Raw genomic sequence first — 72,089 nt, forward strand, 5'->3', positions numbered from 1 at the left:
TAAATGAAATAAAATTGCATACATTTTTGTCTAGATGAAACTATTTTTCACAACCACCACACCCAACCACAGGACTTGTGGTGTTAACTTCTCTATTAAACGTTCGGTGCACTTCGAACTTTGACCCATCCGGAAGTTATTTGGTTTAGTACTACCTGTAGGAGAATGTGGAATTTTACCATGAAAGAAAGAAAGAAATGTTTTATTTAACGACGCACTCAACACATTTTATTTACGGTTATAAGGCGTCAGACATATGGTTAAGGACCACACAGATTTTGAGAGGAAACCCGCTGTCGCCACTTCATGGGCTACTCTTTCCGATTAGCAGCAAGGGATCTTTTATTTGCGCTTCCCACTGGCAGGATAGCACAAACCATGGCCTTTCTTGAACCAGTTATGGATCACTGGTCGGTGCAAGTGGTTTACACATACCCATTGAGCCTTGTGGAGCACTCACTCAGGGTTTGGAGTCGGTATCTGGATGAAAAAACCCATGCCTCGACTGGGATCCGAACCCAGTACCTACTAGCCTGTAGACCGATGGCCTAACCACGACGCCACCGAGGCCGGTTTTACCATGATGAGACTCTACTTGTTGTGGACAGCAGAATTTAATTAAAATAAAATGTACATGTTATGACAATATGCAATGTAATATGAAAAAGAACCCAGAGATGTTTTCATTTCTAATTGATAGTTGAATATTGCAAGGGTGGGATAATATATACTATAAACCGTTAACATAATAACAGTTGTCTGACACTGATAATACCATCTCGTATCCTCCGGAGACGGGCCCGTCCGCACCACTATACCAACCTATGACGACTGGACTATACCCTAGTCTGATTCTCTCTCTCGTTCAGACGGATCCGGCTTCTCAAGATCTGTATTTCAGCACAGCACTACACCTTCAACGTCTATTGACTGTCAATCTAGGGGTTTTCTTGACGGGATGCAACCCATCTCGTCCCTACAAGCTGTGCGCCCTAACGGCATTAACGAAGCCACTCACGTGGACATATAGATCGGACTTTAAACTTTTAGACCTTCGTTCAAAAGTTTATGTCGAAATTACTTCTTCTTTTTTTAAATATTATTAAATAGTCCGATCCTCTCTTCTTTCTCTTATTTATTTTTGGACTGTCCTAAAATGCTCCAAATTAGATAAATATTCGACCGAGCAGTCAATTCTTATTATTTTTTGGCTTGTAACTTTTTTTAAATTCTAATAATTACATTTTCTTTGCGTCTATAAACTTTACGGCAATCTGATTGGTCCAGAGGTGCTTACTGTTTTTTCGTTCATATCTCAATGAACCGAAAAAATGTAAGCCACGTCTACTACCCGCCCCCCGACTCGCACTACTTTTGCGCAACAAGCCGGATTATTCTGGCAATCATATTTAGATATTTTGAAGAAAACACTTACGATAAATTAATGGAAAATGCTATAGCAGAGTAGACATGTAGATATATACGCATTGATTTAAAAAACCAAAACAAAAAAACAACCAAAAAGAACAACACACACCCAAAAACCCCAACCTCTTCGCTAATCATGACATGAGACTCGGTCGGTGGCCAAAGAAATCATGTAGGAAACTTCACTTCTGTAACTTACTTGTAAGCGATGTTCTACAGCTGTTGGCGAAAATTAAACGGTTCTACCAACAGCATACACGTTAGACACCTTCTCTTCGTTCACTTTCATAAAATATAAACTAAACACGAATAGGACAATTCCTTCCAATATAACTAAACGATCCGTAAAAATGCACAGCAACTAGAGGAAATGACGTCATTTACAAAAACATCACCTGATTCAAATGATAGCGAATGAACGTTCGCATTCTTACGCGACATAAGTATCAATGAAGTTTACACAAACAATACTACAGGCGTATTTAAAGCTAAACAAAATAAATTCAGTTATGTATTGTTAAAGTATGCATATAAATTTAATTATAAGATTTGACCGCAATTATGTTTTGGTTCATGCAAGTATGAACCGAAAAAACGATGTGCACATCGTTTTTTCGGTTCATACAAAAAATAATTGCGGTCAATTCTTAATTATTTTTTTTACTAATTGCTATTTTCAAAATTCGGCCCATTTTCAACTCTAACCCCCCCCCCACACACACACACACACACACACACACATCTTATCTAATTTCTTTTTGACCACCCGATCGAATCTAGCGACCAAATTTAATGAGTAGAATTTTCTTTATTAATTATATTAGAGATGCGCATCAAAATTTTAAAGGCCCATTATTTAAGTTTTGGATGTAAATTTCAAAACTGTCCGCTTAATTATTTTTTTCTGTCCCGGGACAAGCCCCTGGCTATCCAGAGACAGGACCCGGGACGGACATGCTCGAAACTAGTGGTATATGAGCATGTAAAAATTATTCGCACTCGCAGTCTGGCACTGAAATATCACTGAGACAATACTAATGTCTAACAGTGGTACTATACAATGTCATCAGGGTAAATAATTATGTCATCGTTTCTGAAAATGTAATATTTCTATTGTACGATATTTTTTTTAATTGCCAGCACGGATGAAAAGAAAGAAATGTTTTATTTAACGACGCAATCAACACATTTTATTTACGGTTATATGGCGTCAGACATATGGTTAAAGACCACACAGATTTTGAGAGGAAACCCGCTGTCGCCACTACATGGGCTACTCTTTCCGATTAGCAGCAAGGGATCTTTTATTTGCGCTTCCCACAGGCAGGATACCACAAACCATGGCATTTGTTGAACCAGTTATGGATCATTGGTCGGTGCAAATGGTGTACACCTACCCATTAAGCCTTGCGGAGCACTCACTCAGGGTTTGGAGTCGGTATCTGGATTAAAAATCCCATACTTCGACTGGGATCCGAACCCAGTAACTACCAGCCTGTAGACCGATGGCCTACCCACGATGCCACCGAGGCCGGTTGGTACTATACAATGTCATCAGGGTGAATATGTCATCGTTTCTAAAAATGTAATATTTCTATTTTACGAAAAAAAATTCAATTGCCAGTACCGGATGTTAACATTTTGATGTTTAGACTACGAGAATGGCATTGGTGTTTCGACTTACACCAAGCGACCTCTCAGCAGAGGAAGCTGGTATGCCACCCAGCGAGTCCAAACGCTGCAATTCATACATTATGCACGCGATGACGTCTTCCAACACCCCGTGTCGTGCACAAGTCACGAATATCCAAGTATATTTATATATGCACATGCACACGTCAAGCGGTGCCTTTTGCGAGATCTCGGACTATTTGTATGCGTGCATGCACGCCCCATGCACGCATCATGTGGTGTCTTCCTTAGGAGTGCTCGATGTCATCTGTCTGCAATAAACATTTGGGTAATATTCTGATTAATATCACCGATGTGTCGATTCCATTAGATGATTAATTTGGAAACTGATGCAGTTATAACGTAATTATAATTACGAATAACGGCAAGTTAGCAGTGCGGGGCGGGGGAGGGGGGGGGGGAGGTCTGGGTCATACAGGACATTTCAACGCTTGTTGATATAAATCAATAGCAGAACATTGAATATCCTGAATATTTTATTTCATTAGTATTGGAAAAAACAAACAGTAACTGCTTGACCAATTTACTTCGTTACAACGGACAGTTCCGTTGTACACGTAAGTGCATGCCATTTAATATTGATTAAGTGGATTTTCTTTTTAACAGCAAAAACAAAAACCTATCACAGAAGAACCAAGATAGTCACCCGATCCTTTCCCCATAGTCCCAACTTTCCCCCTCGCCAATACCACCATTGATAATATCAGTACACCTGGGTCACATAGTCGAAGATTTAGCAAGCAAAATAACAGGGGCAGGCATCCTGTTCAAAACGTGACGATTTTTTTTTATGTCAGCTATCCAATACTGCTTTTCCTCTTTAGCTTCTACAAGTAATTTTTTAGTTTTTTTTTAGTTTTTAATGGGCACGTGGTTGAATATATAGAGGATATTCCCCGAGTGTCTTGTGATATCATAATTTATCAGCACGAGTTGATAAAAGTATGAAAGCCGAGGCTTGCCGAGCATTTTATACTTTTATCAACGAGTGCTGATAAATTATATCACAAGACACGAGGGGGCATTCTTTTTATCATCCATTATCATTCTTTTCATTTGCGACAGTTGTAAACAATATCAGTAATGTGGGTTGAATGTCAGCGGTAGACTCGTTAACTAGCAGAACGGCAGTGGCGTGACGCCACTAATGGTAGGCTTAGCACTGAAACAAACACAGTCAAGTAACAAAACATTGTCTTGTGATTAAAATTTGACCAATCAAGATTATAAGAAGCGATATCTCCTGCGGAGAATATCGCAAATTATAGTGCCAGCGATATCTCCTAGAAAAGCCTTTTAATGGATGATAAATAACTTACATTTTTAAACTAAAACGTTTATAGAAAGCAATTTATTTGATAAACCTTCAAGCAGGCCCCGTGCTTATAAACCTTAAAGTCTAGACTTTAATAAAGTCCAGACTTTAACGTCATGGCAACGCCATTCAAATAGCATTGCGTTAAAGTCTGGACTTTATTAAAGTCTAGACTTTAAGTTTTATAAGCACGGGGCCAGGTCGACCTGGGAATACACCTTAGCTATCTGGTATACCAGTGCCTCATGACTGGTATACCAAATGATGTGATATGCACTGGCCTGTCTATGGGTTACTGCATATAAAAGATCCCTTGCTGCTAATGGAAACAAAATATGGCGGATTTCCTCTGAAGACTACCTGTCAGAACCACAAAAATATGTTTGATATCCAGTAGCCGACAATCAGTTAATTAATGTGCTCTAGTGTTGCCGTTTACCAAAACTGTTTTGCAGTGTAATCATCTTAGACTTCACCATCAGACTGTGTACCCACTCTAGGTAGAGGTCGCTACTGGTAAAGCAATGAATGACACTTCAACACCAAAAATACATTGGCAATTGGATGGCCAAGAAAGGTAAGCCCCTGCGCGTGCTGTAACCTCACCGTGGTGTAGGGGTGTAACATTCTCTTTGAGAATGGCCAATACAGCACAAATTGAAATTTTGAGTAAAAGTCAGTATCTATCTGTGATATGTGTAGTTTTGCACAGTCCTTTACACTGTGTTTTTATTTAAATCTTGAATTTTTATATTGATGTTGATCATCACTTTATTTGCATTACCATAGTTTGACACCCAATAGCCGATGCATTTTTCGTGCTGGGGTGTCGTTAAACATTCATTCATTCATTCATGCATCTACCGAATCTCAACCACTGTTCCTCTGTTCATGACGTTTAATATCTTGCTCAGAGTGTTCATTAATTTATGTCTATAATTCATTCTTTTTATAAGATTACTTGTAAACACAAAACTTAAGAAACATATTTCTGATGGTCTATTAATAGTTTTAAAGTCTCATATTTCATGTATACGTATTTCCGTGCTTATATCCAATTGCGTTTCAAACACGCTGTCCTGGGCACCCACTTCAGCTATCTGGACTGTCTATCCAGGACAGTGGGTTAGTGGTTAGTTGTTGGTGGGAGAGAAGTCGGTGCTGTGGTCTTACACCTACCCATATTGATTCGTTAAACCCTTTTTGGATGGTGGCCGGTAGAAGGAGTAGAACTTGGTACCTACCAGCCTTACGTCCGATAGTTTAACCACTACACCACCGAAGCCGGTAGTTTCTCATAACGCCTTAGTAGTGACTCATTATTATTATTGTATTTTAATTTGTATTGTTGTATTCATATATTATTGGTGTTGTTGAACTATGTTTTAAAACTGTACATAAGGTAAGACGTGAATAAAGAATCCGTCTGTGTATCTGTCCATTTGGATCTGGGTTGTCCTTGTCTCTTCAGAAGGTGAAGACAGGATTTTCACAAATGTTCATTAAATATTGTTATCAACGCTAACTTGCACCCTCGTCTCCAGAAAGACCACACCATGTTTTAAAATCAAGTAATTACTACTTAACGACACCCCAGCACGAAAAATAAATCGGCTATGTCATTGGTTGTCAAACGCTATGTTGTAAGACCGCAAACAATCTTCAAGGCGTGTAGAGAGTTTCTTGCCAGTCGGTATAATATTATTATACCTGTCTAAATCTCGTTAAGTGCATTGCATGAATTAGCCGCCAAAGTACCAAGAACGCTACAGTCAAGCATGATTAAACATTGATAAGATATCTCCCGTAACCGTCACGGGCGTTTGCCTCGCGATGGGATGCGCGTGCGTCGCGTGACCGCGTGCTATTGTTGCATCGCGAGCAATAAAAGTTGGCGCGTTCAAAGCGGTCTTGGAAGCAACACCTGTAAGTGGGTCGTCCCGCCGGTCAACATGTTAAATAATTCACACGCGGCTGTCGTGGTGCTCGCATTGCACCGATCACATAACTGGCTTTATGATCGGTCTCATCATGAAACGAGGGTTAAGCACACACACACACACAGACTGGCTTGGCTTGGTTCGGAACTCTATTAACGAGTCCCTATAATCTCAAAGGTTTCAGGCACGTTTGTCTCATATCCGATCTCTGGCACGGCCAGTGACCTGACATGGGGCAGATACTGTCTTGGACACACGGACTCTTCCATCCAACCATCATGAACTGGAGTAAGTGGGCAATGAGCATCCAGTTAAATTATGATATGAATCACATAGGCCTCGTATTTGATTTTGTTTTCTAAAATGTGCTACGGGCATCCATCGTCCTGCCCCCCCCCCCCACCTCTCTCTTCTCTGTCTCTGTGTGTCTCTCTGTGTGTGTCTCTCTCTCTCTCTCTCTCTCTCTCTCTCTCTCTCTCTCTCTCTCTCTCTCTCTCTCTCTCTCTCTCTCTACTTCATATCTGACTGACTCTCTAGCTCTCCCTCGCCCCCCACCCTCCCGTCTCATCTCTCTCTCTCTCTCCCTCCCTCCCTCTCTCTCTCTCTCTCTCTCTCTCTCTCTCTCTCTCTCTCTCTCTCTCTCTCTCTCTCTCTCTCTCTCTCTACTTCATATCTGACTGACTCTCTAGCTCTCGCAATCTCCCTCGCCCCCCACCCTCCCGTCTCATCTCTCTCTCTCTCTCTCCCCTCTCTCCCCTCTCTCTCTCTCTCTCTCTCTCTCTCTCTCTCTCTCTCTCTCTCTCTCTCTCTCTCTCTCTCTCTCTCTCTACTTCTCTACTTCATATCTGACTGACTCTCTAGCTCTCGCAATCTACCTCGCCCCCCACCCTCCCGTCTCATCTCTCTCTCTCTCTCTCTCTCTCTCTCTCTCTCTCTCTCTCTCTCTCTCTCTCTCTCTCGCTCTCTCTCTCTCTCTCTCTCTCTCTCTCCTGTGTCGAAGTAACAATATGATAGACCTTACTGCGGTTTAATTTTAAACAAATGCATTCAAAACACACAAAAGTATTACTCTACAATATACAGTGTTCTGATGTGGTATATCAATGATACCTAGCTGTTCCTAGTTTGAAGATACTATTGCTCAATATTGATTTTTTTTTTTTTTTTTTTTTTGAAACTGAAATCACCAGCATTATCTGTTTTGATACTACACCAGCTATTCTAAAGAACATGATCTGCTTGTAGCAAAATCCTTCACCACCGAAACCAAATCAATCCAGTACGCCCACTATGCGTTGAATAATAGCAATGGTTCATTAAAACAAATTCCAGCACACATGGATCGCTTCACCACGACCACGACCAACATACGGTCGTTTATGGAGTGGAATACCACGCTTCAGCAATAACAATGCAAGTCGCCTCTATTAATCGTTTCATTCAAATGTAACAGCTGCAATACGTCTACATGCATGACTGTCGTAGATTTCATTTCATTTCAATTTATTTTCGTGCTTATATCCAATTAAGGTTCAAGGACGCTGCCCTGGGCAGACCAGGACAGTGGGCTAGTTGGTTAGTAGTGAGAGAGCCGAGGGTGTAGTGGCCTTACACCTAACCATTGAGCCCTTAGGAAATCGCTCTGGGTTCAGCCGGTACCGGGCTGCGAACCCTGTACCTACCAGCCTGTAGTCCGATGGCGTAACCACTGCGCCACCGTTGCCGGTGTAGACTCTGAATAGAACTGAGAAACATGCAGCATTCTTCGTAAAACAATATCACACCTGTTTTCCCACAATATCTTTCATATTTGCTAGTCCTTCATAACAGATGAGGGTGCCTTCCCGCTCCAATTGCGGTTGACCTCCAACATAAAATTCTGGCTACACCAATACAGTGCATGTAAAATATCCCTTGTACTACCTTACGACACATCCCAGTCGGAATTTCTACATTAGAGTTGCTTGTCAGGTCATAGGGTTTTACGTGCACATTCAGAACAAGCTGTTGTAGCGCACGCCTGCCATGGGCACACGAGCCGGCTTGTGATACTCCATCCGAGTGAGGCAGACGGCGTTTTATTCCCCTTGTTTGTCAAATAATTGCAACGGAAAGTTGAATAACAACAAGGATTAATACTAGTGAAGTTTGACTTTCACTAAAGTTGAATGACAAGTTGTTTCTGTATTTCTTTTTTTTCTTTTCTGTTTCAGAAAGTCTACATCTTATTAATCTTACTTGTATTCAAGACAGGAATTGGCAGTTAGAATTACCTATTAGAGTTGTTTCCCCTCATACTTTTTCCCCCTTTGTTTTACATTTTAAAGGGCAAAGAACGAAGAATCAGGCGCAATGCTGTGGGCACACACTTCCACTGTCTGGGTTGTATGTTCAGAGGATACATTAATTTGTATTTGCGATTGCATGTGCTTCCAGTTGGGATTCAGAGATTAACGGTTAATGGTTGTTTCATGTGTGTTTGTCGTAGACCAGTTGAATGTGTTAAGGCGGGATGTAGTTCAGTGGTAAAGCGCTCGCCTGGTGCGCGGTCGGTCTATGATCGATCACCGGTGGTTGGTCCGTCGGGATATTTATACTTCTAGCCAATGTACGACTGGTGGAGGAACAGTCTGATGTGTGTTCCAATTAAATGATAATGCCATAATCTGGATAACGGCGTTTATTCATATTTGCATTTCTACCTAACACCTTTACAGGGGACCAAACGAATCCCTACGTATTTCTACATGAAGTACAACTAATATAATGAGAAGAATGATGGACATACACAGTGGAAAGCTTTCAGTCCAGCTTATTTTGCCCGAATATCTCCATCGTTTTTGCCCGAATACGAATACTAGAGTGGGGTTGGGTGGGGGATAAGCTCCATACTTAACGGATTTGTTTTTCTTGACTGAGTTTTACCTTTCTACTCAATATGTCTATGCAGGCTGCCAATCGTTTCAAGTGACGCACAACAGATCTATATGAACGTTTAGAACGCGTTAATGTTGCTTCAATTATCTAGAATCGGAAGGTAGTAGTAGTAGTAGTAGTAATGGTAGTAGTAATAGTTATAGTAGTAGTAATGGTAGTAGTAGTAAAGATAGAAGTAGTAGTAGGAGTAGTAGTAGTAGTAATAATAATAATAGTAGTAGTAGTAGTGGTTTTAATAGTAGTAGTTGTAGTAATTGTTTTAGTAGTAGTAGTAGTAGTAGTAATGGTAGTAGTAGTAGTAGTAGTAGTAGTAGTAGTAGTAGTAGTAGTAGTAGTAGTAGTAGTAGTAGTAGTAGTAGTAGTTGTAATAGTAGTAGAAGTAGTAATAGTAGTAGTAGTAGTAGTAGTAATAGTAGTAGTTGTTGTTGTAAAGGTAGTAGTAGTAGTAATGGTAGTAGTAATAGTTGTAGTAGTAGTAGTGGCAGTAGTAGTAAAGGTAGAAGTAGTAGTAGTAGTAGTAGTAGTAGTAATAGTAGTAGTAGTATAGTAGTAGTAGTAGTAGTAGTAGTAGTAGTAGTAGTAGTAGTAGTAGTAATAGTAGTAGTAGTAGTAGTAGTAGTAGTAATGGTAGTAGTAGTAGTAGTAATGGTGATAGTAGTAGTAGTAGTAGTAATGGTGATAGTAGTAGTAGTAGTAATGGTAGTAGTAGTAGTAGTAGTAGTAGTAGTAGTAGTAATGGTAGTAGTAGTAGTAGTAATGGTGATAGTAGTAGTTGTAGTAATGGTGATAGTAGTAGTAGTAGTAATGGTAGTAATAGTAGTAGTAGTAGTAGTAGTCGTTCTAGTAGTAGTAATAGTAATAGTAAGGGTAGCAGTAGTTGTAGTAGTAATGTTAGTAGTTATAGTAATAATGGTAGTAGTAATGGAATTAGTAGTAGTAAAAGTAGTGGTAGTAGTAGTAATAATAGTAGTAGTAGTAGTAGTAGTAGTAGTAGTAGTAGTAGTAGTAGTAGTAGTTGTTGTTGTAAAGGTAGTAGTAGTAGTAATGGTAGTAGTAATAGTTGTAGTAGTAGTAATGGTAGTAGTAGTAAAGGTAGAAGTAGTAGTAGTAGTAGTAGTAGTTGTTGTTGTTGTAAAGGTAGTAGTAGTAGTAATGGTAGTAGTAATAGTTGTAGTAGTAGTAATGGTAGTAGTAATAGTTGTAGTAGTAGTAATGGTAGTAGTAGTAAAGGTAGAAGTAGTAGTAGTAGTAGTTGTTGTTGTTGTAAAGGTAGTAGTAGTAGTAATGGTAGTAGTAATAGTTGTAGTAGTAGTAATGGTAGTAGTAGTAAAGGTAGTAGTAGTAGTAGTAGTTGTTGTTGTTGTAAAGGTAGTAGTAGTAGTAGTAGTAGTAGTAGTAGTAGTAGTAGTAGTAGTAGTAGTAGTAGTAGTAATGGTAGTAGTATTTGTAGCGCTTGTTGCAGTAGTAGTACCAGTATTTACAATTTATACGTGTTGTCTTGTACTAAAGAAGAAAGTTCCGTGTCACGGTTAGCGATGCGGCGGTGATTGGTAGTAATATGTGACATTGATTATTTGTGTAAATACTATTAGCCATTGCCAATAAATAAATATATACTTGTATTTGTTATACACTTGTTATGCGTTATACACTTGTTATGCAGTATACACCAGAGGTTGAAACAAGTGGAGGGTATCCCCAAAAAATCGAACTGCGATTTTCAGAAACATGAGGGTTGCTAAAAAAAACCCATTAATTATATGTCTTAAATGATATGTGACCCCCCACTCACCCCCTCTTCTTTCAGGTAGATAAAATGTGAGGTGCTACACTGTTTATTGGTGTACTTCCTGGGTGTGTTGATACGCTGCTTATATCAGTTTTATTAGTAAACGATAACATTATCGGCAATAGGAACTGAATTGGTACATTGGGGCCTACAAGGATACGACGAAAAATGCATCCGTCCATCTGTTTCGACGTACGTATGTGTGTTTTTCATAGACATATGATCAATCCAGAGTCTGTTACGTAATGACCTATCTGTAGCGTGTTCCCAAATCACCGAGCGTGTAACTGTGACCACGGGCTGTGTAAATATTGCCAATTAGAAAGCCAGTTTGTATCTACCATGCAGTAAAGGTTATCTGGAACAGGAAAACTAACACAGGGCTAATCGAATTTAGCCAGTAGTGTCAAGAGATTTACAGAACGTTTGCATGTAATGTGTTAGAGGAATTTGTTCAGCAATAGTTTGTATTTTTGAAACGAACAAGTAGTATGTTTGACGTTATGTATGTATTTATGTATGAATATCTACATATTGTATGTAAGTCGGGTTTGACTAGTACATACAAAAATATAAATCATTTTAGGCGTCACAAATTGCCTGTCATACCGTTTTTGCTAGGACTCGAACCATAGGCACCGAACAGCACGCATTTCCCAGACCACCACAGTAAACACTCGGTCACTCGTGTGTGTGTGTGTGTGTGTGTGTGGTGTGTGTGTGTGGTGTGCGCGTGCGTGCGTGCGTGTGTGTCTGGTGGTGTGTGTGTGTGCATAATATGCATCAATATATGTATTTGTGCCTGGTTGTGGTGCGTGTGTGTGTGCTGGTGCGCGCGTACGTGCGCGTGTGTCTGGTGGTCGTATGTGTGTGCGTGCTTGTGAATCATTGCGTCGGTGTGTGCTTGTGTTACTGCCAGGTAAACGATTCGCCAAGTTGTGTTTACCAAGACATATGGGTGAAAAGAAAAAAGTATTAAACAGAACACGGCTGTTCTCAAAATGTGTAAAACAAGCATCAAGACCAACAATTCACCACCCATTGTTTTGTTTTTCTCCGTGGCTACCACACGACTGACGATCCTTTCTCAGTTATAAATCTCCATTTCCATACCAATACCCGCCGTCAGGTTTCTTTCTCAAAACGTCAATATGCGCAAAAACATAACACGGGCCAATTTCCTAAAATCGAAAAAATAATCATTCACAGTTCTACCTTGAATAACCGTAACCAGCTCTGTCCTCATTGAAGATAGATAGGCTACGATGCCCTGTTAACAGAAGGTCACCAATAAGCGTAATAAAAGAAAAGACACCAGTGGCTCGTTCAGAAGGGCAAACGATCGCGATAGCTCGGTAGCTGGGTGGAGGGTTTTTGTTGTTTGTTTGTTTGTTTGTTTTTTGGGGGGTTTCTTGTGCGGGTTTTTTTTTTTTTTTTGGGGGGGGGGGGGGGGGGGGATGCGCCTACCGTTAGACGTGGATGGATAGAGAAAGATGGCTCCAGTCAAATTGTTCGCGACCGCTGGTTTCTTAAACACACCAGTGTTGTTTGTGATAATATAGCTTGGTAGAGTGATGTCGTGGATCACCACCATTGGTTGTGTAGTTGTCATGTCCACAGAGGGCGGGATGTAGCCCAGTGGTAAAGCGCTTGCTTGATGTGCGGTCGGTTTGGGATCGATTCCCGTCAGTGGGCGCATTAGGCTATTTCTCGCTCCAGCCAAGTGCACCACGACTGGTATGTCAAAGGCCGCGACATGTGCTATCCTGTTTGTGGAATGGTGCATATAGAAGATCCCTTGCTACTAATGAAAAAATTTAGTGGGTTTCCTCTCTACGACTGTCAAAAATAACCATATGTTTGACATCCAATAGCCGATGATTAATAATTCAATGTGCTTTAGTGGTGTCGTTAAACAAAACAAACTTATTTGATTGATTCCGCTGATTCGACTGACGAGGTTTGACCCAACACCTCAGTCGAGCTCTCCAACGACTAATGTTGATTCTCTTGATTGGACATTTGAATCGGATATTAGGACTAAATATATTGAATAAACACTGAAGTAACTGGATATTGTCCAACAGCAAAGACATGGACTGAATAATCACAAACATGATATAGTTAATATTTAACACATGTGGTCAGTTTTCTACTGGACTAAAAGCGCTGCAAAGTAGTATGATATTAAATGTTTCTAGCATTTGTATTTGAATAGGTCATCAGCGATCGCCAATCCGTTAAGCTACTCATTGGTGATACTGTGTCTTTATTGAAATTTTGAGAGCGGGACGTAGCCCAGTGATACAGCGCTCGCTCCAGCCAGTGCACCACGACTGGTATATCAAAAGCCGTGGTATGTACTATCTTCTCTATAGAATGGTGCATATAAAAGATCCCTTGCTGCTAATCGAAAAGAGTAGCCCATGAAGTGACGACAGTGGGTTTCCTCTCTCAATACCTGTGTGGTCCTTAACCATATGTCTGACGCCATATAACCGTAAACAAAATGTGTTGAGTGCGTCGTTAAATATAACATCTCCTTCCTTGTATTTGAACAGGTCATCAGCGATCGCCATTCCTTTAAGCTACTCATTTGTGATAATGTGTCTTTGTAGAAATCTTTACCGCCCAATCCTTGATAGAAGCAGATTTCGCTCAACATATGTCCTCGTTTTAGGCTCTGAATTTGAATTTTGTGAACAAACAACACCACCCGTAAAGCAGTACATTTTATTGCTTAATTACACCAGACATACATTCACGTGCAATCATTTTAATTGTGATACGGTGATTTTCGTTGATTTCCTGACCATGTAAAACAAACATAACAAAGAGCCGTTTGATCAGATCATGTCTTCACATACTGGAGACAAATTAATGCAGAGATTCGGGGGATGGGGGCGAAAACAGCGGTTACACCGCCATTCGGTTTCCTAATCATACATTCGCACCTTTTTAACACTACAAATACAAATCGTTGCACGACCCTTGCGTCATTCGTTCAATTGTAAATCAGATCTTGAAAGTTTAGGACGTAGCCTATTAAACTATTGTTTTAACAATTATCTTGTTTCTATGGAACACCACAAAATACGGACACTGGAACAACGTGACCTAGAAACGTAGAAATGTCATGTAACTAGAACAGTTTATCACTGACAAATATCAGATACTGTGGAAATATCAGAGATATCTAAGACAATAATAAGGCAAAATATACAAAGCGTGTTAACATTGATCACAATGTTCTCAAACAACGTCTAGAATTTATTTGTGATCAAAACTTGCAAACATATTATGACACTATCAAAAACTTAATTAATTGTTCTGAGTATCTACTAGAAAATATAAACTAAGGGATTTTTTTTTGGTCTGTTTTGTTTTGTTTAACGATAACACTAGAACACATTAATCATCGGCTATTGGATGTTAAACATATTGTCATTTTGACACAGTCAAAGAGATGAAAGACACTTTTCCATTAGTAGCAAGGCATCTTTTATATGCACCATCCCACAGACATGATAGCACATACGACGGCCTTGGATATACCAGTCGTGGTGCACTGGCTAGAGCGAGAAATAGCCCCATAGCCCCCCCCCCCCCACCCCACCACCCCTGCCCCCACTAAGATCGATCCTAGACCGATCGCGCATCAAGCGAGCGTTTTACCACTGGGTTACGTCCCGCCCAAAATGTGGGAGAAAGTCTGCAGCTTTAAGCACGAAACTGCATGGATACAGACACGTTCATCTTTTTCAGCGTGTACACTAAACAATACACGGTGATAACACAGTGATGATGTGGTTAAATATGTACAGTCTTCCAGTATCTGTTTCAGTTAATGAACTAGTGTGCGTGATATTTTGCATAGATGAATGATGAAATATAACAGCACAGAAGACATTTGCAATGGACTGTTGTTTCGTTAGACGGGCCATTGTCCCTTACATACATTCGCAATGCACACGTAGATATGTTAGCTAGTCCCTGGTGTAATTCTATGGTAGATATATTCACACCTGTCGATGCACGTCCATCTCTAGTTTGTTATGAAAGCGTATATCGAATTTCCATTGTTAAATTATAATGTAAAATTACACGTAGTTTTAAATCGTTGAATTCATAGTACATAATATGTTGACATAAAATATGGGTATTGCTTTTAATACATTACCACTCAGACAAACAGAAAACACAAGCAGATAGACATATAAACTGGCAGACAGACAAACAAACAGAATGAGAGACACCTACTGGGAATTCAAGCACGATTTCCGTGTTCCGGTTCAGATATAATAGGTTTTCATAGTTCATCTTGACCTAGCAATACGGTTTTCCTTAAGTCAACTTGACATCAAATAATAAATTTTGTCTTAGGTCAACTTGACCTTAGTTGGTCAACTTAACCTCCTTTGATCATCATGTTATACACGATCACAGTCATAATTTGATTCATTATTCATACAACCAACATTACAGTAATTTCGCACGATACAAACAAGAATATTTTCACTTATGTTACCCTATCATACATCACAGAGCTATGTACACAATGGGACTATCAAACTTTGCATAATCGCGATCATGGTAGTATATGTATACTAATGTATCTCTGTACAAAGGAGAGTCCAGTGTGCACGCAAGAATCACGGTTAAAACAGGAATGCCCATTTTATATCAGCTTTAGTATTTTTTCGTTGAGAAATGGGGGTATGGGTGGGGGGATCACTGTCACAACATGCGACAACAATATGTTCCAATTGTTCTATGCCAAATAAGCAATCACAGTTTTATTAGCGAGATTCAGGTTTCACCTTTGGCGATTTTTAACATGGTATTCTCGGGTATTTTTGTGTACGTCAGCATGGGTAGTATCACAACCAAGCAGCTAAATATGAACAGGAGATAGAAGACGAAGAAGATCCGGTCCAGTATCAACGCGATGGCCTTCCACTCCTTGATTAAAGTCTCTCGCCTGTCTTTGTCTGAGATTCTTCGCTTCAAGATCTTCGTGAAGTCCTTCATCTCACACAACTTCTTGTCTATCGCCGTCAGGTGGCCCAACTGGTTCAGCGTATCCTTTGATGGAGGAGGTAGAACGTCTACAGGAGCTTTAGGGTCCTGGCTAATCGCGTTGTCAGCAGTCACATCAGCAATACTAGACTCTACAGCCTCGTCTCGTGATTTGTCCTGCTGAAGAGGCTTCACGAGATCTCCCATCATCAGAAGTCTGGCACACACATCAAAGAGAACCTAAAAAAAGAGTTTAGTTTATTAAACAGGCTCAGACACCTCCCATCATCAGAAGTCTGGCACACACATCAAAGTTCAACTAAAAAAGAGTTTAGTTTATTAAACAGGCTCAGACACCTCCCATCATCAGAAGTCTGGCACACACATCAAAGAGAACCTATAAAAGGAGTTTAGTTTAAACAGGCTCAGACACCTCCCATCATCAGAAGTCTGGCACACACATCAAAGAGAACCTAAAAAAAGAGTTTAGTTTATTAAACAGGCTCAGACACCTCCCATCATCAGAAGTCTGGCACACACATCAAAGTGAAACTAAAAAAGAGTTTAGTTTATTAAACAGGCTCAGACACCTCCCATCATCAGAAGTCTGGCACACACATCAAAGAGAACCTAAAAAAGGAGTTTAGTTTAAACAGGCTCAGACACCTCCCATCATCAGAAGTCTGGCACACACATCAAAGAGAACCTAAAAAGGAGTTTAGTTTATTAAACAGGCTCAGACACCTCCCATCATCAGAAGTCTGGCACACACATCAAAGAGAACCTAAAAAAGGAGTTTAGTTTATTAAACAGGCTCAGACACCTCCCATCATCAGAAGTCTGGCACACACATCAAAGTGAAACTAAAAAAGGAGTTTAGTTTAAATAGGCTCAGACACCTCCCATCATCAGAAGTCTGGCACACACATCAAAGAGAACCTATAAAAGGAGTTTAGTTTAAACAGGCTCAGACACCTCCCATCATCAGAAGTCTGGCACACACATCAAAGAGAACCTAAAAAAAGAGTTTAGTTTATTAAACAGGCTCAGACACCTCCCATCATCAGAAGTCTGGCACACACATCAAAGTGAAACTAAAAAAGAGTTTAGTTTATTAAACAGGCTCAGACACCTCCCATCATCAGAAGTCTGGCACACACATCAAAGTGAAACTAAAAAAGGAGTTTAGTTTAAACAGGCTCAGACACCTCCCATCATCAGAAGTCTGGCACACACATCAAAGAGAACCTAAAAAAGGAGTTTAGTTTAAACAGGCTCAGACACCTCCCATCATCAGAAGTCTGGCACACACATCAAAGAGAACCTAAAAAGGAGTTTAGTTTATTAAACAGGCTCAGACACCTCCCATCATCAGAAGTCTGGCACACACATCAAAGAGAACCTAAAAAAGGAGTTTAGTTTATTAAACAGGCTCAGACACCTCCCATCATCAGAAGTCTGGCACACACATCAAAGAGAACCTAAAAAAAGAGTTTAGTTTATTAAACTGGCTCAGACACCTCCCATCATCAGAAGTCTGGCACACACATCAAAGAGAACCTAAAAAAGAGTTCAATTTAAACAGGCATGTGGGTATGTTTTTAAAGATGTAAAGTTTGTTTTGTTTAACGACACTACTATTAATAATCGGCTATTGGATGTCAAACATTTGGTAATTTTGACGTACAGTCTCAGAGATGAAACCGGCTACATTTTTCCCCATTGGTAGCAAGGGATCTATTGTATGCACCATCCCACAGACATGATGGCACATACCACGGTCTTTGATATACCAGTCGTGGTGCACTGGACGGAAGGAGAAATAGCCCAATGGGTCCACCAACGGGGATCGATCCCAAACCGACCGCGCATCAAGCGAGCGCTTTACCACTGGGCTACGTCCCGCCCGCGTTTAGATATAAAATCTAAACTACAATGAAAAAGTAAGAACAGTCAAACCTGCTCCAGCAGCCTCTTGTGCTTAGCAGCTATCTGTGTTAAGTGGCCACATTTGACTTATCCCAAACTAATATAGTATAAACTAACTTCCATTCAGTAGCCACTCGTCTTAAAAGCTAACGTTTTGATACATTTTTCGGTGGCTGGTTAACACCGCTTTGACGTTGCATTACTCCATTATACAGTATTGTGATAACAAGAACGCCTACACTCGCCAAAATATGCCCTTAAGTATTTCACCAGCAAGTCACTGATTGTTTTTTATTTTTTATTATTTCTTGTTTGGTTTTGGGGTTGTTGTTTTTTTGTTGGTTTTTCTTTCTTTCTTTCTTTTTTTTTTTTTTTTTTTTTTTGGGGGGGGGGTTGTTTGTTGGTGGGTTGTTTTGGGGTTTTTTGGTTTGTTTTTTGGCTTTTTTTTGTTGCTTTTATTTTTGTTTCTTTTTAGATTTGTTTGGCAAATGTATCACCCATCTACAGATCTATATAATTCCCAGTTCTGTAACTCGCCACAGAACATGACAAACCATCAGTAATTTGTATTTGATGGGTCTGCAGCGATTTGCGACGAACCAGACTTTACTGGAACCAGGCTTTAATCTGGTCTCACGTTGTATGCAATTCGCATTATATGTCTAGCTAGACCACGTTTTGAATCGAGGGTATCACAAGTCCTAGAAGACTCACCTGTTTCGCAGGAGCTGGGAGGTTGGCTCTGTGTCCATACGCTGCCAGGTTGACCACGAGGACGTTTAGAAACACAGACAGGGTGATGAGGATCATGTTCAGACAGTAGTAAGTGCCTGAAATTATCAACATTAGAAACATAAATAAGTAGAAGAAAGGAATGTTAGTCAAGGGTTCCCAGTCTCAAGCTCATCGAGTGAGCAGCTAACATCAGCGGTGAATGCAGCTGTCACCATGAAATGGATCATGTTCACACAGTAATACGTGTCTGGAATTACAAACATTAGAAACATAGCAAATATGAGAAAATGTAATATTATTAATTTACTAAATGGATTAATGGAATATAAACATTTGTTTGTTTAAAGAGACATTCCTGAGTTTGCTGCTTTGTAAGATGTTTCCGACTAATAAAATATTTCTACAATTAAACTTACATATTAAATATATTTTCTTGTTTAGAATATCAGTGTCTATATAGTCAATGTGTTTCTTGTCATCTTAATATTTGTAAGAAGCCCAAACTGGATTTTTCTTCAAATAACTTCGTACGTACGAAAAAAATGTTAGAACGATCAGAAACACGTCTAAGATACAGGTACTAATATTTTATGCAGGACAATATACAATGTAATAACAATCGTTAAAAAGTATCTGTTCGTTGATAACATCTTAAAAATTGCAGCAAACCCAGGAATGTCCCTTTAACAAAACCATTAAAGTAAATTGATTTATTAATCACCGACTATCGGTTGTCATACATTTGGTAATTCTTACATATAGTCTTAGACGAATCCTGTTACATTTATTTTCATTACCAGCATATTCTTTTATATACACATTCCCAAAGACATAATAACACATACCACTGCTTTTGACAGACACTGACTGAGACGGGGGAAACCCGATCAGAAATTGAATGAATGTTTAACGCACCACAACAAAAAAAAATACAAATCGGATGTTGGTTGTTAAGCACAGTTAAATATATGAATATGATTCATTGTTTTATTTACCACACCACAAACCATTGGCTGTCGAGTTCCAAACGTATTACTGCCATATCAAGCCGCGCTTAGTTTAAAGTAACTAGATGTGGGCAGTAACAAAGAACGTGGTATTGTGGTATAGGACGTTTTTCACAGATAAAAAAGGTCTAAACCAAAAGGAACACTGATTGGCGTATTTTGGGAGGAAGGCAACTACACTTCTGTCACCTCTACCACGTGGATATGCTGCTGCGAATCATTCATACCATAGTTGGCACAAACCGAAAATTATATACCACGGTTTTATATATCTAAACAGAAGATCAAAAGTTAAAGTTAAAGTATTGTTTTGTTTAATGACACTTCTAGATCGCATTGATTTATTGGATGTCAAACGTTTAGTAATTCTGACATAGTCTTAGAGAGGAAACCCGCGACATTTTTTTCCATTAGTAGCAAGGGATCTTTTATATGCACCATCCTACAGGCAGGATAGCAAATACTACGGCCTTTGATGTGTCAGTAGAGATGCACTGGCTGGAGTGACAAAATAGCCCAATGAGCCCACCGACGGGGATTGATCCCAGACCGACTGCGCATCAAGCGATTGCTTTACCACTGGGCTACGTCCCGCCTCTGACTGTGGGTCAGTGTATGGATAACGTCTACCCAGGTTGATCGACGTTACAATCTGACGAGAACGGGTATACACATACTGAAACGCAGAACAAACGCAACAAATGTTTCGTGGTGTTATGTTTACAGTGAATTTAATAATTGACAATAACTAATGAAAGACGTTAGGCGAAGTGATTCACTATCAGGTGCTCAACCTTAGGAGGACTGCTACTCCACTGGGAGATCTCACCGGCCTCGGTGGCGCAGTGGTTAAGCCATCAGACTACAGACTGGTAGGTACAGGGTTCGCAGTCCGGTACCGGCTCCATCCCAGAGCGAGTTTTTAAGGGCTCAATGGGTAGGTTTAAGGCCACTACACCCTCTTCTCTCTCACTAACCACTAACTAACTAACAACTAACCCACTGTCATGGACAGACAGCCCAGATAGCTGAGGTGTGTGCCTAGGACAACGTGTATGAACCTTAATTGGATATAAGCACGAAAATAAGTTGAAATGAAATGGGAAATCTGTAACAGGATGTTTCATCCCCTGCACAGCCCGTAGGAGGACTGCCACAATAAGGATTGAACAATTTACATCTAACAGGACTTTGTTACGGAAAGCCTTTATGTCTGATCAAAATAACCATATAAATGGTTGTAAATCGAGGTATACAATGCACTCGTTTGTAGCTATAAAAAACACATAAGCATTAATCTAACTGCAAAATATATATATATTTGATGACAAATTTAAACAATATTGTCAAAACGAATTTGAAAACAAAACATCGTGCATAAAAGTGACACCAATACAAAATTAGCATTATGTAGTAACCCATATAATAATTGTACAAGGGCTACTTATTTAGATTTGCTACCTATAAAACATAAATATTTTGTTAAGAACAAGCTCACATAATTGAAATATTGAAACTGATAGATATAACAATCCCAAAATTCCAAGAGAAAAAAATACTGGTCCATTTTGTCCAAACATGATTGAGACAGAATAGTACTTTTAATTGTAACAAAATTTATGAAGGAAGAAACATATATCTCAAAAACTTAATCTTTAAAAATAACGATACACAAAATATTTCGATCCAAGATTGATTAAATTATATTTTTTACTAATTTTAAAGCTCTTAAATAGACACAATTGTACTAACTTAAGTAAGTTTATAATCAAGACTGAGATCGTGAGAAAAAAAAATAGTATACATACTTAATTTGACATTTGTTTTATTAGATATTACAATATATTTGTATATTAATTTTAAACCTCTTAAATAGACACAACTGTACTAACTTAAGTAAGTTTATAATCAAGTCTGAGATCGTGAGAAAAAAATAGTACACATACTTAATTTGACAGCATTTGTTTTATTAGATATTACAATATATTTGTTTGGTTGTTTTTTTTACTTTTCAGTTTTGAAGATTTTTGTTGCGTATGCGTATGCTGTTCCAGTGGGGGTTTTTTTACTTTTCAGTTTTGAAGATTTTTGTTGCGCATGCGTATGCTGTTCCGTGGGTTTTTTTACTTTTCAGTTTTGAAGATTTTTGTTGCGTATGCGTATGCTGTTCCAGTGGGGTTTTTTACGAATTAACTGTGCTGTCACTCAATACATATTGCAGACGTTAAAAAAATAAATTCCAATTATGATTCCATTAGCTCTGTAGGAAATTGTAGTCAAACCTAATTGCTAGTATAGTCTGGGATTTTTCGAACACCGTACACCAAGGTATTAAAATTAATTTAACATAATTATAAAACTGAGTTCAATATCGTGTAGTCTTACGACTGATTAATGCGATAATAAGAAAGTATATTTTCTTACCCAGTAAAGGCATTGTCGATGTACCTGGTGGCAAATTTTTTTCTAAGATCTTAAGTAAGATGAAAAACGCTATAAACACCGTCAGGCCTGAAACAGACATTAAAACAAATTGACAAACATTTTAAATAAAGCACAATTAACGAATGCATTACATACATGAGTAACACAACATTACATCGACTGACCATTGCATTGTAAACATTAATTTAGAAAACAGGGATTTATCTAGACATTCTGTGGTACAAAACATGGGACCCTTCTGAAAAGCAAGTGGCAGTGAACATTCCCAGTGTGATGTGTGAAACATTTTTGTAATTACAGTTGAATCCCGTTGGTTCGAATCCCGTTGGTTCGAATCCCGTCGGTGCTTGAGAAATATGTCTGTTCTGCTAAATTAATTTAACAATGGTGCAACGTATCATTCAGTGGCCTTAAAAAATCCCAATTATGATTAAATTCCACGAATTTTCCCAATCTCGTCACACATGGAACCCTGTCAAATAATTGTGGATAAATTCCTATAAAAAGGAAAACTAAGTATCAAAATATGTTCACTGAAACTGAATTTTATTTTAATAATTTTAAAATGCTGTGTCGATTATCGTTGGAAAAATAAATGTAAAAAGTAAAACAATGAGCATAGGGAATTACACATTCTACATCCAAGTTGAATTTACAATATTTCTTTATTTTCACTTTCATTTAATAAATAACTAAAATCAATCGATCCGACACAATCTCATAATCTTTGCACAAATAACTCGAGAATACCGAAATTGTAATAATCATAATTATATGATTACACACCGTCTTTACAGAGTCGCGTTCAATACGACTATAATCCGTCTCAGCATTCTTTAAAAATGTTTGTTTTGTAAATAATGTTAGTTTGGTTTGACGTAAGATGAAAAGTAAAAGTGTTTTGGAAATAAAACAAAACTATATGTGTGTGCAATTTGCAAATCAATCGGCTCAGAAATAAATAATTTGTAGTAAATTCCATAGCATGAAAAAAGGCGTTCCCTGTGGGACGGACTACAGATTCTTATTTTATCGTGTCGTATGAAATCGGCAAATACACAAACACTGGCAAATTGACTGTCGGTAGCTAGATAAGACTGTCAAAGAAAGATGAACTAAGGTAGCAAACGTTTCGGCAACATTCTTCTGACATTACATTACAGTTCCGTCAGTCGTTATCTAAAGACTTTCCAATATAGTTTAAATTATATCATTTACTTGTACTTTTTATGGACATATATTTGAAGGTACAATGTTTACATTTGAAAGCAAACATTAATCGACAATTTTATCTGGAAGCCTTCACTATGCACCTTTGAGATAGAGCCTTTAATCAATTTTGTAAAATATCAAGGGAAGACCGATGTATTGAAATATAATTGTCTTACGGCCAATAGGTTCTGGTTTCACATCAGAGTATCCGTGTCAATTTAGACTGATGATTAATGGACCTGTGGGAATGGGAAAACCCACCAGCCACTTATATAACTAACCGTCTAACCCTGTTATGGACACACTGACCAAATCATAGGTATGTGTCAAGAACAGCGTGTTTGGACAGAACGTTTCTTTCGCTTAAATATTCCAAAATTGTCTTCGGATGTCATGTTTTGTTTTACTCCTTGATCTATTTTAAACACTCTGATCGGATATAAGTTAATTCAGAGTTTATCTTTTATTGTAAATCAACAATAAGTACTTACCTACCCAAGATTATTTTTGTTTTGGGGGAAGCAGATAAAAATATCAAGATACGTTTTCTCATTTTTAGGGGCCAACTGTTTCTGTCTTGCCATCCTCCCACCCACACACACACATACACACCCACCAAACACACACACACACACACACACACACACACACACACCGCACGATACGCTGACATTCTGATATAACACAGAACACCAACACACTCCTTTCAATAACCGTCATTGCTTAACGATAGTAATTTTGATTAATTCTTGGGAAAACATTTTTTCCCCTTTTCCTAAAGAGAGATATTTTGGGATTTACAGCACACGCCAACTCTAAATCGATAACTGTGACGCCACACAACTAACTGTGTTATATATCTCACCAAGCTGCATCTTGGCCGGCGACTCCGGCGGGATCCAGAAGAGGACGAGAGTGATGGATGTGAGCAGCACGCACGGCAGGATGAGGATGTAGTTGTAGAGGGTCGCTCTCCGCTGGAAGATCAGGTTGTAACGCAGGTCTATGAATGTCCCGGGACAGCACGTGTACTTCTGCACGTTCCGTATCGCAGGGACGTCGATGATGATCCAGGAATTGCTCTCAACATACGCCGTGAGATCGATGTAGTTCTTGTTGTCCAGGAACTTCAGATCTAGCTGGCTCCCGTCATACGTCCACGAGCCGAACTTGAGGGTGCAGTTCTGGACGTCAAAGGGAAAGTTCGTCACGTCTATTGGACACGATATTCGGTACACCGCCTGAGGCATCCACAGGATAGAACCACTGTGTTCGAACACGCACAGGACCTTTCTGTGTTCATCAAGTCGGTAATCTGCACTGGATGAAATAATTTTAGTGTGTAATTTAAACTGTCTTTCATCAAATCGGAAAATATGCTTTAAAATTAAATTTGACGAATATTGTTTTGTTAAAGGCACAGACCATAGTTTCAAAATGGACACTGAATGTAGTTAATCTACAAACCTGTAACACACTTGAATAAAGTTACAACAGAGAGTAACAAGAGTCTGTGACGATAACACCAGAACATATCCTTAAAAACAGACTAGAACTCGAATCATTAACAGCTACTTCTCAGATGCACGTGTGTTTTTTAAAATACGAAAAATGCATTTTGTGATATTAGAAACATCAGGATGACCAGAAACACTTCGGTTATACGAAAATGAATAATCTAAACAATAAAATATAAGTAATGTTTGATTTCAGCGATCATATACGGCTCTAAGAGTGAAAAATATGCTGTAGTGTTTAAAAACTGGGGTCTGTCCCTTTAATTCACCAAAATGTAATTCGCAACTCAGAAAAATACAGTTAATTAAAGAGCCACAGTTTTGTTATATTTTCTTTGGATAACTGAAACTTGAAATAATTAAAGTTTGTTTTCTTTAACGACACTACTAGAGCACATTGATTAATCAATCATCGGCTATTGGATGTCAACCATTTGATAATTCTGGCAAATAGTCTTCAGAGAAACCCACAAATTAGTTTAACATTAACAGCAAGGGATCTTTATATGTACTTTCCAGCAGACAGGACAACACATACCACGACGGTTGATATACCAGACGTGGTGTACTGGTTAGGGGGAACAACCCAATCAGAGAATAGATCCACCGAGGATATTCGATCCTGAAACTTGAATTTAATACAGGTTTTGATGAAATTCTCTAAATGTGGCTAAATAGGTAGATAGAAAGAAAGGGAGGCAATTAGGCAAAAAGAAGATAGGTAATGATTGATCCATAAGATCTTAAAGGTATTTGCCTAATTTCACTACACCGATTATTAGTTCGTGGGCAAAATGAAAAAAGAAGTCCTTATTTGTTTCGGTTTTGTTACCTCACCTCCCCTCCGTTACATTTGTTTCATGTTGAGTAGTTTTGGGGTGGGGTGGGGGTGGGGGGGTTTATAGGTTAGCTCTTTTAATTTATATCGTGAACCTTTTTACTCTGGAAAGACTACCCAGCTCTGTCTGTCTGTCTGTCTGTCTGTCTGTCTCTCTCTCTCTCTCTCTCTCTCTCTCTCTCTCTCTCTCTCTCTCTCTCTCTCTCTCTCTCTCTCTCTCTCTCTGTCTGTCTGTCTGTCTGTCTGTCTCTCTCTCTCTCTCTCTCTCTCTCTCTCTCTCTCTCTCTCTCTCTCTCTCTCTCTCTCTCTCTCTCTCTCTCTCTCACTTTCTTTGTGTGTCTGTGTGTGTGTCTCTGTGTGTGTGTGTGTCTCTCTCTCTCTCTCTCTCTCTCTCTCTCTCTCTCTCTCTCTCTCTCTCTCTCTCTCTCTCTCTCTCTCTCTCTCTCTCCCTCTCTCTCTCTCTCTCTGTGTGTGTGTGTGTGTGTGTGTGTGCGTGTGCGTGTGTTTCTGTGAAAGAGAGAGAGAGAAAGCAAGAGACGGACAGACAAACACGTGGCTTAGATACTGAGAGAGCTGCTATGATTACCATACACCACACGCAGATCCTACACTTTAAACGTAGTGTCCTTAAATAGTCCTTTCTTCTAAAAAACCACACTTTGGTAAGTGTAACAAGTTAACTTTTTTTACAGTCTATATAACACTTAAGGAAAAGCCTGTTGTTTGTTGCAATTAGTGTAATATCATATTTAGACTATTCGCCTAACATACTAGTTGTGTATTTTCTTTAATGTACTAGTGTAGTTTAAGTAACGTACTAGTTGTGTAGTTAGACTAACGTACTAGTGTAGTTCGACTAACGTAATAGTTATATAATTGGACTAATATACTAGTTGTACAATTAGACTAAATCACTAGTTGTGTAGCATTAGACTAACGTACTAATTGTGTAATTAGCATAATGTACCAGTGTATGTAGACTAATTCACTAGTTGTGTTGACTAATTCACTAGTTGTGTGTACTAACTCACTAGTTGTATAGACCACCTCACTAGTGTAGTTTGACTAAATTACTAGTTGTGTATTTTGACTAATTTACTAATTGTGTATTTGACTAACTCACTAGTTATGTATTAGACTAACTCACTAGTTTTGTATTTGACTAACACACTAGTAGTGTATTTGACTAAGTCACTAGTAGTGTATTTGACTAACTCACTAGTTGTGTATTTGACTAACTCACTAGTAACGTATTTGACTAACTCACTAGTTGTATGTTAGATTATCCCACTAGTAGTGTATTTAGACTAACTCACTAGTAGTGTATTTAGACTAACTCACTAGTTGTTTATTTGACTAACTCACTAGTAGTGTATTTGACTAACTCACGAGTAGTGTATTTAGACTAACTCACTAGTTGTTTATTTGACTAAGTCACTAGTTGTTTATTTGATTAACTCACTAGTAGTGTATTTGACTAACTCACTAGTTGTGTATTACACTAACTCATTAGTTGTGTATTAGACTAACTCACTAGTTGTGTATTAGACAAACTCACTAGTTGTGTATTTGACTAACTCACTAGTAGTGTATTTGACTAACTTACTAGTAGTGTATTTAGACTAATTCACAAGTAGTGTATTAAGACTAACTCACTAGTTGTGTATTAGACTAACTCACTAGTTGTGTATTAGACAAACTCACTAGTAGTGTATTTGAGTAACTCACTAGTTGTGTAGTTTTATGTCAGGAAGCCAGATCTTGTTCCAGGGAATCCTCACTTTGTCCACTCCACCATACTCAGACTTGTTCCACTTGACGTCATTGTCCTGCCACACCTAGGAATATCAACGACACGTCACATAAAAAAAAACACAGGTAAAAGAAAACAACGGAACGCCAGGACTGTGCCAGGAACAAAGTTGGAGTTTGTTTTGTTAGACGACACAACTAGAGCTCACTGATAAATGAATCCTTGGCTATTTGATGACAACAATTTGTTAATTCTAAGAGTGGAAAAGCTCTACAGTTTTACATTAGCATCACGTGATATTTTATATATACTTTCCCAGACAGGACAAAACATACCACGGGCTTTGATATACCAGACGTGGCGCGCTTGTTGGAACTGGAATAAAGTCAATCAGATGATGGATCCAACGACCCTAGTGGGCTATTTCTCGCTCCAGCCAGTGCACCACGACCGCTACACCAAAGGACGTGGTATGTGCTAGCCTGTTTATGGGATGGTGCATATAAAAGATCCCTTGCTGCTAATCGAAAAGGTAGTACTATACCAAATAACTTCCGGCTGGGTCAAAGTTCGAGGTGCACCCAACTTTTGATAGAGAAGTGAACACCACAAGTCCTGTGATTGGTTATAAATGTGAGTGTGTTGGTTGTAAAAAATAACAGTTTCATCTGGGTAAAATAAATGTGCAATTTTATTTCATCTAGTGCCAATGTGTCAAGTAGCCTTGTGCTTGAAACATGTATGGGGTACCTGTAAAAACAAGTACTCGAATTTTGTCCGAAACTAGGGTAGTCATAGACGCTACCCGTTATCTCAGAAACGAGCAGCTTGACCCCCATTTTTTTCTGATTCACTTTAAGTGTAAGGGGTGGTAGTATTTATATCCGTGGCGTTTATGTCGGTTGATACGTTGCAGGTAGCAGTTTTAGCCGCATATGTTACTATTGTCGTCTATGGGATTTGATTTGGTAGTATACACCCAAAAAGAGTTGCTCATGAAGTGGCGACACCGGGTTTCCTCCCTCAATATCTGTGTGGTCCTTAACCATATGTCTGACGCCATATAACCGTAAATAAAATGTGTTGAGTGCGTCGTTAAATAAAACATTTCCTTCCTTCCTTCCTTCCAACGACCCTAGCGCCCCAGGTGAGCGCTCCACTGACTGTACTAGATCCGTTCGAGAAACATTGAATTATTCTGAAGATGTTTCAGGCGACAATTATGTTATAGGTGGTGGATTCGGGCGATATAAATTTGCTTTGCTTTACTACTATAATGTACTACAAAATATTTACGTTTGAATGCAAATTGTACGCAATATAAACAATTAAATATATATTTTTAATACAGCCTGTAGATAAGTACAAAACAGTCATATTAGTATCAGTAGTCAAAACAGATGGTCCAGAATACACGTCGAGACAATACAGTTGGAACATCTATGACTGTACACTTAAAAATCATTGAAAAATATCTTTATATCAAAACGTGAAGAAATCAGTGAAAACCAAATTGTCCAGAAGACAAACTCTGTGTGTTGTTCCTCCTCACAATTAGCACGTCCCATACGCACATACTGGTCTCATGGAGCAATACAAAACAAATATAAATAGTCTAAATAAGCACAACAGGTTGTCCAGAATACATTTTGAGACAGCACAATTTAAATTAACTTTCTTAGTGTTAATTTACCATTACGTACATACGGGTCTCACACGTACACACGTGTCGCATACGTACACAGTGGTCTCATACGTACACACTTGTCCCATACGTACACACTGGTCTTATACGTACACACAGGTATCATACGTACACACTGTCCTTATAGGTACACACTGGTCTCACACGTACAAACTGGTCTCACACGTACGCACTTGTCGCATACGTACACACTGGTCTTATACGTACACACTTGTCTCACACGTACACACTGGTCTCATACGTACACACTTGTCTCACACGTACAAACTGGTCTCATACGTACACACTGGTCTCATACGTACACACTTGTCTCACACTTATACACTGGTCTCACACTTGCACTGGTCTAATACGTACATACTGGCCTTATACGCGCACACTGGTCTCACACGGACACACTGGTCTCATACGTACACACTGGTTTCACACTTGCACACTGTTTTTATACTAACACACCGGACTCGCACTCACACACTGGTCTCACACTCACACAGCGGTTTTATATGTACAAACCAGTCTCATACGTACACACTGGTCTCATACGTACACACTGGTCCCATACATACACACTGGTCCCATACGTACACACTTGTCTCACACTTACACACTGGTCTCACATTTGCACTGGTCTAATACGTACTGGCCTTATACGCACACACCGGTCTACTAGGTACCCACCGGTCTCATACGTACACACTGGTCTAATAAGAACACACTGGTTCCATACGTACACACTGGTCTCATACGTACACACTAGTCTCATACGTACACACTGGTCCATTACGAACACACTGGTATCATACGTACACATGGGTATCACACGTACACACTGGCATCACACTTACACACTGGTCTCAACTTACACACTGGTCTCAACTTACACACTTGTCTTACACGTACACACTTGTCTCACACATACACGCTGGTCTAATACGTACACACTATCTTATACGTACACACTGGTCTCACACGTACAAACTGGTCTCACACGTACGCACTTGTCGCATACGTACACACTGGTCTTATACGTACACACTTGTCTCACACGTACAAACTGGTCTCATACGTACACACTGGTCTCATACGTACACACTTGTCTCACACGTACAAACTGGTCTCATACGTACACACTGGTCTCATACGTACACACTTGTCTCACACTTATACACTGGTCTCACACTTGCACTGGTCTAATACGTACATACTGGCCTTATACGCGCACACTGGTCTCACACGGACACACTGGTCTCATACTTACACACTGGTTTCACACTTGCACACTGTTTTTATACTAACACACCGGACTCGCATTCACACACTGGTCTCACACTCACACACTGGTCTCACACTCACACAGCGGTTTTATACGTACAAACCAGTCTCATACGTACACACTGGTCTCATACGTACACACTGGTCCCATACATACACACTGGTCCCATACGTACACACTTGTCTCACACTTACACACTGGTCTCACATTTGCACTGGTCTAATACGTACTGGCCTTATACGCACACACCGGTCTACTAGGTACCCACCGGTCTCATACGTACACACTGGTCTAATAAGAACACACTGGTTCCATACGTACACACTGGTCTCATACGTACACACTAGTCTCATACGTACACACTGGTCCATTACGAACACACTGGTATCATACGTACACATGGGTATCACACGTACACACTGGCATCACACTTACACACTGGTCTCAACTTACACACTGGTCTCAACTTACACACTTGTCTTACACGTACACACTTGTCTCACACATACACGCTGGTCTAATACGTACGCACTATCTTATACGTACACGCCGGTCTAATATGTACACACCGGTCGCATATGTACATATTAGGCTAATACGTACACACTGGTCTCACACGTACACACTGGTATCATACCTACACACTGGTCTCACACTTACACACTGGTCTCACACTTGTACTGGTCTAATACGTACATACTGGCCTTATACGCACATACCGGTCTAATATGTACACACCGATCGCATATGTACATATTGGTCTAATAAGTACACACTAGTCTCACACGTACACACTGATCTCATACCTACACACTGGTCTCACACTTACATACTGGTCTCACACTTACACACTGGTCTTATACGTACACGCTGGTCTCACACGTACACACTGGTCTCATACGAACACGCTGGTCTCACACTTACACAGTGGTCTCACACTTACACACCGGTTTTATACGTACACACTGCTCCCATACGCACACACTGATGTCATACGTACACACTGGTCTAATACGTATACACTGGTCTAATACGTATACACTGGTCTCATACGTACACACTGGTCTAATACGTATACACTGGTCTCATACGTACACACTGGTCTAATACGTATACACTGGTCTCATACGTACACACTGGTCTAATACGTATACACTGGTCTCATAGGTACACACGTCTCATACGTACATACTGGTCTCATACGTACACACTTGTCTCACATGTACATACAGATCTAATACGTATACACTGGTCTCATACGTATACACTTGTCTCACATGTACATACATATCTAATACGTATACACTGGTCTCATACGTATACACTGGTCTCATACGTACACACAGGTGGCATACGTACACACTGCTCCCATACGCACGCACTGGTCTCATGCGTACACACTGGTCTCATATGTACACACTAGTCTTATTCGTACACACTGTTCGCATACGTATACACTGGTCCCATACGTACACACTGGTCTTATTCGTACACACCGGTCTCATACGCACACACTGGTCCCATAGATACACACTGGTCTCATACGCACACACTGGTCTAATACCTACACACTGGTCTAATATGTGCACACTGGTCTCATACGTGCATACTGTTATAATACGTACACACTGGTATCATACGTACACAGTGGTCTCCTACGTACACCCGGGTCCCATACGTGCATATTGGTCTCATATGTACACTCTGGTCCCATACGTACGCACTGGTCCCATACGTACTCTCCCCCCCCCCCCATACGTACACTCTGGTCCCATACGTACGCCCTGGTCCCAGACGTACTCCCTGGTCCCAGACGTACTCCCTGGTCCCATGGGTACACCCTGGTCCCATACATACACCCATGTCCCATATGTACACACTGGTCCCATACGTACACATTGGTCCCATATGTACACCCTGGTCCCACACGTACACCCCTGTCCCACACGTACACCCTGGGCCCATACGTACACCCTGGCCCCATACGTACATACTGGTCCCAGATGTTGAGTGTGAGTATCTGGTCCTGCTCGTCGAGGTCCATGATCTGCGTCATCTGCAGGGCGAAGTAGACAGTGATCGTGTCGTTGAACTTGGCCACGGGGCGGCTGTACTTGCCTCGCATCTTGTACTTGTTGAGGATCTTCCGAATCAGCTGGTCCTCGTACGACAGAACCTGTCTTCGTCTCCGAGCATCTGGGAAAAAACACAACATTCAATCTCCAAATATTGGAGATTCGTCACGGGTATCTTTTAAAGGGACAGTCCTGAGTTTGCTGCAATAATGTTTAAGATGATGTCGACTAACAGAGACTTTTTAACGACCGTAATTACATATCAAATTTTTTTTTTCTGCATAAAATATTAGTGGCTGTATATTAAATGTGTTTCTCGTCGTTCTAGTATTTTACTAGGCTAAATTTAATTTTATTTCCATAATGTTTGGGTTTTTTGTACGTACGAAATTATTTGAAGACAAAATCCAGTTTGGACTTGTTACAAATATTAAGACGACCAGAAACGCATTGAATATACAGACACTGATATTCAAAACAAGAACATATATTTTATGCGTATTTTTAGACGTTAAAAGATTTTATTAGTTGGAAACATCTTACAATGCAGGAAACTCAAGACAGTCCCTTTAATATGGAAAATATCAACCCAGTCTATGTTAATGGATATTTGTCGAGGCTCTACCGAGACAAGTACCGATTAACTGGACAAGGTTGATACTATTCAACTTATAACACTTCTAAAATACAATTTTGATTTTATATTTAGTAAAGCATTGTTCGGAAGTCGCCTCACAGGGAATATGACGTCACTCATTTCAACTAAATCTCATCAAAACATTTCGCTGAGGTATATAAGTATTTTGGGCTGTAAACAAAAGACCCATTGACAGAAAAACATCATTAACCGAGTCAATACTGGTAAATATCAAATGAGTATATGACATGGCTATTATAGGTAAGTTAAGGGATAAAGAACAGTTATCGTAGCTAAGAAGGGATTTCTGTAGGTTCCACACCACCATTAATTACTCCATGCTGTTCAATTAATTTCTATGTCATAGTGTATTCTGAGAAAAAAATATATCAATATCGAGAGGGTCATATGTCTACTTGTTGCTAGGAGTACTCTTGCTTAGTATGTAACCTACAAAAAAAATCATTATAGGTCGACCACAAAAAAATATCAGTTCGCCACCCTCATGCTAGAGCACCGCCTCATTTCGCTGTTATAAACGTTGCGGTATACCACTTGTGCAGAGTTGTTAATACATACTAAATATAACAAGTACAGTAACTTCAAACCAATCGGTTATTTAAATACTACAAAGTCAACCTACTTGTAATCATCAAAGAAATATTTCAAAAGATATATCACAATTTTGTATTATTTTTTAATGAGGAACTATTTCGTAAACCGGACTATAATAAGTATCGAGCCCACAAATGGAAGTTTGATGCCTGTATAAGGGAAATGTCGACATAGTAGTGGCTTATTGTGGGAAAGTGCATATAACAGATTCCTGGAAAACTAGCGGGTTTCATTTGAAACTACATGTCAGATTTTCGGAATGTTTGACAGCCAATAGCCGGTGAAAAATAAACCAACGTGTTCTAGTGGTGTCTAACTTTAGCTGTCATAATTAACTGTTCGCAATGATAGCATTATTACCTCCACTATGACGTTCGTCAGCGGAGCTTTTCTAATACCGATTGTCCAGCGTCCGTCCGTCCGTCCGTCCGTCCGTCCTTCCTTCCGTCCGTCCCTCTTCCCCTTTTGCTTTGAAACCTATTTTCTCCTACACTTTTGACTGAACTGTTCTAAAACTGAGTACAATGATCCTTTGGGGGTACCTTCCACAAACTAGTAGATATATTTAGAAAACTTTGAATTTCTGTGTTTTTGTTAATGTTTTTAAACATTTTAATTTAAAACGTCTATCTTCTCCTAAAGGTTTCACCGAATAGTTCTGAAACGTAGCATTATGATTCCCTGGGCCAGTCGCCACAAATGTATTGTGAGCTATTTTGGAAAGTTTGATTTTTTGGATTTATATTAAATTAAAAACAATTTAAATAAAAATTTTATAATGAACATTTAATGAACACATTTTTTGGGTTTAGATAGTTCTGAAACTTAGTATACGAATTATCAAGGAAAGTCTTCACAAACTAACAGATAACTATTTTGGAATTTGTATTAACTTTAAAGTTTTCAATAGAAATTTAACATTGAAAATTTGAAAGTCCGTCTTCTCCTAAAGTTTTGATCGAATAAATGTGTATGAACTTTAGTACAATGATTCTTTGGGGCAGTCTTCACAAACTAGTAGAGAGATATTTTTAAAATATTTATTAAATTTAAACTTTTTAAATAGAAATATAACATTGAACGTTTAAAAGTCGATATTCTGCTAAAGTTTGATTAGTATAAATATTATAAGAGGCAATATTCATAAAGTAATAGAGATTTTGGAATTTTCATTAAATGTAAATTTTTTAAATAGAAGTCTCTCTTCTCCTAGAGTTTTGATTGGATAGTTTTGAAACTTGGTAGAAATATATAATAGAAATATATATATTAGAAATTTTGTATTTTTGAATTATTATTAAATTTTAAATTGTTAAATAGAAATTTAACATTAAAACATTAAAAGTATATCTTTTTCAGATATGGTCGAATATTTTGGAAACTTGATACTATCATTCTTTCGGGAATTTTTCACAAACTAATAGAGAGCTATTTTGGAATTTTAATATTTTATTACTAAATTATATAAATATAAATAAAAATGTAACAGGTGGCCTTTACAAATTAATGAATTATCTACTACATTTTACTGACAAAATAGAAACTTAAATAGTGGAGCGCTATAGGCCAATAAGCCTCTTGTTCCATTGATGAAAGGTTTAGGAATGCATTTAGTGGGCTTTCATTTTAATGTCAAACGGTATCTTTAACCCTCGCCAAAAACGAAGCGACGATTCAAAGCTTATTACAAACCATAATTCCTTTTATAGTTTATTTTGAGACTTCTATAAGTAATTAATATGAAAGGAAGGAAGGAAGGAACTGTTTTATTTAATGACGCACTCAACACGGTTACGGTTATATGACGTCAGACATATGGTTAAGGACCACACACATATATATATATATATATATATATATATATATATATATATATAGAGAGAGAGAGAGAGAGAGAGAGAGAGAGAGAGAGAGAGAGAGAGAGAGAGATAGAGAGAGGAAACCCGCTGTAGCCACTTCAAGGTCTACTCTTTACGATTAGCAAGGGATCTTTTATATGCACCATCTCACAGACAGGATAATGCATACCACGGCCTTTGTTACACCAGTTGTGGAATACTAGCTGGAACGAGAAATAGCCCGATGGGGCAACCGACGGGGATCGATCCTAAACCGACCGCGCATCACTTTACCACTGCGCTACGTCCCGCCCCCTAATATGAAAAAGGCGTGTCTTTAAATTAATACTCCTGTTTCAAAATTAGTACTGACGCCAAGTAAATTCATCTATGTATCGTCGCCGGGTGGGCAAGAATTTTATTTTTATTCTTTTTATTGGGGTTTTTTTTTTATTGTATTGAATTGTTTGTTTTGGTTTGTTTTTTGTTTTTTGTTTTTTGGGGTTGTTTGTTTGTTTTTTTGTTGTGGGTTTTTTTTTTTTGGGGGGGGGGGGGGGTTGTAGATTATATTTAGTATTTTTTAGATGTGTTTTGTCTTTTGTGGGGTTGTTTTTTGTCTTATGTTTTATTATTATATTTTAGTATATTAAAAAAACCCACATATATTAGATAAAACTAGCGTAGGCTCCGTCAAAGAAACAACCCTTTCGTTTAGCACGTACAACATGTCAGTTGGAACACGCCATTCTGATTGTCAGTGTAGACAGACCCGACTATATAAATATATCATACCGTTACGAATAACAGGTCCATTATGTATTCGTCATAGCTAGCCGTTGCACAAATGAATGTAATGAATGAAAATGTCTGTCCTTTTCTAGTCGAACATTAATACTGAAGTATCTTTTACAAAACTAGCATAATACATTTGTATATTTTGACATCGAAATCAATAGAACGTATTAAAAGTAAAGTCAAAATACACACTTATTTATTTATGACCAAGTGTGAAATGCGTACAACTAAAACACATTTTGCATGCTGATAGCGACCTTCTGAAGTATTCTTTAGAGATTTATATTCGTTTTGCAGGCAGCTTTTTATATCAGGCGTGGCTTGGAAGAGCTTCTATTGTTGAATCTACTGAATAATGAAATACAGCTATCGTTGATTTCAGACAGCATATCGAATTCTCGTTGGTTATGATTTGAAAAGTGTCTTTTGTCTAACGATATAATTAGAGCTCATTGATTAATATCATCGGTTGTTGGATGTCAAACACTTGATAATTCTGACACTTAATCTACAAAGGAAATCCGCTACGCATTACCATTAGGATTTCTATATGTACTTCCCTACAGGCAGCACAGCACACGCCACGGCATTTGATATATCAGTCGAGGGGCACTGGTTGGGGCGGGGAAAATCCAGTGGATCTTTTCAGGATAGTCGATCCTACAAGGATGTTAGTCTAGCTCTGTACCGACTGACCTAAATGGCCCACCCCTTAATAGTCCCTACCATTATGTTAAATACCAGTTAGCTATAGTTCAAACGGACCCTGGCATGTACTGTCATGTCTAAGGAGAACGTGTACATAAAATATCATTTGCTGTTTTATCGGTAGAAGTAGCATATATGACGGTAATGGGTTTCCTCTCTACTTCTGTCTATTTTAATAAAATGTCGAACTCATTTTAGAAACAAAATACACGTAGTTTAAAGTGGGCTGTGGTATCGTTAAACAAACAATTATTTTCCTTTTCAGAGCTTGTCGTTAAATTCCTTTCATGTTTGACCTTCATTATCTTGTCATCATATAGTGTGGCAAGATCGTAATTAGCGGGGTATGGAGGTGGGGGAGGGGTGGGGAGGGGGCAGGGGCAACTACCTCCACCAACCGAAAATACGACTAAGTGTACATGTTTAGTGTATAATACTTCTTTCCGTTCTACCTGGAAAAGACCAATTTTCTACTGTGCCCATGTTCTAGTATAAGGGGGCGGGACGTAGCTCAGTGGTACAGCGCTCGCCTGATGTACGACCGATCTAGGATCAATTGCCGTTGGTGGGCCCATTGGGCTATTTCTTGTTCCAGCCAATGCTCCACAAATGGTGTAACGAAGGCCGTGATATGAGCTACCCTGTCTGTGAGATGGTGCAGATAAAAATATCCCTTGCTGCTAATAGGAAAGAGTAGCCCATGGAGTGGCGACAGCGGGTTTCCTCTCTCAATATCTGTGTGATCCTTAACCATATGTTCGACGCCATATAACCGTAAATAAAATGTGTTGAGTGCGTCCTTTTGTTCTTTTATAGAGGTGAAACTTATTGAGCGTGCAGTTAAATAAAATATTTATTTATTGTTCTTGCTCAGTGACCCTAGGTATTTTGGCAAAGTGTACGTCCCAGACTGTGGTTTGTGATTTGTTCTTTTATAGAGGTGAAACGTAGTCTAGTGGTAGAACTATCGCCTGATGAGTGGTCGGTCTTAGATCTGATCCCGGTCGTGTTATTGTGTTATTTATCGTTCCAGCCAGTATTCTACAGAAGATGTAACAAAGGCCGTGGTATGTACTACCCTGTCTGTGGGATGGTGCATATAAAAGATAACTTGTTGTCAATAGAAAATATTAGTCCATGACCGGTATGGAGTTTCTCTTCCGTTATCTATGTAGTCAGATAGATCTCTGTCGGTAAGGCCATTGGGTTATTTCTCGTTCCAGCCAGTGAACAATGACTGGTATATCAAAGGCCGTGGTATGTACTATCCTGTCTGTGGGATGGTGAATATAAAAGATCCCTTGCTACTAATGGAAAAATGTAGCGAGTTTCCTCTCTAAGACTATATGTCAAAATTACCATATGTTTGACATCCAATACCCATGATTAATAATCAATGTGTTCTAGTGGTATCGTTAAACAAAACAAACAATCTGTGTAGTCATTTAACATAATATGTCTGACCTCATATAACCATATAATTAAAATAAAAAACTTATTGAGCGTGCAGTTAAATAAAATATTTATTTATTGTTCTTGCTCAGTGACCCTAGGTATTTTGGCAAAGTGTACGTCCCAGACTGTGGTTTGTGATTTGAGTGTACCTGGTTCACGTTTTGTGACATGACTTCGCAGATTGCATAAGCGGGAAATCAGTCTCAGACACGATTACCGGTGCTTGTTTGGTTTGGCACCGGCTACGTATTCCAGAGAGAGAGGTAGGCGAGCAACTCATTTTACATGTCCTTTTCCATTCAGGCTTTAAGTACGTCTGCCCTAGGTTCCAGTTCTGACATCTCACCTAAGACAGAACCCTGGGGGTGGGGGAGGGAGGACTAGAATTCAAATGATTGGGGAGTATGTAATTTAGAAGGAAATAATAGTGTGTGCAACTACAACATTATGTCATTATGGTTGAGAATATTAATTAAATGTGTTTGTATGATGAATAGGATATTTACGAGGTAGCACATCACGAGCTGCAAGGGAACAGTTACCGCCCCATCCTCTCCCCACCTCACTCCCCCCCCCCCCCCCAAAAAAAAAGAAGAAGAAGAGAACGAAAAAGAAAGAAAGACCATGAAAAAGGTGGATATGTGTTTGTTTATTAGCATGTTGCTGTTTGTTTTGGGATTTTTGTTGTTATTGTTTTGTTGTTGTTGTTGTTGTTGTTATTATTGTTGTTGTTGTTGTTTATAGCGGTGAGGCTCGTGGGGCTTGGGGGGTTTCTTTGGTTTTTGTTTGTTTGGGGTTTGTTTTTATGCTCGAAACTCTAGTGGTATAGGAGCATGTAAATAAATATTGGAATGGGGTTTGTTTGTTTGGGGTTTTCTTGCTTTTTGTTTTATTGTTTTTGTAGGGGTTTTTTTGTTGGGTTTTTTTTTTTGGGGGGGGGGGGTTTGGGGGGAGGGGATGCCCTTTTAGTCTGGCTGGAAAAGACTAAATACTACTGAGCCCAATTAATTATTTTCACTGCATCGTCCGTTTATTAAGTCATGATACCCAAAATAGGGCACAAATATATAACCGAATACTGCTCTGTATAAGTCTCTTATAGTTGTACGTTTGACCGCCAGGGAATACTAACATAATGAGGGTATTAGCAACGCTCCATGACTGGAATTCCATGAGCTTTTGTCTTTTATACCTTTGTGAGAATAAAACTTGGGGTTTTTTAATTGCAAAACAAACTATACCACCACCTTCTCAAAATAAAATAAATAAATAAATATAAATAAATAAATTTTTAATTGGGTGTCAAAATATGGTGAATACGCAGGGCCAGTTGAAGAAACATTTTACTGGCCGTTCTTAAATTCAACTAGCCCTCAATTATCACACTGAAATCTAACTGCACAGCCAAAATCAAACCTCAAATGTTCTTTGTTGAATAATAACCATACTAATAACGCAAAAGTATCTAGTCCTTTTACGTCAAAAGGAAACCGACGAATTGGCATGCTGCTTCATAATGAATAAGGTTAGAATGCATATAAAAACAATTTATTTTGTTTTAACCAATACCAATCCATACCAATAGAAGAAGAAATCCAATATAAATAAAAATGATTGGTTTTTTTTTTTACAAATTGCTATTAAATTATACAGATTAAATCTCATTTATAATACAGGGGTGAAGACAAAAGGCGTGCGCTACAACAGCTTGCTCTGAATGCACGTAAAGCCTTATGACCAGACAAAAGGCTAGATCAGCCAAGGTTTGCACGTGGACTTGCATTGTCTCAGAAGTAATGCAGTACAAACAGAGTAAAGGTAGAACTGCGCGTGCTTCAGTAAGCTAGTTTGGGAATGGTAGTCGTCATTGTGGTGATGCACGAGGGATGAAATCGCCAGTAAAGGATGTCCTCGGGAGTGGCTGTCCTATATACGAGGCACTAGATAGATATACTATAAATGCTACAGTAATAGGCTAATAATAAAATAAATATGAAAAGAAAAATAAATTTGTGAAAACAACATACAAAAAAAAAAATTTTTACCAAAATATACGATGCACTTAGTTATCATATTTCAAAGCATAAAAACGTACTTATTGTTTATTACAGTAATATTTAGACGGTTATGTCATCATGTAAGTCAGGACTTTAGATCCGATCTGTTTTTATGACATGGAAATCGCTTAAACATCAATTAATTGACCTTTGGAATAATCCTTGTAGTAATGAAAAATTCCATTGCTATTTTTATATGGGCACATGCGATCACGTTAGTGTGAGTTAAAACTACAAGATAGATTTTGATTTTGTCCCAGAATAACATAAGCTAATTAAATATGATTATGTTTTACCATAACATTTAATAACAATTGTCAAAAAGTAGGTTTACTAGATAAATATTGCGTATCCAATCCAGACTTTTAAAGATACATGCAGTGTCTGCAATACGTTTTGAGCTTTATTTTTAGAAATACCCAGTCCAATTGGAGCCACAGAAGCTGAGTCTGGCGCTGTCAAAATATAGAGAATGTTCTATGTCTTCTGTCGCCAGATCTGTTGTTCGCGCCAGTACAGACGTGGTGTGTTTTGTCACATGCGATTCAGTTTCAGTGCGTTTCTTGTTTAACTGTTACTATACTCCCCAGACCCTAAATCTGATAGTCGCCCAACGGACTACCTTTGTAAAATTCTCCGTCGCCCTTAGCCAATAAAGACTGCTAATTTTCAACCCTGAGATATGTACAATTAAAATAAAATAAAATTGATGCGAGTACGATTTATGAGAAGGTAACATTTCACAACTAGTAAGTAGTAACACACACTTACCGGTGATGACTAGGTTTGCTAGGACGATACAAGCGACGATCGCCAATCCCTTCACAAAGTCCATTCGACACCAAGATTCAGACAATCGCCTTATTCAAGATTCCAAGAGACGACCTGTAAGTAAAATGAACATCGGTTTACATATCGACTACCTACAGAAACTCTCTGAGGTACCGACTGGTGATTGGGCAGTTGGAAATACGTTTTAGTGTGTCAGCAGCTTTATTAAATTTTACTTCTTGCGTGAAATACCATCTTTAGCAAATCCCATGTCCCTCTAGTCGTCTTGGTGTTCCTGGAATGAATGAATGAATGTTTAATGACACCCCAGCACACAAATACACATCGGCTATTGGGTGTCACAAATGGTAAGTATATGAAAATATTTGGTGTTCCTGGAAGCCCAAAAATGTATTGTATGTTAAACAAACAAAAAAGGTTTGTATCTTGGAAATAGAATAGAATAGAATAGATGTTTAACGACACGCAGCACGAAAAATACATCGGCTATTAGGTGTCAAACTATATTAAATCCAAACATTCGCTTCCTTTTTTTCTCTCTTTTTTTTCTATAGCTAAAATTCGGCATGATATGAGAGTTTAAGTATGTTGTGGACACACATTAACTCAATTTCCTGACTTGGTTTGTCCAAGGTTTAGTTCATTGGTTAGTATACGCATTTGTCACCAGGCTTGACATCATATACCACAGTTTGTTTTAGGAATCTGGCATTGACAACTAGCTGGATCGCAAATATGAAAGTATAGTAATTATGAATGTGTTAGAGTTTCGATAAGGTGTTGGCAAGTTTTAATTGGTCGATTGAAAGGTCATAAGATAACATCACCAGAGACATCCACGAGTGGAAGGTAGTAAAATTAGTTTTAAAATCAGGAATTTTCCCAGTGGGATACGGCTAATGAGAAGTTTGAATTCTATTATCAAATACACCTTCTCTCCCATGTACCCTCTCTCATTCTGTAACTGTCTGCCCCCCCCCCCCCCCCCCCCCTCTGTCTCCATCTCTCCCATGTACCCTCTCTCATTCTGCCTCTGTCTGCCCCCCTCCCCTCCCCCCACCCTCTGTCTCCATCTCTCTCTCTCTCTCTGTCTCTGAGTATATTTCTCTTTGCCTATCTCTCTCTCTCTCTCTCTCTCTCTCTCTCTCTCTCTCTCTCTCTCTCTCTCTCTCTCTCTCTCTCTCTCTCTCTCTCTCTGTATCTCTCTCTCTCTCTCTCTGTATCTCTCTCTCTCTCTCATATATATATATATATACATGTGTGTGTGTGTGTGTGTGTGTGTGTGAGTACATATACATATGTCTCTCTGTTTCCAAAGTTTGCTTTGTTTAACGACACCACTGGAGCACGTTGATGAATTGATCATCAGCTATTGGATGTCAAACATTTGGTAATTCTGACACGGTAGTTATCAGAGGAAACCAGCTACAGTTTTTCTGATGCAACAAGGGATCTTTTATATGCACTTTCCCACAGACAAGAAAGCACATACCACGGATTTTGTCCAGGTTTGGTGTACTGGTTGTAACGAGAAGAAAAAACAATCCGTTCGATGGATCCACCGAGGTGGTTCGATCCTGCGACGCAAGCTACTCAAGCGAGTACTCAACCGATTACGCTAAATCTCGCCCCTTGTCGAATAGATAGTTCTAGTTAAAAACGCATGCACATGGTACCGAATCTGGTTCAGTTTCAGCATGACATCATTTGACCAGCATGCACTGCACGCAGGTCAAGAGTTCATATCCAACTGAGTCGGTTTGTTTTTATTTTGTGTACGACTGTCAGGACACTACCTGTATTACAATAACAAGAGGGGAGCTTAATGTCTTTAATCATGGCACAGTAATATACATGTAGGGCTTTCTCCAGCTTCACAACAATTGCAATTTTTTTCACTAAAAAGGACACTACTACATGACTAAATAAATATAGCGAATGTGTAAAACTCATATCCGCTATGGACCAAGCCATTGACCATGCCGGAGGCAAGGAACAAGGGTAAATGCCAAGACCTTGAAATGTAAAATATATGTAAACATTATTTCGAGTTCTGGTAAAACTCATAAATATACGTGAGACAAAGATAATAAAATGGCATCGTCAAAATGAGCTGGGAACAATAAAAAAATTAAAATATTTTTAAATAAAATAAAATAATAATAAAATTAAGATGAAAAATTCATTTGGAGCGTTCTGTATCATTTTGAATCACTAAATGTTAAGGAAATACAAGATATTCCATTCCAGAGCATTCGTTATGGTGTAGTACAATCTACAACCCACGAGCCGATCTCTGATAATCACACAGCAATCTGCACTGGCTGGGAGATCGTAGATTACCTGTTTTGTAAACACAGAGTCTGTATCGATCGTCCATTTTACCACTTTCCACTTTCGCACATTCCACAGCCCCATTACCAAATTAAACAAAAAAACAAAACAATCCCAAAACAATAAAGCAAGCTAAACGAGCTTACCTTTAAACGTTGCGATTCCATTTGGCTGTCTTAAAATTTCTCTTTGCAGAGTTCCACAGATCTCGAGAATGGCCAGGCAAGGCAGTTGGGTACAAACTTTGAACTATCTCGCAGAAACGTTTTGCACATATTATAGCCGACAACAGAGCGTATCGCAGAACACTAAGACTAAGTAATTCTTGCTAAGACGTGACATAGCAGCCGGGAACGATTTCATCAAATGATTTGGCAATCATTCTTTATCTTTGTTGTTGATGTTGTTGGTGTTGGTTTTAAAGCTCTGTAATTTCGGTCATAGATCGTTGCACCTGACTTCAATAGATTACCGTAAACGTGCAGTTCGAAGCTCCTATATCAGTACTGACGTTCAGTTTTCACACGAAGCATGCGTGTGTTTGTGGGTGTAGTCTTTTATGTTAGCGATATCCCGCCATCCGCGTGCAGGTATCCGTTCGGTTGAAACACAACCATATCGTTGTAGTCGCCGACCCCACGTGGTTCGTAGCTGCACGTATTGCAGAATAACAACGTCGCTGCACGGATGTCGTCGGCGCATGGGATATTAATGAACGCCGGTGTTAAATACGCATGTTGTTTCATGGGCCTGCGCTGCCACTAACACATTATTATGGCCATGAAATCCACATTGGCACCACACCAAAGTCAGCTGATTAATTAATTTAGAGACGCTACTTTTCTAAACCTTAGGGATTCTTATTTGTCGCTCCCTATGTAACCGGGCTCCCTTGGCATAACATTTGCAGTGGGTATGGATTTTTTTGTATTCGAATACGCGGTGAACGGTGTGTGTCTCATCTTGGAAGTAAGTGGGCTATCGCGAAAAATCGGAATGACAGGCGATCGATAGCAAAGCTTCGTCATGTCAACAGCCATAATCTATTTAGAATTGTTTTGTCTTTTTCTGTTATCTTTTTGCTTGTTTAATTTGGTTTCTTTTGTTTTAGGAAAAGTAACCAATTACAAATGTTCGTGTGCACTGTTAGGGCTCACTGCAGCATACCAGATGTCTAATATTGTATTTATCTCAACAATACAATTCTTTATATCGAATATTGTGAAACAGTTACATCATTTAAATGCATGTAAAAACTAAAAATGCGAGGGATGGATGTAAAAGTGTTGGGGTTTTCCTATCTCTATTCTTTAGTAGTAGTAGTAGTAGTAGTAGTAGTAGTAGTAGTAGTAGTAGTAGTAGTAGTAGTAGTAGTATCTGCTGTTGTTGTTTAGTTTGTCTTTGTTTGTTTGTTTGTGGGGGGGGGTTCAGGGGGTTTTCAATTTTATTTTTATTTTCAAAACCTTGAATACTTCAATATAAAATTCACAACTGATGACATTCGTTGAATGTGAAAACGCCCGTGTTTGTTCAAGCTGTACTACTATAAATTGTACTTTTATTTGTGTTTTACATTAATAAATTATGTTAAATGGTGCAAAGTCGAAAATGGAGTTTTAATAATGTCCAGCAGGTATATATGTTCAGGTATAAAATAAATAAACGCCCCATTCTCGTGGAACAGTTTTTGGAAAACGTTTTAATCATACATTAAAAGGACATTCCTGAGTTTGCTGCAATTTTTAAGATGTTATCGACTAACAGAGACTTTTTAACGATTGTAATTACATATGAAATATATTTTTCTGCATAAAATATTAGTGGCTGTATATTAAACGTGTTTCTGATCGTTCTAATATTTGTATTTGGTTAAATTTCATTGTATTGCCTAAAAAAAAGAGGATTTTTTCGTACGTACGAAATTATTTGAAGACAAAATCCAGTTTGGGCTTCTTACAAATAAAGAAAGAAATGTTTTATTTAACGACGCACTCAACACATTTTATTTACGGTTATATGGCGTCAGACATATGGTTAAGGACCACACAGATTTTGAGAGGAAACCCACTGTCGCCACTACATGGGCTACTCTTTCCGATTAGCAGCAAGGGATCTTCCCACAGGCAGGATAGCACAAACCATGGCCTTTGTTGAACCAGTTATGGATCACTGGTCGGTGCAAGTGGTTTACACCTACCCATTGAGCCTCGTGGAGCACTCACTCAGGGTTTGGAGTCGGTATCTGGATTAAAAATCCCATGTCTCGACTGGGATCCGAACCCAGTACCTACCAGCCTGTAGACCGATGGCCCAACCACGACGCCACCGAGGCCGGTCTATGAATAATAAGGTCCATATTGTATCAAATCGAAACCGAAGGAATGAATATGCAAATATTTTGATTTAATAATGTTATAAAATAATATACGTCCAAAAATATATACTAAATCTGTTCCACATAATATTAAATATTAAATCATATACGTGTAATACACAATTTCTGATAATACACAATTCCACATGATATAAAGCAATTCCACATCATATTAAAGTTTATTAGCGTAATACGCAATTCCACATTTTGTAAAGCAATTCCACCTACTGCATTAAAACATTCTCACATTCCGGTATATTGTCAAAGAAGTTTCACGTATTACGCAATTCTACATAACATAACATATCATAAAGCCGTTACATATAATGTATGACAAATTTACAATTATATTAAAGGCACATACCCTAGTTTTTAAACACTAAGACACATTTGAAATCACAATTTACTTAGATTTGATTGTTTAGAGTATTCATTTCCGTACATTCGAAGTGTTGTTGTTTTTTGTCATCCTGGTGTTTTTAATATCACAAAATTCATTTCTCATATTTTTAAAAACGCACATGCGTCTGAGATGTAACAGTTATAGAGTCAAGTTTTAGTCTATTTTTAGAGGGTATTTCACCATTTCAAACTCACAGACTCATGTTTCACTCAATTGTAACTGTATCCAAATGTGTTACAGGTTTGTAGATTAACTATACGTAGTGTTAATTTTCACTGGTTGAAACTAGGGTCTGTCCCTTTAATACATAAAACTAATAAAATTCAGTCAAGAATTTAAGGGGTTGTGTTTGGGTGTGTTTGTTTGGTTGGTTGTTGCTCTTTTTATTTATTGAATTTGTTGCGTTCGGACCGGCCTCGGTGGCGTCGTGGTTACGTCATCGGTCTACAGGCTGGTAGGTACCGGGTTCGGATCCCAGTCGAGACATGGGAGTTTTAATCCAGATACCGACTCCAAACACTGAGTGAGTGCTCCGCAAGGCTCAATGGGTTGGTGTAAACCACTTGCACCGACCAGTGATCCATAACTGGTCCAACAAAGGCCATGGTTTGTGCTATCCTGCCTGTGAGAAGCGCAAATAAAAGATCCCTTGCTGCCTGTCGTAAAAGAGTAGCCTATGTGGCGACAGCGGATCACCTCTAAAAAAAACCAGTGTCAGTATGACCATATGTTTGACGTCCAATAGCCGATAATAAGATAAAAAAATCAATGTGCTTTAGTGGCGTCATTAAATAAAAACAAACTTTACTTTACTCTTTTTATTTATTGATATTTTTGGTAAGTTGGTTTTCTACCAACGTGTAAACGCTTTGCATTAGGTACGAATGGAAAGAGAAGCATGGTCGGTTCCATTAAGACAATAAATATTTTATATACAAGGCAACGTGTTAAAATAATGTCTCAAGTGGTTAAACTAAGATCTTTCAATGCCTTTAATGTGGTACATACTGAACCATCTGCCTTAGGCCGTAATCTGTATGTCTGTCTCTCTCCCTCGCTCTCTCTCTCTCTCTCTCTCTCTCTCTCTCTCTCTCTCTCTCTCTCTCTCTCTCTCTCTCTCTCTCTCTCTCTCTCTCTCTCTCTCTCTCTCTCCATGTAGTGGCGACAGCGGGTTTCCTCTCAAAATCTGTGTGATACTTAACCATATGTCTGACGCCATATAACCGTAAAATAAAATGTGTTGAGTGCATCGTTAAATAAAACATTTCTTTCTCTCTCTCTCTCTCTCTCTCTCTCTCTCTCTCTCTCTCTCTCTCTCTCTCTCTCTCTCTCTCTCTCTCTCTCTCTCTCTCCGTGGCTGCTTAACTCGGGTAATTTGACAGTGCTGCTTTCCTTTTTTCTCGTTTATACAATCTCATGCGTCTTATCTACTGATAATATAAATATGTTACCCTCTATACAACATAAACTATTTTTGTACATGTCAATTTGCACTTGTCGGATTCATTATTTTAATATATTAGTACCATTAAAAATATTTGCTCTTCCTGCTCAACAATCCCATGATTAATGAATTTTCTGCACAGTTTTGGCGGCATTTTTGTGCAAGATATTTATGTTTTCGTGTTTGGTACATCTTTTCACATGTAATAGTTTATATTACCATGATCTATTTTGGTAGCATCCCAGTTGCCACGTGATGTGAATAATACAGAATAACTGGTTACTGTCATAAGATGTCATAAAATAAGTTTGTTAAAGTTTGTTGTGATTAATGACACCACTAGAGCACATTGATTTATTAATCATCGACTTAGAATGGCTGTTAAAGCTGCGAGGCTCTGTGAGCAGCATTTGCCTTTTAGCCTTTAAGCCGATATCTTAAAGGTACATTCCCTAGTTTTTAAACACTAAGGCATATTTTTTACTATTAGAGCCATTTTTGATCACTGAAATCATGCTTTTCTTAGATTTTATTGTTTAGATTATCCATTTCCGTACATTCGAAGTGTTTTTGGTCAGTTCAAAGTCACGGTCTCATGTTTCACTCAATTGTAACTTTATCAAAATGTGTTACACGTTTGTAGATTAACTAAACTTAGTGTGCATTTCCATGGGCTAAAACTAGGGTCTGTCCCTTTAAGACACTAACGGTTATTATATTTATCCTGTAATCCTACATAATACGCAATATTAATGAAACGAACCGTTTTATTCCATAACTTGTTTTTGTCTCTTTTCTTTTCAGACTTGTACGCCCACACGCTTCTTGAATGCCTTGACGGCTACAATATCTGTACACCAAAACAAAATAGTTCTTAAATAACAATTTATTTGTCTTTAAAACGACTTTTTATAAAGCAAAACCATCAATCGGAAATAAAAGTATATGTAACTTTGAACAATAAAACATCCCTTTACTGATCACTACTAATGTAAAAAGCTATATTTTTGGTCAGTGACCGAAAATATATAGAGGCTATTTTATCGGGGAGAGGGGGGTTGAATACACTTTTTTATGTCAACGAGTGATGTGTGAAAACCATATTTTCACGAATTGCGAATTTCGGAAAAAACACACACCATAAAATGGTCTATTTATCTAACATCTTTCCTAATTTTTGACAATATCTTTCGCTTTTTGTTAATATCTTATCGAAAACACGTAACGCCATGATATATTAGTTTGGGACGTTTTCACAAACTTTACTTGACCATAGACTGTTTAAAAGAAATTACTATACAAATTATCTTTATTTAATTATTAAATTAACATTTATTTAATAATACTGCAGTGCAAACATGCCTGACAAAGCGATTCTCAACAAAAAAAAACCCACAAAAACAAAACGATTCGAACGTGAAATTTAATTTTAACTTACACTCAATGGCATCTTCATTTAGCTTCCTATTCAATCAGTTTTAGATATTTTATCGTAATTGCACTTCATATTCCTTTTTATAGCTATAAGTGTTTAAATTACATTTTTGTATTTTTTTCAAATACGATCAGATGCATTTGGTAATCATCAAACTTAAACACGAAGAAGCGATACTGGCCTCAATAATCAAAACAATAATGAACAAGGGGGGGGGGGGGGGGGGGATAATTTAATCATTAACTTGTTCAAAACAGTAAATACGATTTCTGTATTTTCACTGTAGCTAAAATACAGTGAAAATATGACTTTTCACGGCATACCACTTTTATGGTTTCTGTAGATCTATATATACTGAACCGCTTTAAAAACGCAATACTTACTGTATCAAACATTCCATATTTCATTTAATAAAAAAAAAAATCATTTTACATTTTATGACAGACCACATATTAGTGCTTTTTATTTTAAAGTTAATTTAAGGTAAGTCTCAGGATTTAAGTATAAGCGAAACATTTTTGTGCTTAAACCAATGTTCACGTTACATCGCCTACGCATTGATTTAACCGTTCCTTGGGGTATGCGCTGCCACACTTGGATAAGGGCCTGCTCCAGTTGTTGCAGGTTAGCTGGTTGGGGATTCCTTGTATAGATCCGTCGTCCCAGTTCATCCCAGAGGTGCTCGATAGGATTCAGGTCGGGAGAAAGAGAAGGCCAATCCATGACGCCGACGTTGCTCGCTTGTAGAAACTCTGTCGTCAGCCTAGCGGTGTGGGGACGAGCGTTATCGTGCTGAAAAATACCGTTGGGCATGTGGTGTTGCATAAATGGTAAAACAACTGGTGCCAAGATTTCATCTCTGTATCGTTGTGCATTAATTACAAGTGGTGTACGGCGGTTGGAGGCGATACCTGCCTAAACATGGACACTTCCGTTGCCCCATCTGTCATGCTCCATGACACAAGTCTGCATATCTCTCCCCGCGTCGACGCCAAACACGTTTCCGCCCGTTAGCTATACTCAACTTGAATCTCGATTCATCGGAAAAGAGTATGTTGGCCCAACGATTCCTTGTCCATCGGATATGTCTCCTGCACCACTGTAATCGCTGAGCTCTGTGTCTAGGAGTTAGGACAGGTCCTTTATAGGGTCGGCGTGCGTAAATTTGTCTCTCCTTCAGGCGATGTCGAACAGTTTCCGGGTGAATGGTGCGGCTAAAAGCAGGAAAATGTCTTTTTAGTGGACATAAAAGATATGGACTGTGAAAACGTGAATTGGTGTGCCAGTTGTAAGAAACCTACCCGTGATGTTCCCTAACTTGTCTCGCGGTAGACGTTGCGCTCAGGAATCGATTTTTGAGGTGCCGCGTCCTTATGAAGTTGTCTTGTCGTTGAGTAGTGTCACGGGGATCCTATAATACCCGTAACTGAATGAAACACGATTATCCAAATATCTCTCCTAACTGTATATCTATTAGATCTCTCTGTAACGGGCAGTTATACCCGCGTGTGGCTCGTCTAGGTATGATCAGAGATACGATCTTATATAAAGTATATGTAATACGGGCACGTTTAGTTCACTAGAAAACACAACAAAAACACTATACACTTTGGAATCTGTATTACTACTACGCAGACAAATGTACTGCCGCAGTAGTTAATTAACAACAACAAATATCATAACAATCCAGAACTAATCACTTAATTAGTTAATCACTAGGTGTCTAGTTTACACAATATTCTAATCACTTCACCGTGACACAACACCCACACGTGTGATAATTGAGAAACGCTTCCAGGGGAACTTAATTAATAAAGGAATTACAACTCTATTCCTAACTGGTTAATTTTTAATTATCCCTTACTACTCATTCAGTGACGTGTGATAATTGAGAAACGCTGCCAGGGGAACTTAATTAATAAAGGAATTACAACTCTATTCCTAACTGGTTAATTTTTAATTAACCCTTAACTACTCATTCAGTAACCTTGTAACACAGAATTAATACTGGTACCTATCACAATAAAGACAATAACCTACAGTTTACCTCTAGGATGACTGGCTAAGCTATAATAATTATATTAGACAGTGAGCCTACAGTTTACTGCGTCAGATTACCGGCAGCACCGTCTAAATAATATTGGTATAATACAGTATTAAAATATTTAAAGTCACATCAATCACATCAAGGTTATACACAGAGCAGAAATAAAATATTTACCAGTCCGGACGGACAACGATCCCTGGGAGCCTTCCTATGGTTCTCCCCGATATCTCTAAAACCCTAGCTATTTATCATAAAAACCGAATATCGCCTGGGGGCACAACGCGGTCCTCCCCCTATCAAGTGATATTTCCACAGTGACCAAGCCGGCATATTTTTCTTAGAAGCTTAGACTGCTCGTCGCCTAGTTCGCCAGCAATACCCCGATCGTATCGAACTAGCGGAGGTATTACGTAACTACTGGCCACATGGCCTCCACGCCTGGACTGGGTGTGTATTAGAGGGTACAGCTCGACCACTGTCGCGCAGAGGTATTACGTAACAAAGTGCCCACCTGGGCTTAAGTGCATATTGGAACTGCACACGGCCCTCTAAAACAATTAATATCGCCACAGGCGAAAACAAAATTAAGAGCATGTTCCGTCACAAGTAGTTATCCTGGGCCTGCCGGGTCTTGGGCCATCTCTGGTTACACCCGTCTATTGCACTCTATTCATAAGCCTCAAAACAGTAGATGCGTAACACCGAAAGTGTCTAGCTACCTGACGCATGGACATGTTCGCACGCAACATCCCAAGAGCCTGATTCCGTTCGTTTTCATCGAGTCTAGGCATTTTGTTTGAAACAATTTCATAAAATTTTGGTGTGTTTTTGGTGTGGTGACACTTTAGCTATCAGAAACAAAAAAGTTTATAAAATTCCGTGCACGTTTCATTTGTACGGGCCTTATTATGGCAAACTGCATTCCGTGCACTCAACGTCATGCTTCACTGGGTATTGAGATGAAAATTAGTGAACACGTTTACTGATCATTCACAACGTATATGTGCAGTACAACATTAACAAAACATGCATTATGAAAAAAATATAGCAACCCAAAAATGTTGCGTTTTTAAAGCGGTTCAGTACATAGAATAAAGAAATTTATCTAGTCATTATATCTGGCCACTATATATAATAATTGCAGGATGAAGTTGATTCTGTGATTGGTTTTTGTCTTCAGTAAAGGTGGATTTTTAAAAGGTTTTTTTTAACGACACTACTAGAGCACATAGAGATTATTATACGAGCTTGTGTGTCGTACTGATTTTACGAGTGTCAGGATTTTTGTAATGCCCGAGCGAGAGCGAGGATAATAGATTAATCCTGACACGAGTTTCGTAAAATCAGTACGACTCACACGCGAATGTAATAAATTGATTGAAAAATAGAGATTATTATACGAGCTTGTGTGTCGTACTGATTTTACGAAACGAGTGTCGGGATGTTTTGTATTGCCCGAGCGAGAGCGAAGGTAATACATAAATCCTGACACGAGTTTCTTAAATCAGTATGACATACACTCGCGAGTGTAATAATTTCTTTATCATTCGTATCATTATTGTAATTTGTTATGAATAACAAGGACCGTCTCAAAATGTTTCAACCACAACTAGAAGGAGATGACGAAATGACGTCATATTTCACATGCAAAGTCTTAACTAGGACTGGAGAAAACAACGTCATATTATGACGTCGCTTCCCAAAATTACGTCATCACACTTGTTATTACACGTGTGCTTCGTATGATTATTATTAACTCGGTTATGTTGAACCATGTGGATAATAACATAAGGTAATTCTGATAGTCTTTGAGAGGAACTAGCCCAATGGTTCCACCAAAGCGGATCGATCCCAGACCGACTGCCCATCAAGCATGCGCTTTACCACTGGGCTACGTCCCGCCATTTAATGCAATATAATGCTGATTACTTGGTTAGTTATATTAAGATATCCTCAAAGATGAAATATTATTTTACAAATCAATAAAATAAAATCTCGGAGGACGATTGTGGTTATTCGTCAGTGCTCTAAATCTCCATCAAGGGGTCTGTTAAAATTAATGTAAAACAAGAAGCGCACGATTTCAGAAAGCGATTTTCTGATGCGTTAAAACGTTTCTCAAGCGCTACAAATTGGACATCAACTGGGATAGCAATGGAAGACGCATGCTATCATATTCGATCACCATCAAGCGTAGTTTTCTTACCTATTTGGAGTTTGTGTGATTACATGAATCTATTTTTGTGTTGCGACGTAAGTGAGTGACGCGATAAAAAAAGAATCAGTCCTAAAAAAAAATCCTAAATCGGTAGCTTATAACGCTGTATCCTAACAGGACGCAAGCGTCTTTAACGTGCCTATATCCAAAAACGGTTCAGGTGCGTTCACACTAATTGTTCTTTATAGGAAATGTTTTATTTAACTCAACACATTTTATTTACGGACATATGGATATGGGCTACTCTTTCCGATTAGCAGCAAGGGATATTTTATATGCACCATCCCACAGACAGGATAGCGCATACCAAGGCCTTTGTTACACCATCTGTGGAGCACTGGCTGGAAGGAGAAATTGTTCTCTATAGATAAAATTCAACAAGACTTGCTCTGGACAAACAGCCATTAGAGCCGAGATTGGTGACAGGACAGCGTTCTGGAAGCTTAACTAAATATAACTATTCAAATACATGTATAATAGAAAACAATAATAAACGTTTCGCCAAAGCTATAATAGGATTATAAAATCAATTCAAACATACACATATAATTATAATTCCTTTATTTTATTAAACAAAATAGTGTGTTAAACATACGTTTATTAGCATAATGTTTTATTGTAATGTGTATGGATGAATTGTCTATCTGTCTATAAATATAGCTGTGTTTACATGCGGGACGGTTACGGTATGAGAGCACATTTACTCAAATAATTACTCTTTCCGATCACGATGTCAGTAAACTATTAGAATTAAATCTATATACCAACCAACAAGTAGACGGGCCACAACTAAACGTGCATAGAATGACAAAGGAAGAAAGGAAATGTTTTATTTAACTAGGCACTCAACACATTTTATTTACGGTTATATGGCGTCGGACATATGGTTATGGACCACACTGATATTGAGAGTGGAAACCCGCTGTCGCCACTTCATGGGCTACTGTTTTCGATTAGCACCATCCCGTAGACAGGATAACACATACCACGGCCTTTGATATACCGGTCGTGGTGCACTGGCTGGAGAGAGAAATAGCCCAATGGGCCCACCGACGGGGATCGATCCCAGACCGACTGCGCATCGAGCAAGCGATTTACCACGTCCCGCCCCTGGAATGACAAATGCCAATATTGTCCACGTAGTACTGAAAGCCGCAGTAATGTAGACATAACGTCCTGCGTATAACACTACATGTGTGTTAGTTTCTGTGTTAATAGGGAATTAATTGCCATACCCTCTTCAATAAGACAGTTTCAGTTATAGCGAGAACATCAATAAAACTACGCTCCGGTCACTAAGTAGACACAAGGATTGTGGAATCGCGTAGGACGTAGCGTGTTAGATACGCAAATCAAATATTACTGTCATTAGATACGATATGTACTAACTGTTCTCAAAAAACGCGTCAATGACGTGGACTGGTGTTTCTTGGTCACGTGACGTGTACTGGTGTTTCTCGGTCACGTGGCGTAGACTAAGTGCACGTGTTTTATCGGTAAGTGTGTCAGTACCGCCTGAGATTTGATAATAATTTTCATCAGTGGACCCAATGGATTGTTAAGAAGAAGAAAATGTTTTATTTAACGACGCACTCAACACATTTTAGACATATGGTTAAGAACCACATAAATATTGAGAGAGGAAACCCGCTGCCACCACTTTACGGGCTACTCTTTTCGATTAGCAGCAAGGAATCTTTTATATGCACCATTCTACAGACCAGGTAGTACATACAACGGCCTTTGATATACCAGTCGTGGTGTACTCGCCGGAACGAAAAATAGCCCAATGGGCCCACCGACGGGGATCGATCCCACACCGACCACACACCGAGCGAGCGCTGTACCATTGGGCTACGTCCCGCCCCCGCAATGGGTTGTTAAAGTCATTGTTATGATAACTAGAGCTGCTGGGCTCGCATCCCAGTACCGGTTCCCACTCAGAGTCTTAACGCCTCTGTTGGTCAGACAGGGCCGTGTCGCTAACTTCTCTCTCAGTAACAACAGAGCACCAAAGACTCACCATTAACTTCTTCCCTGGACAGACAGACAACACAGACAGTCGACGTGTGTGTCATAAACAGCATGCTTGAACGTTAAACAGATATATGTTTAACGGCATCATTGATGTATTTTAATCATCGGCTATTGGATGCCAAACATATGGTAATTCTGTGCCGGCTACATTTTTCAATTAGTAGCAAGGGATATTTTTATATCCCACAGACAGAATAGCACATACAACGACCTTTTATATACCAGTCGTGGTGCACTAGCTGGAACAGGAAATAGCCCAATGGGCGCACCGAAGTGGGTCGATCCTAAACCGACCGCACATTAGGCGAGAGTAAACAAATACAAGCAAGAAAATAAAATATTAAATATTGTTTGTTTTGTTTTGTTTTGTTTTGTTTTTGTTTGTTTGTTTTTTTTTGTTTTTTTTTGAGGGGGTTTTGGGGTTTAAAAAAAAAATGTATTTATTATTAGTATGATTACGATTATGATTACGATTATTATTATTATCATTATTGTTGCTCATAGGCACAAACCGGCCTCGGTGGCGTCGTGGTAGGCCATCGGTCTACAGGCTGGTAGGTACTGGGTTCGGATCCCAGTCGAGGCATGGGATTATTAATCCAGATACCGACTCCAAACCCCGAGTGAGTGCTCCGCAAGGCTCAATGGGTAGGTGTAAACCACTTGCACTGACCAGTGATCCATAACTGGTTCAACAAAGGCCATGGTTTGTGCTATCCTGCCTGTGGGAATCGCAAATAAAAGATCCCTTGCTGCTAATCGGAAGAGTAGCCCATGTAGTGGCGACAGCGGGTTTCCTCTCAAAATATGTGTGGTCCTTAACCATATGTCTGACGCCATATAACCGTAAATAAAATGTGTTGAGTGCGTCGTTAAATAAAACATTTCTTTCTTTTTTCTTTCATAGGCACACACGAGCATTTGTTTCTCTTGTTCGCAGGTAGTGGGGTAAATCGTTCGTACGACGTACTATGGTTCGCAGGATGAAATATATTCTATCCCAACTATTTCTACACCTCCCATATATCAATACGCCGGTGTTTTTATCGTAAAGTGTGAATTTAAGATATTCTTTGCTGCTATTTTTTCCTGGTATGATTAGCGTGAAGGGTGGCAGCGGATTTCCTCTCACACTATTTAACCCAAATGTTGAAATAATCTTGTGTTAACCACCAAAATGGCATAATCTATAAGTTGGTGAAATATGGTTAAACGAAACTGCATTCCTTTCCTTTGTGAGATTTGTGTTTTTGCACAGTACTTTACACTGTGTTTTTGTTTAAATCTTGAATTTTTATATTGATGTTGATCATCACTTTATTTGTTTGCATTACCATAGTTTGACACCCAATAACCGATGTATTTTTCGTGCTTGGGTGTCGTTAAACATTAATTCATTCATTCATTCAGTTAATGAAATATAAGTTTGCTTTGTTTAACGACACCACTAGAACACATTATTTATTAATCATCGGCTATTCGGTCTCAAGCATTTGGCAATTTTGACACACATAGTCTTAGAGAGGAAATCCACTACATTTTTACCATTAGTAGCATTGGATCTTTTATATGCACCATCCAACATACATGATAGCACATACTACGGTCTTACATATACCGGTGTTGGTACACTAACTAGAATTATTGCTATGTCGTTTTGTAAAGAACAGAAGCTTATGCCTTACAAATATTGCGGATATTTCCCGCCAAGGGAACACATGGTATGTTCAAGATGTATTTTCTCTCGCTATATGCAACAGATGTTTTAATAACTGATACGTTTCGGTGTCGATAACATTGCTGATGAATCGCCGATTACATAATTACCGTAACGCGTGCGATGGAAAAGTAATTGAAGAAAAACGGAGATCCGGCGAGGCGAAATTTATGCCAATTGGCTATTCAGCACATATTTTCCTTCTATTAATTGCATAATTGTATTTGAGACATCTTAGCATGCATCTCAAATTCTATTAATAATGTGTGCTTCATTGGTAGTTCTATTTTGTAGATTTAAACAATTAAATTGTGGTGATGGCAAAATTAGCAATCTCGCAGGCAAAGTAAAGCAAACCGAAATCATGAAATAAGATTAATGAGGTTATCTGGTGTGAAGTCTGTCTACACGCGCGCCTCAATCTAATATGAATATGTCGAATAAACATACACAAGTATGAGAGATATCGAATTACTGATCTAAGTTAAATAACATTACCAGAATACAAGAGCTCTCACTCTAAAGCATGGGCGTTGGAAGCAAGGAGCGGTACTCCCCTTCAACTTTGAAACTAATGCACCCATTCCCCAAGCTGAAAATTACAATAATATACCACTGCCCCTCTCCACCGCTGAAAATGAAATTAATATGTAACTACCCCTCCCCAAATTCTGAAAATTAAATTAATATATAACTTCCCCTCCCCAGCGCTGAATATTAAATTAATATATAACTGCCCTTCCCCACCCTAATTGTTGTCATTTTCCGATTCCTATGTAAAGATAATAATCGTAACACATTCTTACCTTCCACGATCCTGTGCAATTAGAAGTAGTCTTCTTCTATTTGAAATAATTATAAATGATAATATAATACACTTTAGAATGGAATGTTCAGGTAATGGCACGTCGGTTAGGTTGAAGATTTCGCTTGTTCCCAGCTGTTAGGTTGAAAAAAAGGGAACTAGAATGGAATCGCTGAGTGTGGAGCAGGTGTGGTTTTAACAAACGAGTCACTGGAAGTCACAAAATCTCCACTCTCGAAATCTATAAAAGACGCACTTGATCCCTCTGTGTTAAACGCGAAGGCTTGATCGCTCCAATCAATAACGGCTGTAACGATCATTCATAATAGATCCGCCCTTACAAAGAAAAAAAAAGTGGCACGTATATCTTTTATTACATAAAAAAAAAAAAAAAAACGTACAAGGGGCGTACCCATAGCGTGGGGGGTAGGGGGAGTGATTTAAAAATGATCTAAAATTGTCCTGATTGGTAATTTTAAGTTATATTCGTGCTTATATTCCATTAAGGTTCAAGCACGCTGTCTTGGCCATATGCTCCAGCTACCCAAGAATAGGACCAGGATCGTTGGTTAATGTTTAGTTATTAGTGATTAGTAAGAGAGCTGAGAGAGAGAGAGAGAGAGAGAGAGAGAGAGAGAGAGAGAGAGAGAGAGAGAGAGAGAGAGAGAGAGAGAGAGAGAGAGAGAGAGAGAGAGAGAGAGAGAGAGAGAGAGACAGACAGAGAGACAGAGAGAGAGAGAGAGAGAGAGAGAGAGAGAGAGAGAGAGAGAGAGAGCGATAGCAAATGACCCTGTATCAGTGCTTTCGATTTTCCTTTTTCATTGCATCACCACCACCCCCGTCTGGTTACTTTAGGCTAGACAAGGCCCTACCTCAGTATTCAATAGGTCTAGTTCAGTATTTTTGTACAGGAGTAAACTGCGCTTGGTTTTGACTTGGTTTTATTTTTGGAATTATTTGTGAACTGGCCAAGGCGATAGATAGGGCTGCATTAGCTTCGTTAATCGAGTTTTGAATCCCGGAGAATGCAGACATCGGTTTGATTTATGTGTGTAATGAAAATAGTTGGATGTGTTTGGCGTTTGGTAGCCTACCTTAATGGATTTGGACACCCAGTCTTGAGCGCCGAGTGTAATTGCTTACGAGTGCTCTTGATGAATGTTGCCTATCTGCAGGGGACTATATTTCAAATTCTTGGGTAACCGGAATTTGGTTCACGTTTCTTTAAAGTTTGTTTTGTTTTACGACACCACTAGAGCACATTGGTTTATTAATCATCGTCTATTGGATGTCAATTATTTGGTAATTTTGACAAGGTCTTAAGAGAGGAAACCCGCTACATTATTTCAGTAGTAGCAAGGGATCTTTCATATGCACCATTCCGCAGACAGAAGTCTTTGTACTGGCCTTTCATCACCACACCATCCTGTTCATGCAATGCGGGTGGAACACTGCCCAATGGTAAAGCGCTTGCTTGGTGCGCGGTCGGTCTGGGATCGATCACTGTCGGTGGCCTATTGGGATATTTCTCGTTCCAGCCAGTGCACCACGACTGGTATACCAAAGGCCGTGGTATGTGCTACCATGTCTGTGGGATGGTGCATATAAAAGATAATTTGCTACTAATGGAAAATGTAGTGCGTTTCTTCTCTAAGACTATAATATTATGATAGAATTACCAACCGTGTGACATCCAATAACCGATGATTAATAAATTAATGTGCTCTAGTGGTGTCATTAAATAAATCAAACTTTGTTCACGCAATGCAGGTTGCACTCAGTGTCGGGACACGATCCTTGCACATGATACCATGCTTATTAACCGAAACAATTTTATAACCATATTTTGAAATATTTGATGTCACGAAAGATGCTTCATTGTCAATCTACGAAAACATCTTGACAATTTTATGACGTATATTCCTTGCTGTGTTAATGTAATGTGTTTGCAAAATCACATTCTGATCTCCGAAATGTCCGGTTTTTACCAACACACTGCCAACAATTAAGTTCTAAACTCTGAATGACAAACCCGTAATACATGATCAGGGCCGTATCTCTGCTCAATGCAGAGTCGAATGGGAATTTGTCAACATAGTGTCTGGTTCTATGAATCTCTATCTAGTGGCTCGTCTTGTCACAGGATAGCCACTCCCGAGCAGGTCATTTACTGGAAAGTTCATCCATCGTGCATCCTCAGCAAGAGGACTGCCACCCACAATTGTTGACTAAATGAAAAGTAGAATCGAATAAAGCGCATTAGAATAAGTTCAGTTTAAATTTGAATGAAACACACTCGCATACACACACACACACACACACACACACACACACACACAAACACAGATATATATATATATATATATATATATATATATATATATATATATATATATATATAACATGTATAATATGCATCATCTAGTGACGTACATGTAACTCTAAATGAAGATCGGTGTTATTGTCAGATGTTCTTGCTATTAGATAAACAGCTTATGCTCATAGCCGAACACAAAAACATGGATCGGCTCATAGTGGCGTATAACTTAGTGGATTTCTCCCGACATTTCCAAATATGAACTCCAGAGTATCCGAAACAAGCGATAGGTTGTACTCAGTAGTTTAGATAGGGTAACTGGCAAATTTAAATTGATAATCTTGATTGATAGACCACTTTAGCACAAAAAAAAGAAAACGAAAACATTCCTACTCGAGTCTCCAAGCGATGCAGTTGATTTCTTCAAACGTGCAGCTATGTCCCCCCCCCCCCCCCCCCCCCCCCCCCCGCCCCCCCCCCCCCCCCCCCCCCCCCCCCCCCCCCCCCCCCCCCCGATGGGCGTTGATCAATGTACACGAAGGAAACGCGGCCATTGTGACACTCTACTACGGAGACAGTGGACAGCGGCGGTCATCTAGTAGGAGGAGACGACGTACCAGGGCCTCTCGGGGGGGGGTGGGGGGACCAAACCGGGCGGCTCAACCGCCAGGGGGCGGTCCCTTCTGCTTCACAAAAGAAGAGCAAGTCGGCACGGCCGACTCAGGGGGGGACCAAAGCCGGTGGCCAAACTGCCGTCGGAGGTCCCTTCTGCTTCGGCGCCCCCCATCTCTTCGTTGAAGCCTACGTCAGAAGCGGCAAAGTGTAGGGGGGGGGGGGGGGCAAAGCGGTCAGCTAAACTGTCAGTGGAGGCCCCTCCCACACCTCCCACACCTGCACCAGCGCCGATGGAAACGGGGCACGTGGTGGTCTCGTCACCACCATCCAGCCCGCCGGCGTCTTCCACGCACGTTAAAACTTATCCGATCCGAAAACGAAAATAGTTACGAACACAAAACATTGGCCAAAACGAGCGGGACAAAGCCTTCCTTCCCATCTCACCCCACCCCACCCCTTCCACCAGTTTCTACGGATTTGTTATATAAATTACGTAGTGTGCGACGTACATCTCTCAATATGTCATGATGCCAATCGAAAAACTAACATACATGTCGCATACCCAAAACTACATGTATGTGCCACAATTACCTTACATTTGGCAAGCTCTTAACGGTTGTTAGCTAAACAATATGTTCAACCATCTCTAACCACACACATGATTTCTCCCCCTTTCTAATCAAAACATTCCACGCATCTTTTCACGTATTTAGAGGTTTGAACCATGACAGACAGAGTTCAGATGTCAGTTCATTCATTGTTAATTAGGGTCAACATACGTACCGCGATTATGGGTTGCGTTTTTTTGGTGTTCCGGGGTTAATTCGATTCTGCGCGAAGAGATGGGCATACTTGTTATACTACCTGCTTTCGTATGTAATTTGTTATACGTTAATCAGGTATGAAGTGAACCAATTAACTTCATTATACGAAAACAAGATCGAATGTTGGAAAGACGTTCAGTTTCTTAAATATAGAGAAAACAATACTAGTTTTATTAAATTGTCGTACAATGAAAGATATGTGTTCTTGGACAACACTTTTTGCGCTAACCCCTGCTCCCCCCCCCCCCCCCCCCCCCCCCCATTTCTAGCTGTCTCTTCCTGTCTGTCTGTTTGCTTGTTTGTCTGCGTCTGTCTCATTCTCTGTGCGTGTCTGCCTCTCATTACTCTCGGTTGCTCTCTCTCTCTCTCTCTCTCTCTCTCTCTCTCTCTCTCTCTCTCTCTCTCTCTCTCTCTCTCTCTCTCTCTCTCTCTCTCTCTCTCTCTCTCTCTCTCTATCTTCTCTCTCTCACTATGTCTCTCTCACTCGTCTCTCTCTCACTCTCCCTCCTCTCTCTCTCCCTCATCTCTCTCTCTATCTCTCGCTCCCTCTCGCTCGCTTTCTCCCTCTCTCTCTCTCTCTCCTCTCTCTCTCTCTCTCTCTCTCTCTCTCTATCCCTCTTCACTCTCTCTATCTTCTCTCTCTCACAATGTCCTCTCTCACTCGTCCTCTTTCTCTCTCCCTCATCTCACTCTCCCTCTCTCTCGCTCTCTCTTCTCTTCTTCTCTCTCTCTCCTCTTATGAACTCGCTCGCTTTCTCCCCCTCTCTCCTTCTCTCTCTCCCTCATCTCTCTCTCTCTCTCTCTTCCTCTCTCTCCCTAACTCTCTCTCTCGATCTCTCCACTCTTCACTCTATCTCTTTCTCTTCTCTCTCCCCCTATGTCTCTCTTCCCCTCTCCTCTCTCATCTTCCTTCCCCCTTTCTCCCCCTCTCTCTCTTATCTCCCCCCGTCATCTCTCTCTCCTCCGTCATCTCTCGTCTCTCCTCTCTCTGTCTCTTCTCTGTCTGTCCTGAATTCCTCCCTCTTCCTGAGGTCTCTCTCGCAGAGATCTCCCTTCTCAACTCTCTCTCTTCGATTAGTAACAGACTGGACACCCTCTCCAGATTTTCACCCTAGTCAGCGATCCCCTCACCTCCGACCCTCCCTTGTACTATGTCTCTCCTCACTCTTCCTCCTCTCTCTCTCTCCCTCATCTCTTCTATTTCTCGCCTACCTTCCTTCTCCTCACTCCCCCCCCCTCTCTCTCTCCATCTCGCGCTGCTCTCCCCCCCCCCCCCCCCCCTCTCTCACTCTATCTCTCTCTCTCTCTCTCTCTCTTCCTCCTCTCTCTCCTCTCTCCTCTCCACACACAAAAAACAAGCCCAATCAAAAACACACACACAAACCTTCTTTTCTGAATCCTGAAAGACATAATACCACAAAAGGTAGGTAATAATCAAAGAGACTATAAGATAAACAATTGACACAAAACTAATCGAATATTGTCGAGTAGTAAAACACAACTGGGACACTCATTGATGAATTAATCATCGGATATTTGGTCATTCTGACCACCTAGTCATCAGAGGGACACCGTGCTACATTTTTTCCTAATACCGCAATGGACCCTTTATATGGCATTTCTCAAGGTATCCATCCTCCCAGGCTTCTCCGCTCTCTTCTCTCCGCTCCTCTCTCTCTCTCTCTCTCCTCTCTCGATCTCTGCTCTCTCTTTCTCTCCTCCTCCACCTCCATCTCCCCCTCTCCTCTCGCGTCTGTCTCCCCCCCCTCTCTCCTCTCTCTCTCGCTTTCTTCCTCCCCCCCTTTCCCTTCTCCTCTCGGCTCTCTCTCTCTCTCTCCTCTCTCTCTCTCTCCTGGCTCTCTCCCTCTCACGCCCCCTCCCCCCTTCCTCCCTCTCTATCCTCTACTCTCTCTTTTTTTCTTTATTACTGACTCTCCAATTTCGACTCGTCTCTCTCAGTATTACCGTTTTGCCTCCTAATTGACGTAATACCCCACTAAATATCTCGATAAGAAATCCCCCGCCCAAAGAGAATGAATTCAATTGACCTATCGTAATCAGGTGACAGGGAAAAATCGTTACATAATATCCCAAGTTGTGAAATCTCACAGGTATTCGAACAATGTAATAAACAAAATGAACAAATTCCAGTTATCGCGGCCCAATCATTTTCTACACGAATCAATATCGTACAACAATCAATACCGGTAAACCCATGACTACAAATTTATATTTTGTTATGCTGAATGAGTGCTATACATTATTTACTTAAAATAAGATTTGCATGCGAAACAATAATAAGCAAACAAAAGTGACATTGATATACACACGAGCATCCACTGATGCGAAATTATTTGTTCAGGACTTATCAGAAGTAGAAGGAAGATAATCTAATCTAAACGGATGTCGTTCTGAATCCTTTGGAGGTTCGTGCTCGGTTCTTCTGAACAGGATCCAGATAGAAGCTGTTGCCGATTCTGGTTCAAAGCGCAGATTGGACAGGTTTGTGTTTGGTTGTTGTTCGTTGATTTATAGATAATATATGCTTTGCACTGAATCATGGTAAGCTACAAAGCTGGCATCAGTTTTTGTTTCCACATTTTAATAATTCAGTTTGTGTTTGTACAAGAATGACATAATTGTTTGATAAATAGGGTTAATCTTCAATTATATCTAAATTATATGGTGTATAAATAAATAGCGATCAGCACTTTAAATACTTTTTACGCGAGTTTAATTGTTCTGTATGTCTATATGTTTGTATGTTCATCTCTCTCTCTCTCTCTCTCTCTCTCTCTCTCTCTCTCTCTCTCTCTCTCTCTCTCTCTCTCTCTCTCTCTCTCTCTCTCTCTCTCTCTCTCTCTCTCTCTCTCTCTCTCTCTCTCTCTCTCTCTCTCTCTCTCTCTCCATCTCCCTCTCTCTGTGTCTGTCTCTCTCTGCATGGATGCGTATTGGGCGCGTATGTGCGCCAGTGTCTTATAGACGAGATAGATCATTGTTCTTCTCTGTCAGTGACTTAATGGAAGGTGTACTCTATGTACTTACTTAATTTCATACCTGGTTACCATACTGTAAACGATACCCGGAATGAATTAACACAACAGTTACGTTCACTTCTTCGTGTAGACTCATATTAAGCAAGATGCACGGGGAAAACTAGCACAGCTGACATGATTTCTTTACTCTTAACTAACAGTGACATATCTGATATCTAAACTCATAAAACTGTCATGGTTCAAGTTATAAATGCGTCAACAGATGCTTAAGGTGTTTGTTTAAGAAAAAAAAAGAAAAAAAAAAAGAACATTTTAATGAAGCCGAGGTGTACTGTTTTAATCAGCGACTGTTAGGAGCATGCCAAACGTAAGGTGAATGTGACATCTGGTGTAGATTCAGGCTCTTATCTAATCTGAAATAATTGAAAGTGAGGTAAAAAAAAACATATAACCAGGGAATAGTTATATAGGGTCTTCACAAACTAGAAAAAATGGGCAGTTTTAAACTTGAAAAGTTTTCTTTTTCATACACACCATGGCTAATGTATTGTCAAATGCACTGGCCCCATGGTAAGTGATATTTTTTCTTTCTAAAACCCCTGATACCAGAATGGGATGTTCCCTTCATGTCGTTTCATGCCCTAAAAGAATGAAAGAAAAGGAACATTTTCTGTTATTATTTTTTATTTGTAATGAACGATAATTAAATTTACTTTTACAAACTTTATGATTTTCCAAGTAAAGTATACATCTTAGGTGATTAGCATAATGATCTTGAAAATTACAGGAAACCCTTTACTTGCATCATAACAACTAATATTATGCGTTTCGGTATAACAATGGCAGTCCAAAACAAAATTAGTGTTGTTAATCAGATTATTAAAAGGAAGGAAGGAAATGTTTTATTTAACGACGGGCCCAACACATTTTATTCACGGTTATATGGCGTCGGACACATGCTTAGGACCGCACATATATTGACAGAGGAAACTCGCTGTCGCCACTTCATAGGCTACTCTTTTTCGATTAGCAGCAAGGGATCTTTTATATGCACCATCCCACAGACAAGATAGCACATACCACGACCTTTGTTATACCAGTCGTGGTGTACTGGCTGGAGCGAGAAATAGTCCAATGTGCCCACCGACAGGGTCGATCCCAGATCGACCGCGCATCAAGCGATCGCTGTACCACTGAGCTACGTCCTGCCCCCTCGATTATTAAAAATGCCTTATGGAGTAAATCATAGAGTTTAAAGAACTTGAACCGTTTACATGACAGCAATGAGTGGTTTTTCGTTTAGTTCCTGATGGGGAAGCCAACCTTATGGATACATGATACATCCATTAATATATTATGATCACCACAATCACCTTCATGATCACCATAATCATTTTGATTATCATCATTATCGTCGTCGTCGTCACCACCACCACCACTGCTACCACCATCATCATCGTCAACACCAACACAACAATCATCATCACCAACATCAGCACCACCACCACCATCACAACCACCATCACCACCATCATCACCACCATCATCATCACCACCACCATCATCACCACCATCATCATCACCACCACCATCATCACCACCACCATCACCATTATCATCACCATCATCACCACCATCATCAGCACCACCACCACCATCATCATCACCACCACCATCATCACCACCATCATCATCACCACCACCATCATCACCACCACCACCACCATAATCATCATCACCACCATCATCACCAACATCAGCACCACCACCACCACCATTATCACCACCACCACCACCACCACCACCACCACCACCATTACATTACCATCGATCGCCACCATCATCATCCTAATCTTTCATTCAGGTTGGATCACAATTGTCACGTGGTTAGGAAGAAAAATAAAACGAACAAACAATTGCATAACAAAACAAACAATGATCTCAACAATTCCCTCAGATCGTTTTGCAGAAACTAACCCCTGCTATTCCTAAGGTTTAAGAACGAATTAATATTAGATTGGTACGGTATTTAATGGTAAATAATTCAGACAGAGGTTTTTAACACCTTAACACCTTAACAGCTGTCTCCGTAACCATGTGTTGTTCAAATTCATCGGGGTAAGCAACACAACGCCGAAACGATCTCACCTCTTTTTCCCCTGCATATAAATCAAACCAAGTCTACATTCTCGGATTCTTACATCTTGATTAATGAAGCCACTGGTGGTGATCGTTTTGGATATTTTTCAAAGATTTCCAAAAATAAAGCCCATGTCAAATTCGTTAGCTATCTACACTCTATGGAAGGTCTTTGAGACTTGGCGATATTTAGAAGGGTCATTTCAGTAATCTAACAAAGAGCCCCACTGTCGGTGTAATTAGTTCTGGTATGAACGACCGTCCAAGAGGTATTGATTTACGTGGTCAAGATGTCACTTTACATTGGGTCTTGATGCTCGTTTAATTTGATTCCGACTTCCAGTACTTAAATCAAGTTGAGTCTCATATATTTTGTTATGGAATCTTGTGTGGATTTTTGTTTCTTTTTAAGAGTAAAACCATTTTGCTACATGCGGTTTCTTTAAAACACTAAGCGTCCACGTTCTATAAATACTCTAGTGTGAACGTTATACCAACCTCAGCTGCCGAAAAAAAGAAACTGTGGTCACTTAAGTTTGGCAATATGTTTTTGCATGACGATGATTTTCTTTAAGAGTCTACTTAAAAAGGTAAGATTGTAATAGAGGTTGAGAAGTCAAAAAACTACAAAAGCAACTGTGTATGCATATGTGATATAGCAAATAAGAAGAAGAGGAAGAAGATAACGAAAAAGAATATGAAAAACTCCACTTTATATTTATTATTATTATTATTATTATTATTATTGTTATTGTTATTATTATTAGTGTTATTGTTCTTTTGTTGTAGTTTTTGTCAGCAATATGATGATGATCATCATCATCATCATTGGCAAATACCATTTTTACATTTGCATAAGTTATGGCTTTTATTTCTTGTAAAGGCTTTAAATGTTGCTAGATTTTTTCAAAAGTTCTAATGTCTCCCATAACATCATAGGAGTGTGCGTTTATAGATTTCTCTGTTATTATTATTATTATTATTATTATTATTGTTATTGTTATTGTTATTATTATTGTTGTTGTTGTTGTTGTTGTTGTTGTTTTTGTTTCTAATTTGTACACACGGTTAAATTTAAATATAGAAGTTGACTGTCCGTCTGTCTGTCCATATCTTTCAAGATAAGTTTCTTTGAAATGTATATTGGAAACGCGCGCGCGCACACACACACACACACACACACACACACACACACACACACACACGGGAAAACAGAGACAGAGAAAGAAGAGAGATTGGAAGAGAAACAGAGAGAAAATGAGAGAGAGAGAGAGAGAGAGAGAGAGAGAGAGAGAGAGAGAGAGAGAGAGAGAGAGAGAGAGAGAGAGAGAGAGAGAGAGAGAGAGAGAGAGAGAGAGAGAGAGAGAGAGAGAGAGAGAGAGAGAGAGAGAGAGAGAGAGAGAGAGATGAAGCCACCTTGCGTGCATCCGATTACAAAATGTTCAAACCTTCCTAAACTAAAGTGTATGTTAAACGTAGCACATGTTAATTAGTGTCTTATTAAAAACAAAACACAAAACAATTTCTAAATACAATATTATACCTTTATGTGTTTTAAAATGGAATGTGAGTATAGCATATTAAATTAATAAATCAATAAATATATTTATTAAACATTCGACAGATCCTAGTTTTTAAACACTAAGGCATATTGTTCACCTAGACCCTGGATTCAACCCGTAAAAATGGACACTAAGTTTGGTTAATTTACAAACCTGTAACAAATATGGATACAACAGAGTGAAACAAGAGTCTGTGACATTGAAATACCCTTTAAAATAGATTAAACGCGACTCCAAAATCATTACTTCTGAAAAATACATTTACTTCGGTTGTACGGAAATGGATTATCTAAACAATAAAATATAAGTAATGTTTGATTTCAGTGATCATAAACGGCTCTAATAGTGAACAATATATGTTTGTGTTTAAAAACTAGGGTCTGTCCCTTCAAAACGTTTTTGGTCGACATTGATGCCAAATATTGAATTTTAGCAATAATTTGGACCCAGACTGTTTCTATTATCGACATGTTGTGCATTATTAATAGTTTTATAAACTAGATCTGTTTGGGGGTTGTTGTTTTTTGCCCCCCCCCCCCCCCCCCCTTCATTAATAGATATGCATTTGGTGTCTGAGTATACATTTTTTTGGGGGAAAAAAGAGAAACAACCCCACTAAAATACACGGGTAGTCTTCAAAAGCAAGCAAGACAAATTGGTGAGTAATTCATGTCTATATATAATGAAGAGAGCGATTGTTGGTGGTGTCAAGTCTGTTAAACGAATCGTGACTTGTGATAAAATATTCCATTGATGTAGTTGTTGAATATTGACAGAAGACATGACATGTCCCCGGAGATGTCTTGTTATTGATGTGTGAGGTAATATGCCTTAATATAAACCAAACAACATCCTGAATCTCTAGTGCATGGTACCTGTGGTCCCTCGAGGACAGCAGGTATAGGTAGAATTCGAACAATAAATATAATGAGTCTCGTTGGGTGTAACAAGTCACGCCATAACCAGGATGCCATGAAATCGTATGTGTTCTTGTTTATCACTTGTACAGTCAACTATTTCTCGTTCTAGTCATTGCACCACGACTGGTATATCAAAGGTCGTGGCATGTGCTATCCTGTCTGAGGGATGGTGCATGTAAAAGATCCCGTGCTACTAATGGAAAAATGTAGCGGGTTTCCTCTATACGACTATATGTAAAGACATTACCAAATGTTTTACATTCAATAGCCGATGATTAACACATCAATGTGTCGTTAATAAAATAATGTTTCACTTTCTGTACAATCGACATAGATACCAGGTTGGTTGCTTCATTGGGTTGGTTGTAGATTGTAGTTTGTGGAGTTCTTCGGAGTACCACGAATACTGCTTGGTCGATATTCGTTACGTGCATATTAAAACTATTTGCTGACTAATGACATACAAGTCCGAGACATACCTCGTCAGTAGAAATGTCTGAAACTACATTACTAGGTTATAATCATATAAAAATAATTAATTACAATGCTGTCTGAAGCATTCATCGTTCTTTATTGTTTAAACTTATACGGCTGTTGGCTGTTGTTCATTAATAATGTATTGTTGTTAATAACACTGAGTAAATATGTACTAGGAGCAACCACTCTGAGGTGACATAATTTGTAAATGGAGTATATAAATACTTTTTGTTATACTGATAATTATTATTCCACTTTGCATATTTGCACCACTTTTCATACAATGTAAACTCCCCCCAGTGCCGGATTTATAAGGGGGCAAAGTGGGTAGACTAAGGACTTCCTTTATAAAAAAAAATGTAATAATTATAAAATTAGTTCATTTTTATTTTATTTCTCATGTATTTTAAATTCTATGTTGAGGGCCTCCCGAACCTGAAGTGCCTCGGGCCCCCAAGTCTAAATCCGGCCCTGGCTCCCACTCCCCGTTTTAATGATATATTTATTATTCATGTACAATTATATTTATTATTTGTTACGCTTATGGACTGTATGTTTACGGCTAATGTATATATATATATATATTTCGTTAGGTAGTTAATCCCGTGGATCGATAAGGTAGTATCATAAATTCGAATTATGCGTCTAACATGTATTATATTTTCGTTGTGTTCTTAAATTCGTTGACAGCACTACACCTCGAATTATACAGAAATTGCCCCACCACGAAAAAACTAAAATTTCATAGTTGTTTTAACAATATATTTTAACAAAATGTAGTTATTTATCAGTAAGATCCCACAATATACATGTATGAAACAACATCTGCAGTACTAATAGTTTGGTCTTAAACCATGTCTCCAGCCAGTGCTCCACGACTGGTACATCAAAGGCAGTGGTATGTGCTATCCTGTCTATGGTATGGTGCATATAAAATACCCATAGCTGCTAATCGAAAACTGTGTGGTCCTTAACCATATGCCCGACGCCATATAACCGTAAATGAAATGTCTTGAATGCGTCGTAAACTAAAACATTTCCCTCCTTAAACCATGTCAATATCAATAATAATATAATACTTTAAAAACAAAACAAAAAGTCATCACTATTATTATGTGTTTTAACAAACTATAAAACATGAATTTTTTTAAGCAAATTTATGAAGAACATTTCTTAAAGACTTTTTGCTACACACTTCTAAATAACCTAATCATGTTGTTTTAGAAGACAACTGAGGAGTCGCCTGTTTTTCCATGGATCGGCCGGGTTCACCTCTCTCCTTCTGGCAGGCTTGATACTTGAAAGGAAATATTAAGTTAACCATCGCTGGATTTTTCGCGCCACTCCCCTAGTGGCACCAGCGATTAAACTCTTATAACCCTTTGGCGTCACTTGAAAAGTGACGCCGGTTTGGGAAGTTATAATAACTTCCTAAACAACTAGTAGGCTGTCAGGATTGGACTGAACTGCGGTTGGACACGGTGGGGGTGGGGGGGGGGGGGGGTTAGGATGATGGGATGCCGGGAGTTAGGGCATTATGTGGGGCTATATGCGTAGGCGGTTCGGCCTTAGGTTTTGTGTCGTGGGTCGGCCTCCCCTCCCTCCCGACCCTCACCTGGTCACACCAATGTTTAAAATATGACTGGCAGCCCCTTTCCTCTTAACCTCCCATGGGCTTAATGAATATTGTTCAAGAATTATTATTAATATTAGACCAGCCCATCTAAATTTGCGCCGAAAATATATTATATTAATAATATATAGAGATTAGGAATGTTGATATTTTTTTTAAGGGCGCAGCCAAATCTTTTTAAACCCTATTTTCCCCTTTTTATACTTTTGGCGTTAATTTTCAAAATTTCCCCTATTTGTTAGGTTATCCCTGTCCCGAGTCAGACCTCCGATCCTATCGGAGGCCG

The 72,089-nt window shown here is 39.1% G+C and overlaps 2 protein-coding genes across 3 annotated transcripts in view; one reads left to right on the top strand and one right to left on the bottom strand.

Moving 5' to 3' along the window:
* Window positions 1-15,255: 15,255 nt before the first annotated feature.
* Window positions 15,256-58,648, bottom strand: LOC121380063 (neuronal acetylcholine receptor subunit alpha-7-like). 2 transcript variants are annotated; one of them, XM_041508805.1, is made up of 8 exons: window positions 58,322-58,648; window positions 41,486-41,599; window positions 32,525-32,730; window positions 27,532-27,641; window positions 24,314-24,768; window positions 22,216-22,302; window positions 18,764-18,879; window positions 15,256-16,360 (listed from the first exon to the last, which is right to left on the bottom strand). In XM_041508805.1, exons 2-8 carry the CDS (start codon window positions 41,547-41,549, stop codon window positions 15,911-15,913), a joined length of 1,488 nt encoding a protein of 495 aa, XP_041364739.1. In that variant the 5' UTR covers window positions 41,550-41,599; window positions 58,322-58,648; the 3' UTR covers window positions 15,256-15,910. The 2 variants fall into 2 exon arrangements, with proteins under 2 accessions (XP_041364739.1, XP_041364738.1); XM_041508804.1 differs by lacking the exon at window positions 58,322-58,648 and adding an exon at window positions 43,987-44,546.
* A 5,798-nt stretch (window positions 58,649-64,446) lies between these two features.
* The window catches only part of LOC121379276 (neuronal acetylcholine receptor subunit alpha-10-like), a 31,691-nt gene continuing 24,048 nt past the window's right edge, over window positions 64,447-72,089 (top strand). The window contains exon 1 of the mRNA XM_041507813.1: window positions 64,447-64,578. The gene's annotated coding sequence lies outside the window, so the exon portion shown is untranslated. The remainder of the gene's footprint in view (window positions 64,579-72,089) is intronic.

This window comes from Gigantopelta aegis, chromosome 8 (assembly GCF_016097555.1).
Source record: "Gigantopelta aegis isolate Gae_Host chromosome 8, Gae_host_genome, whole genome shotgun sequence".
In the NCBI taxonomy this organism is placed as follows: Eukaryota; Metazoa; Mollusca; class Gastropoda; order Neomphalida; family Peltospiridae; genus Gigantopelta; species Gigantopelta aegis.

Bases quoted from the DNA above. Each gene is read 5' to 3' on its own strand.
- LOC121380063 (XM_041508805.1), bottom strand. From the start codon at position 41,549: ATGGACTTTGTGAAGGGATTGGCGATCGTCGCTTGTATCGTCCTAGCA. The intron at 32,731-41,485 runs GTAAGTGTGTGT...GTTTTTTCCCAG, and splicing joins AGCAAACCTAGTCATCACCG to ATGCTCGGAGACGAAGACAG. The intron at 22,303-24,313 runs GTGAGATATATA...TGTCTGTTTCAG, and splicing joins GCCGGCCAAGATGCAGCTTG to GCCTGACGGTGTTTATAGCG.